The sequence below is a fragment of the Cryptomeria japonica genome, chromosome 3, assembly GCF_030272615.1.
Source record: "Cryptomeria japonica chromosome 3, Sugi_1.0, whole genome shotgun sequence".
Classification (NCBI taxonomy): Eukaryota; Viridiplantae; Streptophyta; class Pinopsida; order Cupressales; family Cupressaceae; genus Cryptomeria; species Cryptomeria japonica.
In genome coordinates this window covers 731,360,023-731,428,661 of record NC_081407.1, presented here as the reverse complement: position 1 = coordinate 731,428,661, position 68,639 = coordinate 731,360,023, and the positions used below count along the sequence as shown (strand labels likewise).

At 36.5% G+C, this 68,639-nt stretch overlaps 1 protein-coding gene and 1 long non-coding RNA gene across 2 annotated transcripts; one reads left to right on the top strand and one right to left on the bottom strand.

Annotated features, from left to right (window-relative positions):
* Nucleotides 1–15,774: 15,774 nt before the first annotated feature.
* Nucleotides 15,775–20,882, bottom strand: LOC131046553 (uncharacterized). Its single transcript, XR_009106019.2, has 2 exons — nt 20,558–20,882; nt 15,775–15,989 (listed from the first exon to the last, which is right to left on the bottom strand). It is a non-coding gene; the product is annotated as an uncharacterized LOC131046553 (long non-coding RNA).
* A 1,162-nt stretch (nt 20,883–22,044) lies between these two features.
* On the top strand, nt 22,045–53,103 carry LOC131046552 (probable arabinose 5-phosphate isomerase). The gene is made up of 3 exons (XM_057980313.2): nt 22,045–23,273; nt 52,314–52,537; nt 52,637–53,103. Exons 1-3 carry the CDS (start codon nt 22,545–22,547, stop codon nt 52,791–52,793), a joined length of 1,110 nt encoding a protein of 369 aa, XP_057836296.1. The 5' UTR covers nt 22,045–22,544; the 3' UTR covers nt 52,794–53,103.
* Nucleotides 53,104–68,639: the final 15,536 nt, after the last annotated feature.

Below are 68,639 nucleotides of genomic sequence, written 5' to 3'. Positions count from 1 at the left end.
CACTCTTCCTATGTTATATGTTTACCCTTGTGAGTTCAATGTTAGATGTTTGATCTAGTTGAAGTTATTGTATGGGTTAATCTATTGATAGATCTAATGTGCGCATCTAGTGGTGTAGGTTTGTGTGCAGGAACATGCGGCGGGTCAAGTCATGTACTATACCAGAAAGAGAAATCTCGGGTATGAGGTGACAGGTTTATTAGTTGTGTGTTGTTTAAATTAGAACTCATTATGTTACAATGTGTATGATCATATTCCTTTTTAGTAATGTTGTAATATGTTGTTGTTTAAAAAAAAATTGTAGCTACTTTTTAGTGATGTTCACTTGGGTAAGAAGTGGGCATTACACCAGCAAAATATCAAATCTATGCTGGTATCTTGCTATAGTTAAGTATCTTATATGAACAATTTAATCTAAGCATGCTAGGTAGTTTCTATTTCTTAAAGATATTATTTCATCAAGATTTTACTTGAGGCAACTCATTAAGGTTTATATATGCTCAAGTTTGTGCATGAACATGGAATTGCCAACTTGATAGGAAAATATATACTTGTAACATCGTAAATTGTATACCCTTTATTAGTGTGTCCGATTTCACACTCTCCTAGCACCTATTTTGGTATTTCCCTTTCCCATGTGAATTATAGGACTTTTATTGCAATAAATCAATATTTAATTCAATATTATGGGTCTTATTCCACTTTATTATATCATCACACTCTTATTTGAGCCCTTAATTCTAGGCGTGCCCTTTATTTTTCCTTAATCATGTCCTAATTTCAAATCTCAAAGAATATTTCTCATATCTACACATCTTGGATTGAGCCACTGAGTCGTATTTACCATTAGAATTACAATATCTCGCATCCCTATAAATTTGGAAAAAAGTGGTCGAGACCGGGGCACCCGACACACCTGTTCGATGCTTTTTTTCCCAAATTTTAGGAGGATATCCTATTCAAATTCAGCTTTGTGTGAAAATATATTAATTTTAAGTCGGCCTAAAGGTGATTTCAAATATGAAATCCCTACATAAGACATTCTTCTGAACTAATTTTCATCTAAGCATCTATCCATTCAGGTATTCGACCAAAAAGCATTGAGGCATTCATCATCAAGAATTTTCAAAGGCCTTCAAGGCTGCATACTCTTTATTCATTCATTGTGGATCAAGATTACATCATTCATATGCAAAGATGTGTGTGTTATTAGGGTTTTGTCATGTTTATGCCATTTCATACAACATATGTGATTACATTCAAGAAGCAAGGCATCATTATCAACAATTGTAGATCTAAGGTATATCTTTCCATTGTTTAGTTCAGTATTTGCAATATTTCATTCAAGGTTAATTCCTATATCAAGGTTTGACTTAGGCAAACCCCTATTCCCAACCTATTTCCCCTTCTTTTTGTGTGTAGGAAGCAGGTACGAAGCCGCGATCTGCAGGATTAGCTTTATTTACAGAGACGAATAGGTTCCCCTTTGGACAATGTAAAGTGTGGAGCACCGGTGCAATGGGCATACTGGTCCCGATATTTCAGGAGCTCCTTATGGGATCATGTATAAATACTCTTACACTCCTAGTTTGTGGCTTGATCCGATAACTATAGCTCACCATTCATGTGTTTTTACTTCAATCCCAACACATTTACCCTAATTCCAGCATTTTCACAATTCAAATCAAAAGAGGGCAATCAATTCAAAAGTAGTAAATCCAATAGAATTCTCAGTCCTATCCTTGCTGATTTGTGGCTAGATCTATTGGGTTTACCCCTATTTTAATGTAATGGTTCCTAAGCCCAAAATTAGTGGTTTTCATACATCTAATTTTGGAAACCTTAATTTTACACCATTACAATACTAACCACAAACATTTTATCAAGAAACTATATGTTGATACTAGAGAACCAACGAAAAAATATTCCCCATCAAAAAAGGAGCCTATGCACATTGGGAACATTTTAAAAAATGCTGAAAAATAAATAAAATGATTTTTAGCTAGGATTTTAAACAAAATTTTCCCAAGTTTGCATGGATGAGAATTTAATCCTAAATTCATTTGCTAGAAGCAACCATGGAGTCTAGTTATTGAGATGCATTTGAATTATGTTGTGTGTTCTATAGGCTTTGGAATTATAAAGTCTTGGTATTGATTTTCTGAGCTTAAACTACTGACAAATGTCCCTTTAATTTTTTAAGGAAATGGAGGTTAAGAATTGAAATGAATACCAATATTTCTCTCCTGTTCTTCTACTTTTCTCATTAATAGACTATGCCAAAGATGTATGTGATCTATAAGTTGATCATTACTTCAAGATGCAATTGCTTATTTGCTTATTTTCTAATTTCAACAAATTAACAAATATTAGACTTATCTCTTCTACCCTCACTATAACAAATATGCTAAAATTAGATAGCCTACTATATAGTATGTTTGAAGTGGACTTTCTAGTTTTGTGGCAAATGGAATAGTTGCATTTTCCAACTCAAGCATGTAATGGCTCTTATATTTATAGAGTTAAATGTGGGGAGCAAGAAATTGGTGGTTTACTATTAGACTTCTATCTTCTAGCTTTACCATGTTACCAGGCATGCTCAATTTAGGTAGCCTCCTTACAACCAATTTAAAATAATACTTGTAATGTTCTCTTCTCTAGTTTGTAATTGATTGTGTAGTTTTTCGACAAGGAGTAGCAATTCTAATTTAGTATGTAGTTACTTCCAGGTTCCAATTACAAACTCGATTACATTCCAAGAAAGGTGATGTTACTTCAATTATTTTGATTGCTTTAAGATAAAAATATACACACATTTAGATTGAATCCTTGAGGACATAAAACCTTAGGATATAGTTGGTGCAAACCAACATCAGGATCATGCAGAATGTCTACTAGGACCATCAAGACATTTTGTTTGCATACTGTAGAGTATTCAAGAACATCAAAGGAGTTCAAACATGTAAGTTGGTGCACCCAATAAGTTGTATCAAATTGGAAAACTTCCATTGAAAGTATGGTTTATCATGAATATAAAATAAAGAACCTATTGTTAGAGTCTTTATGCATTGTTTGCTATGTGCATCTTGATTAGGTCTTTACAATACTTTCCAGTTTTGTACTTTCTAGGTTTTAGTGTTGATGGAATGTCAACATCTCCCAAATCAAGCATATAATTTGGTTCTTATATTTTCCAAAGTTTGGACAAAATGTAAGAAGGAAATTGATGTTTTACTATCAAATTTATGTCTTGTAGCTTCCCTCTTGTAGCCATGATCAATTTAGGTATCCTCCTCTCTTTTTTTTGTTATTTTTTGTTGTAACCCTACAATAAACAAAAAATAAAATAAAAAATTCAAAAGTTACAAGATATGATAAGATCAAACACAAACTTGAAAACAATTAAACCATTACCACAATTTCATTTGTTGTGTATCTCAATAAGATTCCATCCAATTCAATTCAAGATAATGATTTTTTTTCTAAACTAATTCTTAAATAAAATGATTGAATCTACAATCCTCCTCAAAAATTAAGAAATCACAAATGATTCCATCCAACTCAATTCAGGTTAATGAGTTTTTCTACAAACAAATTCGTAAATAAAATGATTAAATTTATAATCCCCCTAAAAAATTAGGAAACTGCATTTTATACACAAATTAATACCAAAAAAAATAACCTATCTTCACAGAAAATTAAAGATTAAATGTTCTAGAACTTGAAAACGAAAAATAAAAATGTCATTATATGGATTGGCCACAACATCGACCACGGAGAAAATGTTGCAACAATTCTTAAAAAAAATGAAAGCAAGATAAAATTGACCCAATATAATCCTAACTCATTAAAGGGTGATAATGTTAAAAAGTAGCACAATAAACGCAAAATATAGAAAGAAGGGAAAGAAAGGCATGAATAGAACATTGTACTTGCTGCCATGAGCCTATGTGAGGACCAAAATAGACATAAAGAAACATGAGATAGGATGATATTGAGAAAAAAATAAATAAGATATTGAGAATGGCTCATCCTCACACCACAATCATCCAATAAAAAAAATGATAATTCAAGGGGTCCATAACTCATTAATACTGGACCCATATAACTTAATATGCAATATCCATCCATCTTTGTTCAAACTAAACATGCTTCCCTAAACCCCAAATTCTTTCCAAAATGATGCTCCAGTTTCTATATTAAATTTTAAGGGAAAGTGAAGGAGAAATAGTGAAACTCCTCATCTACACCCTAGAAAAAAAATGAAAACCCATATATAGGCATGCGTGAAGAAAATAAAAATAACATGAATTAAAAGATAGAAACAAGTAAAATAATCTAGACATCAAATGAGATAGGAGTAAAAAGATAGAAACAAGTAAAATAATCTAGACATCAAATGAGATAGGAATAAATCTGGCAAAAAAAAGTAGGTGACAAAAAGCATGAGGTAGATGGAGGCATAATGTGCACCATATTTCAAATAGTTTAAGGCATTCAAATATTGAGACTTTAGCTCCATAGGATAAAGCTAAACATTCAAAGGGAAAGATGCAAGTTTCCTTCACCCATAATGCTTCTCAAACCCCAATTTTTGCTAGAGCTATAAAATATCTCGTAATGGAGGATTCAAAGGACTTCTAAGTCTTTAAGAAGTGGAAGAACGTTCTTAACCCCTTCCTTGGGTGGAGAGAGTATTGCAAACAATAGATTATTCTCAAGAATTCTATTTTATCCCTAACATTGATTCATTGACAAATGGTCTTTCAACAACTTTCTACCTCAGATCTTAGTGGGGAAAGAATGCATTTTATAGTTGTTGGAGTCTCTAATAAGGAGACCTCTCAAGATTTTCATCATTGGATTGAGCCTACCAAAGAGCAAAACAAGTCTACCAGGCAGGAAATGCGATGCAATATGGCCTTGTTATTTAATAGAATTTAATTTATTTATTTGTAGTTTTGTACTAGAATAATATTTTATTTAAATTAATGTAGTGCTTCAATAAACAATACATATAAAAATTGTACATGCACATTTGTAAATACACAATTTTATGCTACTTTATAAATCACATAGACTATCTTGAACTTCAATCAATGTTGCCAAATACTTTTTATTATTATTTGCATAATAATGTATACAAACATTAAAAATCATTTTAGAGATTTTTTATATCAAATCACAGTCTATAAATCATATTATTTTGAAATACCATTGCTAATTGTATGCTTTGTCAATCTATAAAACATAGTGATCTGAGCACCATCTTTTCCCAATCCAAATGCAACATTAAATATTCTTTAATGCCTTTTCATATTTAAGTAGAGACCATGAATATGCAACTCAAGCATAAGTGGAGAAAATAGACAATACAATTGGTATTATAATTATGCCATTAATCTTCTACCAAGAAATCTTTATATAAATTATATGCGACACTTCAATAAAAAGATATAAAAAAACAATAATTATAATATTTTGTTCAAAATTCTCACATGGACAATTTTTAATTTTAAATAATATTAATATTTTTATTATTCATAATAATAATAATAATATACACAAACATCAACAAAGATAAGATTTGATATTCTTTATATCAAATCACAATAAATCATTATTTTTATATTAAAATAAAGAAAATGAAATTGGCATTTATTTATGTTTTTTTTTTATCATAAGAGCAACAAAACAAGGGTGTTGACCCTATACAAACTCAGGTCAAACATGCCATTGACGGTAGGTCACAAAAAGACCACTGTTAGTAAACAAAGGCCACAACAGACCTTTTACAACACACTAGCAATACAACTAGGCACCCACCTCAAGGGTGGGAAGAAAAATCACCCATAACTCGAGGAAGAGTTTGGGAGGAGGAAGCGCTACCTTTTTAATTATGTCATTAAGTTCATAAATTCACAATTTTTTTATTAACTAAATATTATCTAGTAAAACTATATTTAAAATAATTTCTACATTTCTAACATAAAGTTGATAGAAATAGTATATTACCAAATTTAGTCAATTTATTCTAATTCAATTATATAATTATGTAACGACTCCAACAAACATACACACACACACACCATCTATTTTAATTTCACTCTTTAATTAGCTCATTTGTTTTTGATAATAAAAGCAGCCAAAAACGAGGGGGCTGACCCATGGGTACAATTAAGAGAACAATGGAAGGACCATTGTCTGCAAACAATCAGCACAAAAGCAGCCTTTTACCTCTATCAAAAACAAAAACCATCTTACGAGAGTTTATCAGCAATAAAATACTACCAGTCAGAGTATACTTCCAGTGCCACGCAGGGCTATAAGCATTAAAATATAAACATAAGCCGAAACTAGACCTATCCAACCTACTACACCGCATAGACAAAAAACTTCTCCACATGCAGAAAATTAATTCTTTTTCCCACGGCTCTTCTTAGGGAGCAGCTTCTTAGCCCATTCCTTAGTGAGGAACTTGAATAGGCCTTTAAAGTCCTCGTCCTCCTTGCCTTTACCTTTGTCCGCGCTATCCTGCAAAAGGCACAGAGTAGTGGCCGAGCATCTCATGACATTCAGAGCGAATTTAGACACATCATGCATCTTGGACTCCGTCGCCTCCAGTTTGCTGGTAATCACCTGCAGGTTGTCAGAGAGGGCTTCTATCTTTTTCCCGAGCTCTGCCAGGTTGGGATCTTCTCCCTTCACACTACTGGCCTCTTCAACAACTAGCATTTTCTCAATCTTGAAGGTCGGGGAAGGGAAATTGGTTGGTTCCGGACTCATAGAGGCGATCGGGCTTTCGGAAACATGGGTTGAGCTCACAGAAAGGGGGGAATGTTTGTGCTGGGCCTGGGGGGTTTTATCAGTCGGAATGGAGTTGCTCGTGTCGTGCGAGGAGGAGGGGTCTCTTAGGGATTTATCAGAGGGTTTAGAGGCCAATCTACTAGAGCGGCGGGGCGTGTTGGCGTCTTCGGTAAAGTCCAGGTCCGAATCAATTTCTTGGATTTTAACTTTTTTAGGGGTTTTGACCTCCTTCGGGGAGTGATTCTTGGTTTTCTTGCTGGAGGAGCCAAGTTCCATGCAACGGGGGCTTGAATCATTAATGGCCAGAGGTTGGGTCAAGGGGCTGACATTCTGCACAGAAATGGAACGGGGCGAGCAGAGGGCGAGGTGGAAGTTGAAAAGGCAGAGCATAAGGCCCTGGTGCAGGATAGGAAAGTCTTTTCCTTTTTTTTTGGCATCAGCTATATCTTTAACGTTAGCATCCATCGAGTGCAATAAAAAGAACGAAATGGAAATGAGGTCTTTGTTCCTCAAATGGTTCAGGAAGGGGAGGTGGTAGTAGTAGAAAATGCCATACCTGCCTTCGAGCGTAAAATACTTCATCACTATGTAGCAAACTTCGTCCCAAGGGTGCGGGAGTTCCTCTCTGTTAAAGCCTCCGACCCTCTTGACAGGGTTCTCGTCGTGGCGGAAAAACTGGTTAAGGCTGGTAGAGTCCGCAATGCGGCTCTGTTTTTTCCATTTTCTACCCTCCATTGAGAGGCCAGTAGCCTGGGCTATGACCTCTTCGTTTATTTCGAAGGAGATTCCCCCCACAGTCACCCTTCTGTCCTCCCAGGAGGACACAAATTGTTTAGAGAGTCTCTCGTCGTTGCCCTTCATGTTCTCCATGAATTTGTCAATGCCTCCTTCGGTGCACACGAACCAGGCTGCTGGTTTGGTTTTGAACTCCTCAACTTTGTTGGGTTCCAGTCTGAGCCTGTCCCCCCCATTTTAGAATCCTCTAGCTTCTCTGTTTGAAAATGACAGAAAGCCAGAACGCATAGCCGAAGCAAAGCTCATTTGTTACCAACTAACAAATATTTATTTTAAGTAACAAACTCAACTTAAGAATCAAAAGTAAAATAAACAAATACAATTTCATCAAATTAATAAAATTGAGAATAATTTGGATTGAGTCTCAACCATATTATGTTTTTGACTTGAAAGTGATATAAACCAACTTCATCATCTTTTTTAAAATCACATGTTTCAATATAGAATTGAATTACTCAATTTATTACACACAACAAAATTCAATACATTCATTACAATATCAATAACAAATATAACAAGGCCGCATTGTTGCAAAGTTCCTCCAAATGTTAACATGATGATTTTGCTAGTGATGATGTTGCGATTTTTGCCATTTTCTAAATTGTTAGTATTACTATTGGATAAAATTTGATCTTATTCTTGCTTCTAATTTATGTTCTATGTATCAAATGTCTCTTGTAATGCATCATCTAAGATAAAATGTGAAATTTGCAAACTGATAAAGTAGAGCACAACAAAATATAGGAATGAGTTAAAAAAATAATTCGATAAAACATTTTTTGTAATTAGTAGTATTAAAACCAAGCTCATAAACTTGTGCTAGAGGAGAAAGTTTATACTAATCTATCAAAGGAAAATATTTCATATTTATTTCATTACATAAAGTATGTTGAAAGAAATAAAAATTAACCAAAATATGTTGCATTTCATAGTTTTATATATTCATAGTTCTCTCTAACATTGTAAGGTATAAGGAATGAAAAAGCAACTTGCTTAAGCATTATTTGTTGAAGCTAAAAAAATATTTACAATCTACATTTCAATAGTTAATATATATCACTATGATACAATTAACATCAACTAGAAAGGGAAAACCATTCACTGCTATAGTGGTGAAAATATTAGGGTTTCCACCATTAGATGTACAAAAACCGCTAATATTTTACTTGGGTATCACTACATTAAAAGAGGGAGGTAAACCTAATAGATCTAGCCACAAACCAACAAGGATAAGGGCTAAGAATGCTATTGGATTTACTAGATTTGAATTTGACTTCCCTCTTTTGAGTTGAATTGTGAAAATGCTAAAATTAGGGTAAATGTGCCGAAATTGATGTAAAAATGCATGAATAGTGTCATCGAATCGAGCCACAAACTTGGATATGAGAAATGTAAATGTATTCGGATTTGTTCCCAGAAGGAGCTCCTGATTTGTCAGGATCGATATGGTGTTTGCTTTGGTCCTCTGCACTTTTCACACTCCAATGGGGGATTGATTCGTCACTGTAAATAAATGTTATTCAAAGATTGCAACTTTGTACTTGCTCATGCACACACTAGAGAAGGGAAATAGGTTAGGAATAGGGGTTTGCCTTAGGTCAAACCCCATTTTTTGAATTAACCACTAAATAAAAATGAAATATGATTGAATTGTAGTAATGGAAATGTTCTCCTTTTGAGGGTGATGTTGAATAATGATTGAAACACAAATGTTATACCTCCTTGTAAAGTTTTGTGTGTCTCCACATATAATTAGGGTTTCATAAAGTCTTCAATAACATAGAACATGAATGTCAACTCCAATGCTTGAATCTTGACTTTATCTCTGCTCCAATGCTTGAAAGAAGACTGGTTGCTTGTTTGCTTGATTGCTTGAATTGATTGATCAATATGATTGCCATATTCCAATTGCATATGAAAATGAGAGGGGTAGACCTCCTTTTATACTTGCTAGTCAAAAAACACCTTAATTTTTTAATATGAGCCAACACGTGGCCAAAATTCCCACCCAAATTTCATGATTGTCAAGGGGCCCAAAATTGGGTCCTAATTGGGAGGACCGGGGTGTTGGGCGCTCTGGTCCTGCCTAATCAGAGACCAAAATCAAGGGGTAGGATGATGTGTGAAGTAAAAATGGTGGCAAATTTGCATAATATGAGCAGAATCAGGTCCCAATCAGACCTTGGGGCACGAATGCCAAGGTGAGGGCCCAAATGCGGATAAAATTGTAAGGGAGTCCAATTTAGGACGCTACAACTACATAAGATGTCAAGAGATTGACTTGGACAATCAGATCTTAGTGTTGGAATAAGAATAACAAAGCAGTTCACACAAAGCCTTAACAAATTGCTATGTTGTAGAATTTTGATGAAATTGTATTTTTCTTATTTCCGCGAGGATGGCCATTTGTTGTACAAGCTAACACAATTCCATTACTAATGTATTTCTATAAGAAACCTTGGAAAACTCTTAGGCAAATGCAATTGGTAGTTGTACAGACAAACTTTACAATATTTGCACATATAATTGTATTATATGGAAAAACTAAAGCAACATTTGTGTTTTGTGTTTTGTGTCTTTGTATAGATATAGATTGTTCTCACTTTAATTTGATGTACAAATATTTTTCCAAAAATATTTTTAAATTGGTTATGACTATTCTATAGTTTTGACTTTGGTGTGATACAAGTCCACACTCTATTCCAAAGCTCCATTCTTATCCTACATAAAAATATGCTACATAAATTCATGGAGATTGACTTGACTCTTACCGATTGCAATTGGATGAATGTGATCAAATTTGTATAGGACGACGATTAGTAGAAAGGCCAACACATTGCTATTACCATGCTATTACTTAGTGTGCTTGTCTAAAAAAGCCTTTTGGAACACTTAAGCAAATGTAATTGACATATGTAAAACTAGCTATCACAATATTTGCCCATACAATTGTAGTTTATGCAAATTTGAAGCATTGCAAAGGTACATTCATCAAATCATAATCAATACTCGATCTTTGTAGTTTTGTATTGATGTATGAAACTACCACTGTAGAACACAGTGGCAACGAGACCCTAAAAGATTCTAACAACATTGTATTCAATTTTTTTGTTTTTTGTTTGGTTATTAGTAAAAGATGATTGATTTTAACCATATAAAAATTGTAAATTGTAAATATTAATCAAGCATAATCTAATGTAGGAACGTAAAGTAGATGAAATTTACCCCTCAACCTAACAAATACTATAATCATTATAACAATACAATTTTGTATGTCTGGTTTCTGAAAGTGTTTTTTTTTCATGATAAACTATCGTGATACTGTTGTAATAATTAACACACAATTCTAGTCTATGATTTCTTTCAACTATGAATGTATAGTAGGATTCCCCTACAATTTATGACAGTGAAAACATGAGGTTTGATATGGATATAACAACATCTCAATATATTGGTTCATCTAAACAACTAGTTACTTCAAGGTAGAATCTTTATCTAATAGATAAAGACTTGGTTAGTGCTATGGTAAAATTGAAGGGAAGAATGTCTTCTAATAGTTCCAAAATCATAAAGTTTGTGAGAGAGAAGAAAACAATGCAAAATATAAACGATTATATTTGTTGAAAATATATTAGTACTTGTCAACTGGAAATCTGATGCAGCCATGAACTAGAGGGTCCTCAAGGAAAAAAATCTAGATCATATAGCAAGAGTAACACCATGGAAGCACCAACACAGAATAGATAATGCAAGATCAGACATCTGCAATATCATGGATTCATCTCAAACTAGCCGACAACATGCAAGCTTACAGGCCTAGTTACAGTATACATTCCAGATCACAATCCATCTGGACCTCCAAGAGGTGTCCGAATCATAGACCCTGAATCGATATCCTCATATCTCCCCCCCCAGATTCAAACTCAACAATATAAAGCATCTGGGTCGGTCACAAAAGATCACATTCTCCAAGACAGGAAAATGAAACGTGTAAAATAGGTCGGACCCAAAGTGTGAAGATCTCCTCCGCCAAGGACAAGAATGAAGTTCAAACCACAAAGGAAGGTTGCCAAGGACCTGGGAACATCGTGTGTGGTGCCAATTAGATCCGTAAGTCAAGAAAATGCTCTGCAAGAGAAGAAATCTCCAACTAGGCGATAAGCTCAAACTGCTTTGGGAACCAAGAAACAAACAATCTAGAAGCGATAACTTGCCAGAAAAAGGGTCCAAATAAATTAAGAATCTAGAACAAGGAACGAGAACAAGTCTGGAAGCCAAAAATCTTATCCGCAACGAAAAATGAACAACTACCGGAGATTGCTGAAATAAACATAGAAATTGCAACACAGACTGAACAAGAACAAAACTGAAAAACAAATATTTGTTTTGGTTGATGCAAGATTTCTCATCGACCGGGGATGCTCCTGCATCAGACACCCCAGGTAGAAAAAAGATGTTCCATGGGAGGAAACTCATGAACATCAAAAAGGATTCGGGATATAGATTCCATGCTCATTTATGATCTAAATGTCTTCTTTGTCTGTAAATTTCTTCCCCCTCACCTATTCCTATATCTCAGCTAGATTCTCCAACTTCTTCTCCTCTTCTCCTCTCTCTCTTTGCTTAATACCTGCACATTGTCTCTTACTACCACTCTCCTTATGCAAATCTGATTTATTTCTTCCATAGGAATTCATTTTATCTACCATCATAACTCTAACTTTATTGCCATCTGGTACCCACCTTGCTATCAGACCCATCCACAAGATCCTTCTTCAAATCCATGCCATCATTCAGTATAACCTTTGCATCCTGCTTCTCAGCATTGCAACTCTTCACAAGACTCAAGTTCTTCACTTCCTTCTCCTTCTCCTTCTCCTTCAAAGAAGCCAAGATAAATTTCTACCCATCCTTCTTAATAGTGATTAGGTTTCTTCTACAATCACAGATAGCTCCTCTATCAAACTACCAAGGTCTACCCAACAAAACATGACAAGCACTCATAGGCAAGACATCACACAAGACTTCATCTTTGTAAGGACCAATATTGAAATTCACCCAACACTGCTCTCTCACCTCTACCACATGACCATCTTTCAACCAACTCACCTTGTAAGGACACGAATACTCAAGCCTCTTCAAACCAAGCTTCTCTGCCATCTCCCATGATACCAAATTATCAATACTTCCACTATCCATAATAACCTTACAACACTTACCTCCTGATTTGCATACAATCTGGGAAAGATTCTTCCTTTATGCAGGTTCGGTCTCTTTTCTGCTCTGCTCCACGAAGAATCTTCTAAACATAAGGGATTATCCTTGCTCCATCTCTACCATAGTCTCATCTATAGCTCTAGTTCTTGGATCCTCATGTGCCATGAAATTCCTTGCCATTCCTTTCTTACTAGTTCCTTGAGAACACTCATAAGATCTATGTCCAGTTTTTCCACACTTGAAACATTTACCCAAGAATTCCTTGCTGCTACTGCCATTTCCTTTTCTTTGTGTCTTTTAATCTGGTTCTTTACTCCATTCAGATCTCGATTCTTCTTTAGTAGTCTGCTTCTCCATACTGCCACTCATCCACCCTCTATTCGCTGCATATCTCTCTCTTCCCCTAGGGTTATTATGTTGTCTTCTTTTGACTTAGCTTCTGCCTTCAGAGCATATTGGTAAGCCTCCTCCACTGTAGAAATATTCAGCATACTCATCTCATCCCAAATGTTAAATCCAAGTTCATTTATGTATCTAGCCACCTTCTCCCTATCCATCTCTCGATGTCCAGATCTGATCATCATCTTGTAGAATTCCTTAGTATACTCTTTCACACTCATGTCCCTCTGCTTCAAGTTCAACAACTTCTTGAACAATCCCAACTCATAGTCTCTCGAAATAAATTTTGCATTCAATCTTGCAACCATCTACCTCAACCGGGTGATTTTCATCTCACCATTCTTCATTCTATCCCTCTACAACTCTTTCCACCATAAAGCAACATGCACTTTCAACTTAGTTTGTGCTAACCTAACCCTCTGTGGATCCTTAATATCTTCAAACTCAAAGAAGTCCTCCAATTCTCCAATTTCCAATCTATCAAGTCTTCCATATTCAATGTACCCGAAAAGTTAGAAACCTCAACTTTATGAATTTTAGTCACTTGTGCATCGCTCTAAGAAATCTATCTTCCCTCTCATCTGTCGGTCTTTCAACTTCTTCAACCTTCAGTTCTTCCCCTACCTCTTCATACTCTTCGTCTGATTCCGGATTCCTTCACAAACCAGCCAATGCGTTTCAAATCTCATTCCTCATCTCATTTATGAAATCCTCCATCATTTGCTCTACCCTTCTAGGGTTCATCCTTCTCGGCATCATCTCTTCCTTTGATTCGGTGCAACTGCCTCAGCTCGGCAGTGTGACCACAAAGTTCCAATTGCCTCACAGTCGACGATCTATTGAATACACTTGTAGCATGCCTCAAATCGGCAATCTGTTCACCCAAAGGAATGCCTTAAGGTTCACAACCTACTCTGATACCATCTAACACAACCATGAACTGGAGGGTCCTTAAGGAGAACAATCCAGATCATCCAGCAAGAGTAACACCACATAAGCACCAACACAATAGAGAATGCAAGATCAGACATCCGCAATATCATGGATTCTTCACAAACTAGCCGACAACATGCAGGCAACATGCAAGCTTACATGCCTAGTTACAATATAACATTCCAAATTACAATCCATCTGTACCTCCAAGAGGTGTCCTATCACAGATCTCGAATTGATATCCTCATATCTCTTTCCCCCCCCACTCAAAGAATAAAATTCGACAACCGGGTCGGCCACAAAAGGTCACATTCTCCAAGACAAGAAAATGAAACATGTAAAATAGTTTGGACCCAAAGTGTGAAGATCTCCTCCGCCAAGGACCTAGGAACATCATGTGTGGTGCTAATTAGATCCGCAAGAGAATAAATCTCCAACTAGCCGATAAGCTCAAACTATCTAGGAACCTAATGAATTGAAAATCTATAGCAAGGAACGAGAAGAAGTTTGGAAAGCCAAAAATTTGATCTGCAACGAAAAATGAACAACTACCGGAGATTGCTGAAAGAAACATAGAAACCGTGACACGGACTGAACATGAACAAAACTAAAAATAAATGATGCAAGATTGCTCATCGACTGGGGATGCTCCTGCATCATAAAGACTCAGTCGATGCTATGGTAAAATTGAAGGGAATAATGTCTTCTAATAGTTCCAAAATCATAAAGTTTGTGAGAGAAAAGAAAAAATGTAAAATGTAAATGATTGTTTGTTGAAAATATATTAGTACTCATCAACTGGAAATATTCCAACATCTGATTCAAATAATTTTATTTCTTAACTTAAATAAGATAACATAAAATTATAAAAAAATTAAATTTTCAAATTAATTGAAACAAAAATTAAAAAATGTTCAAATGCCCACCTTCCACAATATAATTTAAATTTAAAAATCATAAATTTTGACATCAATAGTGTTTTCCAAATATTCTTTTTTTCATTCTTATAATAATTGATACATGAAAACTTTTTTTCACATTTACACTTGCATCGAGTTCAAGTATCTAACTTTCTCAACCTAATAAAAAATAAATAAACAACCATGCTTCTTTTCAAAATCAAAACTTAAAGGTAGAAACAAAACTAGTAAAATCTTGATTTAAAACAAATGATTATAATCTATTTTACAGATAGAATTGCTAGAGATTCAACCTGGTTATATCATGAAACATTTCCTTACAGAAAACAAAAAAATAACTCGTTGAAAAATAAACCACACCTTTCACACTACAAAAAAGAAAAGGCTCCTTGAAAAATAAAAAACACAATCACACCTTTCACACTGCCAAATAAAAAAAAAAGGAACTCCTTGAAAACTAAACTGCACCTTTCACATTGCGAAAAAAAACAAAAAAAACAAACCTCCTTGAAAAATAAACCACACCTTAATTGTGGCAATTAAAATGCCAACTAAAGAAAGAGAAATGTCATAGATTCAAATTCATAAAAACTATTTTTCTTTAAATTAAATCAAACACCTAGAATTCTAGATCATTAAGGGCCACAAAACACCCACATTTTTGGCAAAAATCACCTACCAAATTAAGAATAAATGAAACAAGTTAAGAATAAACTGGCACCTTGTTCATTTCTCTGATTACAAAATTCACCATGTTCTTTCTCTGATTCCTTAACATAACGACCCTAGTAACATTGTTAATTTTTCTTATTCTTCAATAGAATGAGCTCAGTAGAATCATGCTTTCCCTTGCCTATTGCGCCATATTTTTTTACATTGAAGGCATTCACAACAAGAGCTGTGATACAGCTGGAGTCCCTGCCAAATGCAAAAAAATGTCAAAAATATATATATATAGCGAAGATTAATAGAAAATATTGATCTCTAGTGTGGAAATTGCAGTTGAGATGAATAGTCAGAGGACTTTTGTTTGTTTTCTTGCTAATACAATAGATCTTTAAGGTTATAAGAAAGTTGTAATCATTTTGCAGTATCCTGCTAAAACATTGTGAAATAATCACCATCTTGAAAGAACCAAATAAAACACTATATCCTTCAAATCTTCGTTAGGAAAGATTTGTGATGCAAGAGAAAGAAACCCCTCTTGCCAATAGAAATTCACAATTCAAAAACAAAAACAAACACAGACTCTTGTGTTTAGATTGCAACAAAGAATTTAATCTTATTCTCCTCAAAGCTGTAAAAACACTTTTACAATAATGGCCTTCTAATGGCCCCTCTCAAACTTGCAGACAAACGAACTTCTCTCAAGCTCTGCCCCTCTTTCCTTCATGGGTCACTGCTACTTTCTACGATTCCCTTCCCTATTTACACAACCACACACCCGTTTCTTATGTCCTGCACACCTTCTTACTTCACATGGGTTACTTCTACCATCGACTCTCTATCCTATGCAACCTTCTCTTATTATTCTCAGCCGACTCTAACTTCTTGATGAGTCGTTTCTACTTCCTCTATCCCAACAATGCCTCTTGTTCTCTATTAATCGCATTGTTCTATTATCAAGTCATTTTCTTGTAACACATGCTATGTCTCTTCATATTTTACCTTTGAACTTGGTAGAATGTGATTGCAATTTGAGTTTTACTTCTGCATCTATTGACCTTGCGCATTCCTTCACCATTGGTTGTTTTATGTACCAAAAGGCTGAATAGCCTTCGACAAAATTTAATATTTTAAAATAAACTTGCTTCAGGTTTAAAAACTTCTGAAGTTTAATAAAAAATTCCATTTTGTGCAGCACCAACACTCATTGCATTCCACGTGAGGATATTTTATGAGGCATTCTGTCATATCGACCAAAGCATCAAATATCTAACAAAAATCCCCTCCTTATGCTTTGATAGATGTCCAAATACTGTTTCAAAGCCCCCACTTTGGCACAAGTTGGGAGGATGTTCGCTAAGATCTTTGAAATTCAGCTTAATGCCTCCCAATTTGCACTTGCTAAAAATGTATTGAGACAACATTTATTTAAGGCATTCAGTCAAACAGTTCATACACTTTATCTGAGCTTCAACATTTTCCATACACAGCTACCAGGGCAGTCACAACTACAACATCTGACAATTTTTTTTTGATTTGATGAACATTCATGCCCTGATCACAAGCCGAGCAGAGAACATACTTCACTCTTTGTATGGTCACAAAATACAGCTGAATTTTGCAAAAGCATGTTAATGTGATAGCTATGGTCGGTTCCTTCAGGCCGACATAGCAAATGGAAACGTGTGAATGGCCGATATCGGCCTCACACATTTATAAGTTCGATTTAATACTTATCCTTACCAATTTGTAATTCATATTTAATTAAAAGTGATTTAATTATAGACGGCTAATAATGATTATTATTAATCGGTTAGTTCAAACCGATTATTGTTTAATTCACCACCCTTGAAGAAAGACGCATTAATTGAAGTAGAGCCGACTTTTGATAAGGAGACGTGTTGCTTGGAAGGGGCAGATTGGTTGGAGACACCCACATGTGGGTACATATAACTCAGTTCCCTGTCTCTCCAGGGGCATCGAATGTTTAACATAACAAGCAGATCGAATTATACCTTCAACAGATCGTGTAAGCAGATCGACATCATCTTCAGCAATATATTCTTAGATCGTGTCAAACCAATTTGCAGTTCGAGTATATTGCTTATCATCAATTGTTTGTGGACTATCATTTAACATTTTGGATCTGATTCATCTAGCAGAATAGATCGATCATATCTCATATGTCGTTGTGCAGAGATTGATTATATATTACAAAAGAATCATATTACAGTGTTGTGATGATTGGCTTCATTTTTGAGTCTGATTGTAATTGAGATCATTCAATTGATGAGGAACTATATTGTTGGGTTTTTCACCTTCAAGTTGGAAGGTTTTTTCAGGGTATCTTGGTATATGTTGTGCAATTTATGTTTGAATCATTGTCTATCTATTCTGATCACTAAAATTTAACAAAGCATAATGCCTATTGACTATTTGGATGATCATCTAACCAGCTTGGTAATTAGTAAAAATCTTGGTCAAAGATTGCACTGATCTCTTTTTAAAATTAGTGTCATTTTATATAAGTATATGATAATGGTGTGACTATATTAACTTTTGAATATACTTGCTGGAAATGTGAGTACAGATGTGTCTCTGATGCCGAGTTTCCTGGTGACTATGGTCAGAAATTTATGTTATATGCATGGATAGGTGCTGGTTAAAACATCTGGCAGCAAATAAAAAGTGCCCTAAAGCAGTTTCTATGTATTTGGTATCTATGTCTCAGGGTTTGCCAAATTTCTAATATAAAGTTTGAAATCTGACGGACTTAAAGAAAACAGAAAAAAAAAACATTTTAGTTTGCCCCAAAATTTGTATGGAAAAAGGCTTAGCGTTTGGAAAAAGGCTTGGAGTTTGTTATTAAAATATTGTTTAAAAACATGTTTTTAATTAGGTTTTTTCAGATTTATTCTTGTGGGCGTCACTCTTATTTTGCGTTGTTGTGTGAGTCATTGTCTTGTGAATGTTGACTCGTGGAAACTGGGTGTTTAGTGTTGATAGCCTTCTGCTTGTTGTTTGCAAATGTGGTGGCTGCTTGTTTTATTTATGTTGACAGTCTCAGGCTCACCATTGTAGAGATGGTAGCTGCTCATACAGATTTTATTGACAGAATTAATGGAATGTGAAGCAATTCGATTTTGTTTCAATAGTTTAGCAGCCAAGCCCATGTCAGAGACATATGTTATTAGACAGGAGGGTTGTTTGTTGACTGTTGAGTGTCACCGCAAAGTTATGTGGTGCTGCAATGCCCTGTGGGGAAGCTGTAGCTACAGGAGACAAAAGCCCTACCACACTCAATAGCATCTGTTTTGAAAAGAATAGACCTGTTTCATAGAGACTGAATAAATATTGACAGGCATATGATTCCCAAAAATTTGCTATTAAATACTGATGCATTGCAAAGAATACCAAATAGTTACGATAAATAATCCACACTTCTATAATACTATAAACCAATGAGTTCGAAAAATATCATGCATTGTTAAATCTTAGTGATACTAATCAACATAAAAATCCAACTGGCATCTTCCAGTAATGTAGCTAGAGAAGACAAACACATCAATGATATGAGTACATTCTTTGCCAGACTAAAGCTGTGATTTTCCAAAAAGTTGTGTAATTAACCATAAAAACAACATAAAAATTCAAATGGCATCTTACAATAATATACCTGGAGAAGACAAACACATCAATGCCATGAGTACATTCTTTATCAGTCTAAAGCTGTGATTTTCAAAAAAGTTGTGGTTGCTCATAAAATTTTATTGATAGAATCAATGGAATGTGAAGCAATTTGATTCTGTTTCAAGAGTTTAGCAGCCAAGCCTATGTCAGAGGCATTGGTTATTAGACGAGAGGGTTTGTTTGTTGAGTGTTGAGAGTCATTGTAAAGTTAACTTCAGGTCATTAAATCCAGGTGTATTGTGGTATATGATAAGGTTATTAATCAATTTGCAATTCTAATTGCAAAGAGTGGCCTGAATTTTCCCTGTAATTTCTGTACGGAAACACTTTTTTATGGTAATTAGTAGGTTTGTGGTAGCTCTAAGCACCCTCAGGTTCTCAAATTCAGTTATACTCTGTTCTATTGTAAGAAAACTATTTGCAATCACCATTGCAAACAGAGCCCCAAATTTCCCATGTAATTTCCTTACTGAAAGCCTTGCCACTAGACAGTGGATGCTGCAGTGAAATCCGCTAACTATGGCAGCCTTCGACTCATTCTTACTGTGTGACACAGCTGACACAGCTTGCATTGGGTAGCTATTTGTTTCCAGAAATTATCAATTTGGTTGTAATTTAAGGATTTGATCTACAAATTTATTTGGTTGGAGGAGCATGGCAAAATGAGCTACTGAACTGTTGATTTCATTGAAGTTCATGTAAATCTAACCTTGGAGTTAAAGACTAGATGTAGCTATTTGCAAAGGATTCAAAGTGTATCTTCTCTCTAGCTTTACATAGGCAACACCTGTGTCGCTATGGTCATGTTTTCAATTGAACATATGGTGAGTGAAATGTAGACATCTTTGTTTCAATTTGACAAAGTCATCATAGTGAATTAAGGCATCCCTTGTGTAAGAAGCTACAGGGGTTCTTTATCTATGCCCGTATTTCACTTCCTGATGAAATCACTTACCTGGGTCAAACTAATTCATGGTTTAAGACCCCCTAAATTGGATACACATTACCGGGCTTTGCTCAATGGACATGCAAAACAAAAACCTAGTCCTACACACACATGCTAATATATGAGCTTATCATCAAGACATCAAATTCTTATTTGTCTGACCATTAAGGCAAAATTAACTTACCGAAGCGGCAACGATGAAGGCTGGCTGAATGAATGACGACAATAAAGCTGGTTGAATGAGCGACCGCTTGCAGGGGACAAGGAGGTCTCTGAAGCAGAAGAGTGGAAGAAGGTCGTTATTGGCTGTAAAGAAGGGGACATGGCCCGCAAAGAGTTTTAGTTTCCTGCACCTTCTTCTTTAATGGTGAAAGCAATCTGGAGGATGCTGACGGTTAATGCCCTAAATTCCCAGCGTCACACATAGACATGAAAACAACTCGTAGAATGCCACATAACCACCAAAACCTTTAGAAACTAAACATTAGGAAATTTCTTCAATTTTTTTCTGTTCGTTTTTCATTGGTCACAAGATTTTTTCCTTTAATTTTTAATCGACAAAATATAAAAATCCCCAAGAAAAATATGGTAGGCCAATCATAAAAAGAAGAAAATTGTCTAAAATTTTATTTTTTAAATCAAAAGTTGCAAACCATAGGAAAAGTTGTTTATTTATTTGTTGGCGTGCTTCCCGAGGAGAGACTAATAAAGCGAGACGAAAACATAAGTCTCTGCCTATACAGGCAGGGACTAACAATACTATTTATCTCTTTGTTGGAAATTGTCACTTCTTTGTTTCACTTGATCAACATGAACTTGGCTTTACTATAGCTTGTGTCTGTGTATGGGACTTAAAAGATCACTCTTCCATCTCATATCTGTTACTTGTTTGCTCTTGGTCATGAGCATTTTGACTCGGCAACATAAAGATCTTTGTATAGGCACTAGAGATGGGTTTAGGGTATGTTATTGTTGGTTCAATGGAATTTTCGGAGTCTCACAATTCTAGTGATTGTAGTTGTCCTTCGAAATTCAACTTTATGGAAATGATAACTCATCACAGGGGTGCCTCATAACATATTTTAGAAAGAGATTTGTAGTACACAGTAGCTTAAAAATGCAAACTATTGAAAAGATTGATTTGCTGGAAATGGTTACTTGCACATGGAATCCATGAATCAAACTGCTGGATTGTATTGAAGATTGCTATTGCACAATAGTTGCATAGAAATTTAGATGAAGAAAATGACGCCTTTGAAGATTAAAGCAAAAATCAATTAAGTTTACAATTATACTTGCATTGTACAATTGCCTTTTAAAATAAACTATTAAAATATCCAATCTCTATATTAATCTCTTAAAAGTATTAAAATCAATTAAATTGAAGATAGTTAATTTTTTTTATTATATTCAAATATTAAAATTGTATCTATACTTTAATAAAGAAATATTTGTTTAATAAAAAATCTTAATTTTGATTTGTTAAAAAATATTAATAACTAGCTAAAAAGAGTGCCTTCCAATAGGTAGTTCTTCGCAGGAACTGATCACAACAATAAAGAAATCATAATGTCTCATCACTACATAACACGAAATTTACATCAAATTACTCATATTTAAAAGTTTTTTTTTTTTAACTTTAAAGAATAAAACCCTTGTTATATAAACGTGTCTCGTGCTTTCCTGTGAAAAGTTTAGGGAACCCGTACATTAATTTATACTGATTAAATGCCACCCAAATAAGAACTCGTGTCTAAAATTAATCTAATTCGTTGGATCAATCGAATCATTTTTTAACTCTTTGGCTTAGATCCTTGCTGCCCGGATTGTTTTCAATTCATATTCAATCAAAATTTAAATTTAATTTGAATAGCAACCCATTTCTCGAAAATTGAGTTCTATTTCTTTTAAGTTCATCCTCTCTCTGCAGCAGCACAGATCTGAAACTGTGCTTGACTGGAGCATGCATTCATTGTAGGTTACAGAAACCTAGTGCATTGATTTTTCAAATTTCCATTGAGAGATCATTTCACAGTAAGCGATAAAAATTCTGTCTAGCAGCCGCCGCCGATTCACGCACTAATTCACAGCAATTTCCACATCACATATCTGCAACTGAGCCTAATACTAGAACATCCATATTTAGTCACTTAAATCTCAGATCTGCAGCAATGGGGGCATTGCCTGAGTCATTTGACACCTCAACCTCAGACTGCATAAATGCCAATGAAAACATCAGCATTGCCAAGATAAACAACATTTATGCCAGTGGAAACAGCAAGGGTGCCAATGGCAATGGAAACGACATTGCTTTTGGCATACCCCACATGCAGCAGCTATTTGAGGAGCAAAGAAAATACATAAACTATTTCTTCTCTCATGTTGAGTATTCCGAAGTACAGGACTTTGCACGAGTTCTTATGGATGCCAAGGGAGTCATATTTTTCACAGGGGTGGGCAAAAGCGGGTTTGTGGCACAGAAGATAAGTCAAACATTTGTTTCGACAGGTACAAAAGCTGTGTTCCTGTCACCCACAGATGCACTTCATGGTGATATTGGAATAGTGGGTTCCAATGATGTACTTGTTCTGTTTAGCAAGAGTGGTACTACAGAGGAGCTTCTAAGGCTTGTTCCATGTGCCAGAGCTAAAGGTGCATACTTAGTGGGAATTACAAACCTAAAAAATTCTCAGCTGGGTAATGCGTGTGATATGCATGTGCATCTGCCATTGGAGAGAGAGCTCTGTCCATTTGATCTGGCCCCTGTTACTTCAACGGCCATACATATGCTTTTTGGAGACACTGTGGCCATTGCCTTGATGCAAGCTAAGAATATGACAAGAGAACAGTATGCTCTCAATCATCCTGCCGGTCGGATCGGGAAAAGGCTTATCTTTAGGGTAAGACCTTTTGATTCATTTTTCTTTTTTTGTATTTCTCCGTGTCTCTGTCTGTCTGTCTGTCTGTCTTCTATCTATATAAAGCTTGCTGGTCTAGTGGAGAGGAGGATGGAAACAAAAGATACGTAGAATCCTTGAAACTAATTTGAGTGATCAGAGAACTCACACCCCGATCTCTCTCAGTTTGATATACATTCGAGTTGCAGATTATAAATATGAACAATATTGATCTAAACAGTACTGAAAATAACAGTAAGATCTACGAACATTGATATGAGTGTCTGTAACTCCATGCCCAGTTTTGGTGATTCTGCAAATTTTCCATGATAATTTCCATAAAAATGGTTTCTTCCTTTTCTGTCTTCACTGTTATGTCTGTGATACTTCTTGTCAGGAATTTTTTGCCAGTTTATTTTGAAAATACAGTGTCGAGAGTCTACTTCAGCACTTTTTTTTGTTTGCCCTCTGGGCTCATTGCTCTGTTTTGATTTTCTTTTTTCCCTCTTGAATAAGTTGACTTCCTTGCCAAATAATCTCTGCCTGCTGCTGCCCTTTATCCATACTCAATTTTGTTTGTAATAATTCGTTTTTGCCTGCCTGTTCTCACATCTGATGTTGGATCCATTTTCTTTAATGGGCGATCCACATTCTCTAGAGATCTTGATAAATGTCCAAAAAAACAGAATATTGCTCCTAATTCCATCAGTCCTGATCCCTAACTAACAACAGCAGTTTACAGTTTACTGACAAGTAGATGCCTGATTTAATACAACAAAGGAATGAAAACATTGTAGGATTGATAGGACAGCTTGGATGCTCCTGCATTAGACACTCCAGGTGTCAAAGAGTGAGCATCCTGCTCATGGAGATGTTCTGAGTTCTGGCAATGGTCTCCCTTATTGACCAATCTTGTCTGGACTCATCCATGTAGAGTCTTTTGGCCTCTATTCTTCCACTTCACTAGTTGTTCCTGGTATACTCCTCCACAAGTCTTCTGTACAGTCTTTGGAACCCAAGGTAGCATTGATTTTGTCGTGCTTTTTCTCTGGAATCCAAGCTTTCCAATTTATAGCTGATTTTTCCTTTTCTAGATCATTCTCAACTTCTTGCCCTCGATGGAATCACAGAGACCAAGGACATTGAAGATTGGGCCAATTCCTAATTTCCCTGGCAGTTCTAATTCTTAGGCATTGCTGAAAAACTTCCTTAGGAACGCTACATGGCCCTTTGCTTTTCCTTTTTGGCTTGTTATAAGTTCCTTGTGGTAATTTCTCACACTTCTTTTAAGTTATAAGTCTTATCTTTGCATTTGAGATTATTTTGTTGCAGCTGTTTGTTTACTTGTTTGCTCAAACCAAGCATGTAATCGGTGAGGTCTACTGTTTTAGCTCTTTCTTATTCAATTCAGGCTGTTCTTTCAACTTGGTTATACCCCATGGGATGTATGCATAGGCAATATGAAATGGTGCCTTTGCTATGGATCTACATATTGAATTATTGTATGCAAGCTCAGTGTGTGCTAGAACCAAGTTCCATTGACCTTGTTTGTTTCCAACCAAACATCTTAGTAAATTCCCAATGCTTTTGTTGACAGCATTTGTTTAATCATCAGTTTGTGGATGATATACTATGCTGAACTGCAACTTTGTTCCCAAGTTTTCCCTCAATGTCTGCCAAAAATGGCCTACAATCTTGGAATCCCTACCTGCTAAAGTGCTTCTTGGTAGTCCAGGTAATTTATCTATCTCTTCGAAGAACAAATAGCTATGTTGGTGCATCATTAGCCTTCTTGCATGCCATATTCTGTACCATTTTTTAAATGGGTGGTCCATGTAGTCTATCTGTCTCTTTGAAGGAAAACTAGATATATTGGTGCATCATTAGCCTTCTTGCATGTCATGAACTGTACCATTTTACAAAATATATCAACAACAAAAAGATGGATTCGCCTCTTTTGGTTCCTGGCAAACCCAATACAAAATACATACTCATGTTTCCCATGTCATCTTTGGGATATGCAGTGGCTGATATAACCTAGTATTGTAACTGCTTCCTTGGCTTGCTGGTGAATTTAACATTTTTTCACTTACTTCTTCACTCCGTTCACCTTTGGCCAACAGTATTTCTCTCCAATCTGAGCTAATGGTTTATCCAGAGTTTGGAAACTTGATCTTGGAAAAAAAATTCGGTAGCTCAAAATTTTGAAGTGGACTTGGGACTTGGTTGATAAGCTTAAATCATGCATGATACACAGAAAAAAATGAATTTAGAGAACACACAAGTCATTTTTGATTTCTATTCGTCATAATTCAATGATTACATATGATCCTCGAAGGCTGAAAAATTCAAAATTTAATTACTGTATAATTGTACGACAGTACGAGAGTTGACTGCAGTCTACAACTTTTTCATTCTCATCCAAGTACTAGAAGTACTAGTAATATCCGCTTTGAATTAGAATTTAAATCTGAATCATTTTTAGGAGGGAATGATTTCTCATGTATGTCATCTTCCAATGCTTTTGTTTTTGCTTCTTCTCTCCCCAATTTAGTGTGCTATGTCAGTGAACATTACATCTACATCTTTGGTAATCTACTCTTTATATGGAGTGATGTCATTCAAGTTGATGGCATCATGAGATTCCTTTCTCTCCACTTTTTGGTTTGATTGCAAATGTTGTATTGGACAAAGACAAGGTAATTGAGGTACTCTTGAGTCAATTTGTTTCTCTTCTTGGTTTGGGTGGTCTCAAATAGGGTTCAATTGCACTCACCCAAAAATGCTACAGGGCTGGCATAAAACATGTATAGCTAGCCTTTAAAGATTTTCTGTTCAAGCTTCATAATTTTCCTACCACAAATCTACAATTAAAACATTTATGTAATTACAACTGTTACATAAAATTTTGAAGTATTAAGCTAAAATTTCATTAATCAAAGAAATGTGATTAAATAACTCATTTTTTAATCTGGTTGTTGTGTTGCCCTACTTTGAATCCAAAATAACCTCCCCTTCACATCTTTATATAACTCCAAGACCTTGACCTTTGGTAGGTATCATTGTCTCTATGCATGTGGTAAGGACTGCCAGGATGTTTTTATCAGCTTTATAGAAATTAGGAAAAAAAAAATTTGGGGTTTGTATCGGTTAGTGGAGGTTGTTTGTCCATCTACAATCAATAATGCACTAAACAATTTCGTATGTTCCCACTATAATAGTGCTGTATAGCCTCATAGAGAAAACCCTTTGGCATTTTATTCCAATCAACAAAACACAAAAACTTGACCCAAGTTTCTTTAACCAAAATGTTTGAAAATTACAAAACAATAACAAAAAACAAAAATAGTAAGTAAAATCTTCCCTCTAAAACTTAAGTTTGTTACTTTGAGTATCTTTTCAACACTCAAATTGTTGAACACCTCATCATCAAACATTGTCCTCATGACCTTCCCCCTGTCAGCTCTCTTGGAATGAGTCCAACCACGCATCGCTCACAAACATTTGCTTGAGACAAGGTAGTGCCCCCACAAGCTTTGCAAAGTGATAAAGTTTGTGGTAAATCGTGTTTACCTCGATCACACAAGCTCCATGCATTTGGTGAACTCTTTCATCCAAATAAGCACCAAATGTGGTTGTAGATAAATTTTACAGTGTTTCTAGAGCCGCCAACTACACTTGTCATCCATCCAATTTTCCATATATCCTTAAGCATTTAATCAAGGTAATGGTTAGCATAAAGGCTTCAACAAATGGTGGGATATCTCTCCTAAATAAGTTTCCTTGTGGCTATAGCCTATATATGTAGCTGCATTGTCTATGGCAATTTAAACAATGTTCTTCACCCCAACCTCTTCGATCACCTCCTACAACAGTCTGCACATGTTCTCAGCATTCTCGACTTCCTGTAGGGATCTACAAACTTCGAGAACACCCATGCCACTTGAAGCCACTAGAAAATTAATTAGGGTCCCATACTTATGCTCCAATTCTGTTTCTTCCATACTCTTTTTTGATCCGCTAAATTTTTTATGTTTTCCTCTAACAATGTGCCACTGAAATTATTTGGAGTTCCTGTCATAAATTCCGCACCAGCAACTGTTAATGCCTTTGCCATTTACCAATGCATCCCAATATGGGCTGCTTGCCACATTAAAGTTATATTATTAAAATACCAAAAATTTGCAACCACTATCCATGTCTCACGGTCTCTTTCTCAGTTCCAAGCAATTTTGACTTGGAACATTGCTAGGAATGAAGAATTTGGGTGGGGAATTTGAACAGCTTGAACTCTCCTTAGTGTGAGTGGAGAGATGTCAAACCCATGGGCCATGAAGAGAACTAGATGAATAAGGGGCTGCTGTGGAATTCATCACCAATTCAATTGCTTCCCTCTTCGTCTCCCTTTCATGTTTTTTCCCTCACAACTGAAAAGCAGGGCATCAATTCTTGTTGCACTTGTTTCTGCGCTTGGATACACAACTGGACATCTCAGCCAGCAATTTAAGTAAGGTGGTATTTCAGTTGATTGATACATCATTTCATATTAAACCTACAATGGTTTCAGGTTAACATGCCTTCGATCACACTTGATGTGCCATGTTCCATGCAGGGTCCTTCTTGCTGGTGCCTTGCATTGCATGTTGTAGATTTTAGACGTTGGAACAAAATTCAGCACAATGCTAGCAGGCTTTTGATTCTTTTGAATTTGAATTTTGAAATATGAAAAATAAAAAATAAAATACAAAGCAAGTACTTGTCCAAATGCACTCCAATCATCAGAATCACATTTTTTGTCTTTAATAATCAATTCGTGTTGTTGAGATTCTAATTACTAAAGATGAGAATCACGAAAACAAAAAAGTTGGGGGTTTTGACAAGGGTTTCTGTCTATTTTTTGATAACTGCATTTCTTCTATGGAGTCACTCAGTCTGAGAGAGTCTTGGCTAAAATTCACTGAGTTACTCACCAGATGCTTTTGTTTTTCTTTATATATTTGGCTTCTGAGTTGTAGGGAAGTAACTTGTTTGTAGAAAAAACTGGCGAGTCCGGTGAGTTCTTGCCAAGTTTTATAACTATGGTTTTATCCATGCCAAAATGTCCAGCTAGTCTTCCACTATGCATTTCCTTGATTAGATTCTTCCTCATGAACCCTTGAGGTACAAAGAATTGTTGATTTCTGATGAGTAATCCATCTTGGATGAAATAATTCAACCATAGTGTCCTATCAATATGTTCCAAGGCTCCTTGCATTTTTTCCATGCTTCGCTAAATTGGCATAATCTTGATACATCCCTTTCATTGAGGCAAAACCAATAACTTGCACTTTCATTTTAATCAACCATCATTCCATTTTCTCAATATGATGAACAGCTTTGGAAGAATTCAACTCATTTAATGTGTTTTTGAGTCAGCTTCCCTTGGCTGTTAATGAATTGTAGAGCATGATGATCAAATGTATAGTACAAAGTCTGGCAACAAGAAATCCTTCTACTTTAGAGCTTGTACAATGCAATAAAATTCTTGGCCATACACCCAAATCTCCTTTGATCATCGTTTAGTTTTTGCTGAATTAGGCAATTGGTTTGTCCTCTTGGCTCAAGGTAGCTCTAATGCCAGTCCCATTGGCATTGAGATCAACTAGGATGGCTTTTTGGAAGTTAGGAAAGGCTAATACTGGCTTCTGGTCATTACTTCTTCAATAGGTCAAAGCTTATTTGGGCCGCTGCAGTCCACTTGAACTCCTTTTTGTCTCTTTTCCTGCATTTTTGTCTTCTGGATAATTTTTTTCTAGAAGCTAGCAAGTCCTCCATAGAAATTCCTTGCTTTGGAAGTGCTCTTTAGGTTTGCAATTCCAACATGATCCTCGCCTTTTTAAATCCATCTTTGAACTATTTTGAGATACCACAAATCCCAAGAAATTCAATAAAGCTTGAATAAAGTTGCACTTCAGTTTGATTGGTAGTTTTGTTTCTCCTTTAACCTTTCCAATACCTATCTTTGATACATCATATGCTGCTCCGTTGTTTGGCTGAACACAAGAATGTTGTCTAGTTAAACAATTGTGACATGCCCACTATGGTTTCAGGACCTAATTTTATGAATCTATTTGAAGCATTGCATATTCCTAATGATATTGCTAACTATTGTATATTTCTCTTTGGTTTTAAAAGAGGTTTTCTACTCATCTCCTTCCGTTATCCTTATTTGATGGTATTCACTCTTCAAATCCATCTTCGTGAAGTATTCAGTTATACACAAGCAATCTATGAGATCACCTATGCTAGGCAATGTAAACCTATACTTGATTGTGATTTTTATTGCTTTTCAATTAATACACATTCCCTGTTACTCTTTGTTTGGTGCAAGAAAAATGGGGAAATCACAATGGCTTAAGCTCTCCTTAATTAGCTTTGTTGAAACAGCTCCTTTAGTTGTCTATTCAACTTCCCATTTTCCATTGGGGTCAACATGTAAGCTGCCTTGTTTGGTAGACCTGTTCCTAGTATCTAATTCATATGATGACTAATAGTTCTCATGGGTGGTAATCTTTGGGGTATATTATGCTAAATAATATCCTTGTATTCATTCAACAACTCCATCACTTCTATGTGTATCTCAGTTTGCTGTACCACCTTATCCGGTTTGCTTTGTTCAGGAATGAAATCCGTAACATACTTGTACTATTTGTACAGTCTCCAAGAATGCTTTTCTGAAACAAACATCACAGCATTGCTGCTGTTTTCATCTTCATTCTTCCCCTTAATGGGTTTAGTGTACACTTCTTTCCATCGTTTTCAAAGGTGACTAGTTTAGTGTCATGCCTCACCCTGCCAAACTAAGAGCAGATCACAAGCGGCACTTATAAATAATAATTCCTAGGCAATTAAAATAAATAGGGCCGACCAGAATAAGATAAACTAAAACAATAAAATAGCATTGGTTATTTAAGGGGCTGACCACATTGGGATGTTTGTGGCAACGTAAGAAACATTTGCATAGCAACCATTTGCTTTGAATGAGCCGACTAAGGTTTATTTAAAAGGGGAGGTCGACTCAGTTTAATTAAGATTATTTAAGGGATGTTTGTTAGGCAGGGATTCCATTAAATAAGCAAAAGACAATTTGAATTAAATAACACAGCAGGGTAGCGTTTATTTATGAAGGGTTGTATCCCTTGCAAGGGCAATAGACTTAGTGAAAATGTGTGACTTCTCTCCACTTAAAGATATAAGAGGAAGGACAAATCAATTGGACAATCGTCCATGAATGATCAAGATCGAATGATCAAGGTGATAATTAAGAAAAGAATTAAGAACCAGAACTGAGTAAGAGCAGAAAATAATTATATTATAGCAGCAATTAGATCAAAGATAATTCTATGAATATATTAGAATTATATGCATATTTATATGTCCATGCTATAGTAATATTGGCAGCCATTAATGATCTTGTAAGTAATCTAAATGTTTCCATTTATTATATATGATAAGGGATTCATTTAATAATCTATTTGGAATTTAGAGAAATAGTTGCAAAACAGGAAATCTGATCAACCTTTCAAGTTCACGAGAGGTGAAGACCTGACATGCCTGCCATTGAGTACACCACCCATAAGGGGTTAAGCCTCGTGGGCCTGAAGGCATATGTGTGCTCTAGGGCTTGGTGGAGGGAGGCAGTCGTCGTACTCTTATCAAGCATGCTACCCACCGGGGGTTAAGCCTCATGGGCTGGGAGGCTGACTACTGCTCCTAGGCTTGATCAAGGAGGACGACCAGCCTCCAAGGTGGATTGAGGGATGGAAGGGCAGCCCACCTTCCATGCTTTCACAATACAAGGGCAACCAGCCTTGAGATTGTGGTTTGCAAACGTTTCAACAAATTCATAATGAGGTTACTATGGGAATCCACAGTGGAATGGCTAATGTCTTGATTAGATCTTAATATGAGAGAGTGATATGATTTTACGATGTATACCAACGATTAGACAAATTAGATGCTATTTTGATTTATTATTTATTGTCAATATTTAAGGGGCAAACATTGTGTGCAAGACTTAAACTAGGATTAATCTTTTTTTTTTTGATCAGTTAATAGTTCTTTATATTATGAAATAAAAAGCATACATTGTCTATAACATATATTCATAGTAAATGCAAATGTCGTCAAATATCCTACCCTTAAAGCCCCTATTCTTCCTAACCTTGACCTCCCAGAACTTGTATACCAGTAATTACAAAATGGGCATTAGTCCCCTTTACAAAAAGCATAGACAAAACTATTCACACAACTTATTAGACTTGAATGTTTGGCTCCGACTCCAGGATCGCTTTGCCCTGAACCTCTGTCACCCTTGCTCCCTCCTGCGCCTCCATTTCATTGCTGGAATTCACCCTACTCGATGAGGATGCACCACCCTTCAATAGCCGCCTCTTCCTTGCACTATACGAATCCATAGGTCGTCCTCGTTTCCTTTTTGGAGGTGATGCCTCCTCCTCCTACTCCTTAGTCTCCGGTCGTGGCATCCACTTTGCCACCTCCTCTCTTACCATACGTGCTTCCTTGGCTTTTAAAAAAGTCCTTGATTCCTTGAAGACCAATTTGGGTTGAAGCTTGATGAACCTCCTTGTTGCTATTCATACTCCAAAGGAGGAAAGGCCTCAACGATGGTGTAAATTCACCCACATGCGGCCAATCACCGTCGGGACAGACAAACCCTTCTCCTTGTCTCGCCATGCCAATCATATTTGCCAATCCCTAGCACCAATCGTCTTTAACACAATTGTGCATAATCCAAAACACCGTTTCACTCGCCTCCAACTCCAGACACCAAGCAATGAACAAAGAAGCAATATCAATGTTGGTCTGATACCTATATTGTGCATTCAGATACTCGTCCCCCAACACTATCTTCACCTTGTTTAGGAACAATTGTTCTAAAATCTTGAAGACATGACTCAATCGCTCTTCCGAGATCCCTCCCCAAAACGCCACCATTGGTATAGTGGTTTGTAGGGAGAAGTTTGCTAGCATGTTGCCTCCTGCCTCTGCTCTCGGTTTGAATAATTGTCTCTCCTTTTAGAGTCTGAAACTTGTTAAGTTCTTTCAAAATTTTGTGATCAAAATAGAAGAAATGGAGATATAATCTGAAAGTTGTATTTTATCTGCTATAGCGTGTTTTAAAGATGCACCACACCTATCAATTTCGGTGTGTGCATCCTCCTCAATGTAAGCATGCTATATAAGTGGATGAGGGGTTAAATAGTGAAGAGATATGTCTTCCCACGTTGGAAGACACATCTCTTCCCTACGTACCTCTCACCACAGTATATAAACTAGTCACCGTTTACTTACCCGATGGGAAGGAGTGCAACTTGTTTGAGAATCGCTTTACCACCCGATACCATGAACGGTGTAACCGTTGGTCAAACACGATAAGTTAACTTTGGTTTTATTTATCATTAGTTAACGTTAACATATTAGTATATGTAGTCAAATTAATATATATATATCAGAAGCATGAAATAGTACGACCGACGTTACAAAATTAACACTCCCTCTTAACCAGGGAGGACACATTTCATGTTAGAGAAAACATCACAATTCATCCATTGATTGTAAAGAGAGGAGATATCACACCATAGTGATATTTAGAGATATGGTTCAACAATGAATATCAAGTCTCATGATACTCACCATAACTCATAGTTATCAAGTAAGGTATGTGCACTGGCATCAAGTCACATGATGCCTACCATACTGATAATGATTTCATGGCATGTCCACAAATATTATGTTCATAATATTCACCATGAAGATCTCTATCATAATTATGGTTTATTTAATGATATCAACCAACATATATCTACCATAATGTCTCAGAGATATATATATATATATATATATATATATATATATATATATATATATATATATATATATATATATATATACTATCATGACATGTCCACGGATATCAAGTCACATGATATCCATCGAGATAGTTAAATTGATAATTGTAAAATCGTCACCTTACAATATCAATTTGTAAAATTGTCACCTTACAATATCAATTTGAAACAAGTGTTCATTATCGAAAAGTCGTCACCCTTCAATAATGTTCACAGAAGGCCCATGCAGTCATGGAGTCACACACATGACAAATAAAAGAGTTTACACACTAAACATCTTTAAATATATTAGTACATCAAAATAAATGAGACTCTATCTCAAAATTAAATAACATTTTCAACCATAACAAGTTTATCTCTAAAGTGTTCAATCTTGATCCTGGAGAGAGGCTTGGTAAGAATGTCTGCAATCTGATCACCTGTACTAATATAATTCAGTCGGATCACATTCCTTTCCACCATATCTCGAAATAGTGATAAGGAGTCTCAATGTGTTTAGACCTGTCATGAAATACTGGATTCATTGAAAGCTTGATGCAACTTTGATCACAGTAGATGACAGTAGGATTTAAGGCCTGACCAAACAGTCCTACAAGCAATTTTCGGAGCCATACAGCTTCTCTTGCTCCCATGGAGGCTGCAATGTATTCAGCTTCTGTAGAACTCTGAGCAACGAAAGACTGTTTTCTACATATCCATGAGATCATTCCTGATCCTAAACTGAAGCAACATCCTGATGTGCTTTTCCTGTCAACTATGCTTCCAGCCCAATCAGAATCAGTGAATCCATGTAGGTCAAGTTCTACATGTTTATATTTCAAACCAAAACCAATAGTTCCTCGAAGATATCTCAGAATATGCTTTGCAGCAACAAGATGTATTTCCTTGGGTTCACACATGAACTGACTTAGTGCATTTACAGCATAACATATATCAAGTCTTGTGTTTACCAAATACATCAAAGATCCAATAATCTGTCTGTAGAGTGTAGGATCTGCAAACTCTGATTCTGCAGCTGTTTCCTTTAGCTTGTGCAGATTTGTCTCCATAGGTGTGGTCATGGATCTACAATCCAACATTCTAAATCTCTTGAGTATATCAATGGTGTATTTTTCTTGATTAAGGATTATACCATCTGCCTGCTGCCAAACTTCCAATCCAAGGAAGTAGTGAAGAATTCCTAAATCTTTCATATCAAACTCAGAGGCTAATTCTTTCTTACATCGAGAAATACAATTATCCTCTCCTGTGATTAGTAGATCATCAACATAAAGAATAAGAATTAATAATTCACCATTGATTACCTTGTAGTAGAGATTTGGATCTGCTTCATTCTTGAAAAACCCTAATTCCAAGAGATAGTGATCAATTCTTTCATACCATGCTCTGGGGGCCTGTTTCAATCCATAAAGAGCTTTCTTTAATCTGCTGACATGTGATTCAGCCTTATGAATCACAAAACCTTCAGGTTGCTCCAAATAAACTTCTTCAATCTTACCATTCAGAAAAACAGTCTTGACATCCATTTGATGGACTTTCCATCCTTTAGATGCTGCAATAGCCAAAACTGCTCGGACAGAAGTGTATCTGGCAACAGGAGCAAACATCTCTACATAGTCAATACCTTCTTTCTGTGAGAAACCTCTGGCAACAAACCTTGCTTTGTGCTTCTCAATGCTACCATCTGCTGCATGTTTGATTTTGAAGAGCCATTTAGAAGATACCATAGATTTGCCTTTAGGCCTAGGCACAATATCTCAGACATCATTTTTCAGAATTGACTAATACTCTTCTGACATAGTATCTTTCCAAACTTGATGCTTGAGCGCATCTCCAACACAGGAAGGTTCTGTATCAATGATCTCACTCATCAAGGCAATATAACTGGAAAATAGGTTAGGTCTCTTACTTTCTCTGAAGGTCCCCTTTGGCGCAGCATAATTTACAGCTTCTTGAAGCATCTTTTTAGCCCAAAGTGGTCTCTTCCTAGCTTCGGGATAATTTTCTTCTAAAGGTAAGCCTTGAACTTCATGCTCAGCGTCTTCAGGGGTCTCCCTCTGAATATCAGGGGTGGAATCCTCATCCAAGCTTGTAGAAGGATCTTGGTGTTCTAATTCATTAGAGCTTTTGGACCTCCTGAATGCTATGTCTTCCTCAAAGATGACATCTTTGCTTAGTTCAATTTGTCTTTGACCAGGTATGTATATTTTGTAGGCTTTAGAGGTTTCACTGTACCCAACAAATACTCCTTTCTTTCCAGAAGGTTCTAACTTTGACCTCTTTTCTTTGGGGACATAAATATAGACTGGACACCCAAAGATCTGAAAATGACTTATGTCAGGTTTGTTGCCAGTAAAGGCTTCTTCAGGGGTTTTATTGTCAAGAAGAGAATGAGGACATCTATTTTGAATGTACACAGTTGTCCTAGATGCTTCAGCCCAAAATGAGGTTTCTATATTTTGGTCAAACAACATAGCCCTAGCAGCTTCTACTATAGTCCTATTCTTTCTTTCAGCTACCCCATTTTGTTGTGGGTTATATTGTACAATTAACTCCCTCTTAATCCCAGCATTTATACAATAATCTTTAAACATATCAGAAGTGTATTCCCCCCCATCGTCTGTTCTTAAGGTTATGATTTTCTTACCTGTGATATTTTCTGCAAGAGCTTTGAATTCATTAAATTTGGAAAGGATTTCTTCATACTCTTTGTACCTCAGAAAATATATCCAGGTCTTCCTAGAATAATCATCTACAAATATTACATAATATAAAAATCCCCCTAATGAGGGTACATACATGGGTCCACATAAATCAGAATGAACTAATTCTAATACATTTTTGGATTTACTGTAGAATTAAAAGACCCTTTAGTATTCTTTCCCAAGGCACACCCTTTGTAGGCTCCTTCAGATTTTTGACTTAGCTTGGGTAAGCCGATCACCATCTTCTCTATCTTAGGTAGGGTATGGAAATGAAGGTGCCCTAATCTTTTGTGCCAAAGTTCATTCGAATCTGGAGTCTCATGAATCAAGGCTAGAGGTGGAGTGGTGCAAATTTTTTAGAGGCTCCCTTTTCTTACTCCAATGGTGTGAGCTTTCTTGATGGTGGAGTTCTTTGGCCAAGCAAGTACCTTTCCTTCCATAAAGGTTAATTTGTAACCCTTATTTTCAAGTGCAGAAATTGAGACAAGTTTTCTCTTTATACCAGGTACAAATAGAACTCCAGTCAACTGTAGGGATATGCCTGACTTTAGGTTGATATTGCAGGTTCCTATTCCCGTAACTGGATAATTTGAGTCATCACCAATTGTCACTTCTTCATTTGAACTTTCCACAAGTGTATCTAGGTGCTCACGAAATCCAGTGATGTGTCGAGATGCTCCGCCGTCAATCACCCATGTGTTGAAACTGGAGGTGACTTGACTAGAGAGGGCTGAGTAGAAGACTAGTTTCTCGGAATTACTCCCTTTCTTAATTTATGCCATTGAAGCTTGGTGTTTGATCCTGTCTGGACACTTCATTGCATAGTGCTCATATTGGTCACATCTGAAACATTGTACTTCAAAAATGTCTCTCTTCCTCTCTGAAGACCTCTTTCCATTTGAGTTGTTGTCCCTCTTTCTCTTAAAGTTCTTCTTCTTTCCTTTCTTGTGGGAATTAGAGTTTAGAACTTGAATGCCTTCATTACCATTGTTTTGTTTTATTCCTCTTGTGACAAGCAGAGATTCCTCTTGAATGCAATCGGTTTTCAATCTATCAAACTTAGAAAATTTAGAACGAGCACTGATTCCTTGAATGAACGATTCCCATGAGGTAGGAAGTGCATTTAGGGCTATCATAGCAAGTTCTTTGTTGTCTACTAGATGTCCAATAGTGGATAGTTGATCCCTAAGCTCAGTGATCCTCAAGAAATAGGATGTAACTGTTTCTCCTTTATTCATCTTTATATGGTGTAGTTGATTCTTTAGGGTGAGAGCCCTGCTAGTGTTGTTGATTTCATAAATGCCAGCTAGTGCTTTGAACATCTGAAAGGCCGTCTCATATTTAGAAATAACTGGTACAATGTGGTCTGTTACTGAATCCACAATTATCTTAAGGGCCTTCTCACTGTCCTTGCTCCACTGAATTTTCTCTGTATCATCAGAGGGTTCAGGAATTTCACTTTTGACATGGGAGTCAATTTTATTTTCTTTCAAAACAAGCATGATCCTGAATTTCCAAGATACAAAATTTGATGCTCCATCTAATCTATCTTCAAACCTAACTCTGGTTGCCATTAGGATTATGGGAATGTGATCTTAGTAAGAGCCTGGTGAAAGTTTATGAGATCGTTACAGAATTTTAATATGATCTTCCTTAATTTCGCTTTGATACCATGTTAAGTTCTTTCAAAATTCTTTGATCAAAATAGAAGAGATGGAGATATGATCTGAAAGTTGTATTTTATCTGCTATAGCGTGTTTTAAAGATGCACCACACTTATCAATTTCGGTGTGTTCATCCTCAATGTAAGCATGCTATATAAGTGGATGAGGGGTTACGTAGTGAAGAGATATGTCTTCCCACGTGGGAAGACACATCTCTTCCCTATGTACCTCTCACTACAGTATATAAACTAATCACCATTTACTTACCCGATCGGAAGGAGTGCGACTTGTTTGAGAATCGCTTTACCACACGATACCATGAATGGTGTAACCGTTGGTCAAATGCGATAAGTTAACTTTGGTTTTATTTATCATTAGTTAACGTTAACATATTAGTATATGTATTCAAATTAATATATATATATATATATATATATATATATATATATATTGGAAGTATGAAATAGTATGACCGATGTTACAAAATTAACAGTATAGGCATATTTATATTTCCATGCTATTGTAATATTGAGAGCAATTAATGATCTTGTAAGTACTCTAAATGTTTGCATTTATTATATATGATAAGGGATTCATTTGATAATCGATTTTGAATTTAGAGAAATGGTTGCAAAATAGGAAGGCCGATCAACCTTTTGAGTTCACGAGAGATGAAGACCCTGTTGAGACATGGACCAACTAGGACTCGAACCTAGGACCTTCCATATGCTGCTGGAGTGCTCTACCACTAAGCTACTGGCCCCTCTTGGACTAGTCCATCGTCGGTCCGGGTGTGGCTTAACACCAACACCCCCCCTTAAGCCACACCTCTTGTGTGCTTGGGGCTCCTAGCCTGTGTTGGTATTTTGGTATGGTTTTGTCATTGATGTCAACACCTACTAAAACACTAGCACTTTGGAGATCCAGTAGCATTCACCGGCAAGCAAGTAACTACTACACAGTTACTGGTATATAGTTCACCGGTAGGATTTAATGATCACTGGCACTCGGAATGATGTGGAAGACACTTGGTGATGTCGAAGACATCGTTTGGACATCTTGTCCTGGAGTTTTGATCATTGGTATAATCATATTTGCATATTTGCTTTTACCGACAAATAGGTCCAGGGTTACCTAGGGTTACACCGACAGGTTTATCTTTTCCAGATCAGCATGGCACGCTAAGGAAATGATTAATTATTGTTGTAAATGCATTAAGCCGACATGTTCAATCGGTTATTGCATCGGAAATTATATTGTTTGTAAAATGTTTTATTGTACTATCTTGTAGAGCCGACCTACTAAAATTGGTCTTAGGTTATGATATAAATGTAAGATCTTATTTGTAAGATCGAATGTGGAATGCGAAAAAGAATTGTGTGAAGGTATATGCGAGATTAAGCAGAGCTATACACAAAGACATCATTTGAAGGTGAAGCTAGGTTTTTGTGAAAGCATATTAGCATTACACCGGTACTGAATCCAGCATATGAAGATGCTATTTTGTGCAGTACATTCTGATTGGATTTAACCATCCAACTGTAGTCAGTGTGACTCCCATTTTGTGATTGAGCAGTGAGCTCTAGGTTGTTGGCCTTTCTGCATGTGCAGACCCCATTTATGTACACTTACTATCTGCAGTAGTATCATCTAATTGTGGGTAAGGTTTCCCACCGTGGTTTTTCCCCTTACAGGGTTTCCACGTACAAATATTGGTGTCATGTGTTGTGGATGACTTTGTGTTTATGTTTCATGCATTAATCTTTACCGGCATAGCTATTAATTGTTAACACTGTCTAACGGCATACTTAACGGGTTTACCGGTATTAAGCATTAAGTTGGTTAAGTTGTTTTTGGTTTGAAATTAGTTGACAACTGATTCACCCCCCCTCTTAGTTGTCTCTGGGACCTAACAGCCTGGACCTGGCTCTGATACCATGTTGAGACATGGACCAGCTAGGACTCGAACCTAGGACCTTCCATATGCTACTGGAGTGCTCTACCATTGAGCTACTGGCCCCTCTTGGACCAGTCCATCGTCGGTCCGGGTGTGGCTTAACACCAACAGACCCAACATACCTGTCATCAAGTATGCCACCCATAGGGGGTTAAGCCTCGTGGGCGAGGAGGCGTATGTGTGCTCTCGGGCTTGGTGGAGGGAGGTAGTCTTCATACTCTTATCAAGCATGCCACATATTGGGGGTTAAGTCTCATGGGCTGGGAAGCTGATTAGTGCTCCTAGGCTTGATCAAGGACGATGGCCAACCTCCAAGGTGGACTGAGGGATGGAAGGGCAGCCCACCTTCCATGCTCTCGCAGTACAAGGGTATCCAACCTTGAGATTGTGGTGTGCAATTGTTTCAACAAATTCCTAATGAGGTTATTATGGGAATCCACTTTGGAATGGCTAATGTCTTAATTAGATCTTAATTTGAGAATGCTATATGATTTATGATATATACTAATGATTAGAAAAATTAGATGTTATTTTGATTTGTGATTTAATGTCAATGTCCAAGTCTCAGCATCTGTTAAGTGGCTTGGCCAACTGCAAAGCTTTGGAATTCGAAAAATGAGAAGTAATTGAAAGTTTTGGTGGCTGTCAGCTAGATGACTTTATAAAAGGTATATTGCAATTTATAAACAGCAGATCATTGATAATTTGATAGTAAGTGGAAGTCTACGTAAGAAAAGATTTTATCTTTATTGGGTATTCAATCAGATATCTATGATTTTGTGACACTAATTTCAGTTGTTCTTTGACTTCTGGATTGGAAATCTGAAATTTCTGGATTTTTAAGTCACACTCATGTGTGAAGGCTGAGCAGATAAAAGGAAAAGAAAACCTTTGTAGATGTGTGCCCTAATTTGCTTTTAGTCAAGTGCCCTAAGACAGCACAGTTTTTGTAATATCCCTTGCTGATTATGGCCTTAAATGCCGAAGATAGGCTCAAGGAATATCGTCAAACAGTTGTCCTTCAAGCCTTTAACCAGCTGTTACTAAAATCTGATTGCTTTTTATGGCTCAAGGTATTATGTCAAACAACTCACATACAAACATTAGGCTTGCTGTTCTGAGTATCAGACTGATAACCTTGCGTGTTATTGATACAGTAAGGCTTTGCATAACTTTGCATGTTATTGACACCAATACACATGGAATGTATTTGCAAAAGATTTCAGTGATATCTAACATTACAAACTCAATGCATAATGACTCTTTTGATATTTCAAATGCATGTATATGAATCACTAAACTGAAAGCAACTTGAATATGCATCAAATTGGGAAATTGTCATTTTGTCAAATAGTTGTCATACATGCTTCAGAATAACAAACTGAATATCCAATACTGCTGTCATTAAGATCTGATTATGATTTCAGACTGTTACAAATGACACAATAGCACTGATTTCTCAGACCTAATTGTCTTATGAGGTATTCAATGGCTGCCCCTACTTTTCTGAACATAAGGTACTCAGAAATTAGACATTACATAGGTAAATAATGATCAAGAACCTGGTTATTTGATGGCACAAGGAAGAGTAGATCCCAGCGACCATGTAGGAGCTGTCACTTGAATTTTTGAAGGCTTCAATAGTGAAATCAGCCGACTTGGAGTATGGCGCCCAAACCCTGAGTTGCAGATGAATTAACACATAAATGCAGTGCTTTCTCCTCACCAAGTAATGAGTGGAATGATTGTCAATGCCAGACAAATTGAATGAACAATGACCCACAAAATTCTGAGCAACCAGCAATGGACAATGAGTGAAAATGTGTGGCTCAGTAGGTCTGATCGACCTCCATGGCAGACCATGGTTAGGACTGAAAATGAACTGCAAACTCCTTCGAACCACTACCAAAAACACCTCCAAGAAATTTCTTAACTCCTGATTAGAATGTGCATATCAAAAGATCATGAACTTGAAGCATTCTCCTAATTCGATCTCCATGAATGCTGATGGAAAACACAGTGAGCTCAGACATGAGGGACTGAAATATCCCTCACTCACAATTGCAACCCTTTGGAGGATCTTTCACCACCTCAGTTATGCCAATCAAAGAGAGTTGTTGTTCTCAATGACTGAAATGATCTGCAGAAACCCTTGGCTCCACAATGCTCATAAACACAAGAAGATGTCCAATATTCGATGCCAAAATAATGAGCCTCACCCTCTATTTATTCTTTTCCTCACATGGGTCGGCCTCCTTCTAGAAGATTCTCTTTTATAAAATAATATTTAATTGCACTTTATATAATATTAAAATATCATAAAAAATATAAAGTGTAATTAACAACACACATGACATCATACGTGAGAATACATTATCTCACAAAAAATAATATAAAAATAGAATGTGAAGCCACAAGCAGCTACCCAAGCGACCCTCTAAACAAACCGTATTAGCCTATGAGAGCCAGGAATAGGCTAAACCCTCTACGAACTGATCCTAATGAAAATGGGGACATTACAGTTTTCCCCAATCACATCTCGAAATTGCTAGAATCACAAAATTTTAACTTATGGCAGAAAAAAGAAAATTACACTGATTTGGTGAGTTTGAATTAAAAAATCGTAGAGTTATTAATGAGCTTTTGTGAAAAAAATCACCTTGACTTGTGAGTTTCACATCTATGATATGAATATAATCACTATCAATATTAGTTATAATATTAAATATGATATTAATAGTCAAATGGTTCTACTTCTGATTGCAACTGAACACATCACTGAAAAAATAGAGGCAGAATTTGCAGGGTCTGGTGGACTGGGGATGTGGCTAAAGGTTCGTTTTTAGTTACAAGGGTACTTGGGCTTCCTCAGACTCTTCTTGTTAGTCCTTGTTAAAACCTTAAAGAAAGGTCACTGTAAGGGTTAATTATTTAGCGAATTGAAAGTAAGCTGGTTGTAAAGGCTTATGTTACTTCAGCCAGTGACACTTAGTGGACTTATAGCAGGATTTTGGGATGTGAGAGCATTTGAAAACTTCTATTGTGTTTGAACATTGCTATAAGTTCAAGAGAAGTCAGCAAAGGCATAGTCAAAGGCATTAAACCATTGTAACTGTTAATTTTAGTACTTTCAGATTGAATAAAAATCAGAAAATTAGATTTAGATTAATTTATTTATTTATTGTTTTCAGACTTTAAGCATAATAAAGGAAATGAAATGCTAAGGACAATGCACAGTTACCCTAGGAAAACCTCCTAGGAGGAAAAACCCAGCCAAAGGATCCTCAGATCTGATTTATGATTTAGAATTCAACAGGAAATTACACACTTATCTGGTTTTACAGCCACCATGAGGGAGGAATAATTAGGTTACAGTCCTCCTTATCTGATTACAGCCCTTTAATGGAGTCTTCAATATTGGATGATGATCTGCTGTCTCTAAGGGAGTTCGCTGCCTTCAATGTAAGGTCTGCTGCTGTTTGATCAAGTTCGCACCCTCCTATTTTGGGTCTGCTACAACATGTGAGGTTCGCTGTTTGCAGGTTGAAGTCTAATGCAACCCTTATGAAGTTCGCTGCCACTATATGGAGGTTCGCTGCCACTATATGGAAGACTTTGATCTTGCTGAATGCATAAGTATAAATTTTGCTCTTCACCGAAGATTATTTTTGTTAATGAGAGGAAAGTGTTGCATTTATAGGTGACATATAGTTTCCTAATCATGTCGGCCTCCTTTATACTTTAAACCATTTTATTGCTTTCCTTTTAATTTACCTTGATGGGGTCGGCCCTATCAAGGAAGCGTGTTTATCTGAGTGTGTGGCGAGCAAACCTTAGTGCCGTGTGGTGATGGGCCTAGCCCTATATGAAGGGGGCAGATTCCAATGTTGCCTAAGGCAATAGGAATCCGCTGGCCCTAATTACAACCAACAGTAACAGCTTATGAGATAGTGGCTAGAGGAACATATCGCACACATTTTTGTAGTTTCCACCCATTTTTTAGTTTATCTAGGTTATTGTAAGATCCAATGAGAATTCAACACTTGAACTTAGGTGAATGAACACAAGTTCCACAAGCTATAAGCAAACATAAATAATGTAGAATGCAAATATTAGCTATTTCAATTTTGAAGATATGGAAATATCATAATCAGCCATATCAACTATCAAATGAATGAATAAAGTACACATAAATTGGGAGCTTGGATGCATGATTCAAGGAGATAACTTGTCTAAAGGTCGTGAGTTTAATTACCAACTTTGGACTAGTTAACTCAGTCTAAGTAAGGGTTCAATAGTTGAATTTCCGATCGGTGGATCAGTTAACTTAGTTTGACTAAGACATAGGTGGCACCTAACTATTGTCAATCAAGGATTGATGAGGCACTGGAGGCACTTATGTGCCTCAAGTGAAGGTGAACACGTCATTATGAACTACATAGGTGAGAATACTTAAATATTCTTCATATTATAACTTATAAGTATGCTTATTATTAGGTGCAATGTTACACCAACACATATTGCTGTTATCTTTTTTGTTAGTTGTTGCCTTATGCTTTTTTATTGGGGATGCATTTTTGTTTCATTGGCTTTTACTCTTATCAACTGTTTACTGCATACATAGAGATCATTTTTCCATATTTCTGCACATGGAATAGCAACTTATGCAATCGATTTACATTAAGAATGAATAGGATTTGGTTTGGTGAATTATGCAGCGAAATACACACACTAATTACAGATCACGTGTTTAGACTCAAGTGTCACAATACAAGATACATATTTTATTCAACAAACAGTTGTAACTAACTGTGAACAAGATTCACTTAAATGGTACCAAAAATAATAGTTACAGCCATGAACATAGATACGAGTGCATGTAACTCCTTACTGGTGTTTCTGTGAGCTTTCCACAATGATTTCCACGAACAAGGGTTTTTTAATATTCTGTCTTCATAAGAGCTTTGCCAATTTTTTTTGAGATACAGTGGCCAGACTCTCTTTTGGCACCTTTTTTTTGCCTTCTGGATTTGTTGTGCTATTTTAGTCATTATTTTTCCCTCTTGAATATGTTGAATTTCCTGCCAAATAACTTCTACCTGCTGCTGTTCCTCACCCACACTCCCAATCTTATTCGTTATAATTAATTCTTCTTCTTGCCATGCCTGTTCCCTTGAGATACTTGTTCAAATTGTTCTCATTTCCCATATTGGCTGTATTTTCTTTCACATGTGACCCATACTTTCTCCAGAACTCGACAAATGCTATAAAAAGATAAATAATATTGCTCCTATCTAAACAGAATGGGCCCAATTCCTAACTAACAACAGTAATTTGCTGACAACCAGATACCTGATTGAATACAACAACAGAACAAACGTATTGCAGAATTGCAAGGACAGCTGGGACGTTCCTTATGTTCTGTACACAGTTTATGCCATAGTCACTAGGAAACTCCAGATTAGTGATCCTATTCCTATGTCGCCTAAGGACTATATTTATATGTAATATTGAAATACCCTTATTAATTTTCTTTCAAACCCAGATTGCAATGGTGTAGTCCTCTTATCTCTCTTTTGCCAACACCTTCCCTTGGAGATGGTTTGTGGTTTTTACTATAAACAGCTAAGGTCAGTTATATAGTGTTTATGTGTGGGTTATGCTCTCTGATCTGGATAGGTCTCTTACTTTCTAATTGTATTCAAGATCCACTGGGTCCCCTCTTTTGAATCCACATTTGTTACAGACTTTCTGCTGGGCTTTAGGCAGAGTTTTGATGTGACCTACAGTATTTTACATTGTGTTTAAGATGCTGGTGAGGTCTATGTTATGAAAATAATCCTTACTTGTTATACTGTAATTGGTATCTATTAAGTAGTTTCCTCTGAAATCATGATCCACAGTTTCGTATTACTAGCACAGGACCATAAATTAAACAGAATTTTGATGTTTTTTCTCATTTTGAGGTGGTGAGGCTTAGGGCTCAAATGTGAACTGTCACTTTGATTGTTCAGGTTACTACCCCAGCCACTGGAGATGCTCACTGAGTTACTACCACAGTTTACAAACCCTAGTGGTGATTAGGTGGTGGTCGCATGTATGCCATCCCATGGACCTGGTGAACATTGCACATTGCAGGATGAATCATCCACACTTCCGAAAGGTAAAGGTCCGGTGTAATCATTTCTGCATACTAGGCAGTTCCTCTTTTGTCTCCCATGGTGATTGCATTCATAGTTCATTGATCATCTCACTCCTTTTCTTGGATGCGAATTCATCCATCAGAATTTGTAGTTGATTGATCATCTTGCTGCCCACCTTTCTCCCATAATCTTAATTAATCCTTTGGTATTCCCCAGTTGTTTGATTATCTCTTGCCTCACATGAATGTAAATTCAAACAACGGTGGGCAAAGTTGATAGTGTTTATAATGTAGGTTATGTTGTCTGATCTGGAAAGAACTCTTACCTTTCTAACTGTATTTGAGATCCATTGGTGCTCTCTTTTGAACCCCTATTTATCACAGAATTTCTGTTGGGCTTTAGGCAGAGTTTGTGACATTAACACTGGTTACAGTATGTTACATGGTGTTTAAGATGCCAGTGAGGCCTGCGATATGAAAAGAATCCTTACTCTTTTTTACTACAATTGGTATCCATTAGGTACTCTTCTCTGATCTCCTATTCCAAAATTTCTTCTTGTTAGCACAGAACCATATATTAAACAGGGTTCTGATGTTTTTGTTCATTGCAAAGTGGTGAGGCTAAGGGCTCAATGTAAACACTCACTTTAATTGTTAGTTATTACCCAATCCAATAGAGATTCTCACCGAGCTACCACTGCAGTTTTTATACCCTAGTGGGTGCTTAGGTAGCAGTCACATGCATGCCATCCTGCTGACCTAGCAATCACTTCACTTTATTGGAGGACCCACGCTTGCGAATGATAAAGGCTTAGTAGAATCATCTCTGCATGCTAGGTTGTTCCAATGTTTTGTCTCCCATGGTGAAGGTATTCTTATTTGATTGATCACCTCCCACCTTTTCTTGAAGGTGCGATCACCCACTAGCATTTGTAGTTGATTGATCATCTCGATCTCGCCTTTATTCTTAAATATCAATTAACTCATTTGTACTCCCTAGTTGTTTGATTAGCTCTTCCATAGTTACAAGACTTGGACTTGGCATAGACTTAGAATTCTGACTTGGATTTGGATTCGGACTCAAACTTGGTGAATTGAAAAAACCATGAAATATAGAGTTTTTTTAAGGATTTAAAGCTTTTACTATTCACCCTTCACGAAACCAAACTTAAAGACATAATAATATAATCAAATAGAAACTATTTTGATCACATGGACAAGTATACACCAATAAAAAAGTACAAATGCAAATTTGAGTTGAAGCAAACAACATTTTTGAATATATAAATATTCTCAATTGTTTTAGATATCAAAACTCATGGATTATGAAACCCATGGCATCAAAAACAAAAATCAGAAGCTCAACTTTAGTTGAGAGGAGTTTGCACCCCTTGACTCAGCATTCATATCTCTATGGTGGATTCTATGCTCACGTTGGTTGGCTTGAGACACATATAGTGGTCCTTTAAATATTTGGCACTTTAGCAACAAATCGTTGCCACAATACATTTAGAATGAGAAAGAAAAGGAACTCGAATCCATTGTTCAACATTAAGGTAGAAAATATAAAAATGTTATATGTAAGGTAATGAACTTTTACTTGGCTGCAATGTTGTCCAAGTTGCCTTTCCTACATTTTCTATGAACAGTTCTTCTTGTGTGTTTGAAGATCTCAATCCTCGAGACAATCGTTGTTCTAAGATGAGAGTTAGTTATCATCTTCTCTATTATTGTGTAGAGCTGACTCAAAAGCTCATCATTGCGCTTAATATCCAAGTAGAATTGGAATGTTGGATTCAAGAAATAAGCATTTGCATGTAAGGGTTTGTGTGACTAATGTTGGCATCTCCAATTAGTGGGATGACGTTTCTCCTCTATCTCACGATATATGGATCTAATGGGCACTTTGACCGTATCCATGTTATCATACACAAAACCCATTGAGGGCTTCTCCCTATCAACAACATGAAGGAAATTATTTAAGGCATTGCAAACTATGGTTAAACAATAATATCAATAAGTAGACCGATAATGAATTAAATAAAAGAACATAAAATTATAAACAAATAATAGGTACCGAAATGATAAACTCATAAAATGAGCAAAATAAGAAATGAAATAAGAACTTATATCTATGATCTCCTTTTGTTCATTTAAAGGCCACTCGACCATGTCAACTTTTGTAGTGTTCTTAGCATATGAAGATTGAGATCACTCATTGACAAAAATGTGCTTTAGGGTAGCTTTAGTTGAAGCAAAGATTGCAATGTGATAAAATTTGTTGTAAAGTGGGTTATCTCAGGAGAGACAATTCCTTGTTTGTATATTGTCTCATTAAGTTGAGAACTTAGGTATGATTGTATGTGTATTTGCAAATGTTTCTATTATGCTTCACAATTGCTTTGATCTAGAAGATTTTACCAATATCCTCCAATATAAGGTCAAGGCAATGAGTGAAAGTCCATCTTTAGCAATAGAATTTGTTACCTTGTCCAAAATTATTTGCACAACATTTTCTTCACACTCCTTAACCACGGCTAGTTCTAAAACCTAACAAAAGAAATGAACAATTTTATTGTAGATCCATAGAGTTTCATGATAGGGGGATGGGTGTCGGGGACTGTGGGGATGGCGAGGGGATGGTGGTAGAGCAGCAGTGGGTGGGCAGCATTGATATACATATGGTACTTGAAAAACTAATTATAAATAGATGTATACGAATTACAATTTTGAATTTACAAATGAAACTTTGGCAAGTTAGTAAAATAGTTAAATACGACTAAACTTTGAAGTGAACATTAGCAATTTAACATTGCAAATTCAAAATTTCTATTATATTCAATGTTTCATATTGATGATTACAATGAGTACAATGATCATGTGATGTCAAGATAACAAAATGGAGTGAAGTAATCATCCCCAAACTCCTCATCACTAGAACTGTTGGACTTCTCATGGTCAAGTTCTGCCAAACTAATACCAACCAGCCCTGCCTTTGCAATTGTAGCATCCTCATCAATCAGTTCTGGCTCCTTTGGTGCTACATACCACTGTGCTACTGGACTCTCTTTGTACAAAAGTATCTTGCAGTCAATAAGACACAAAGCACTATGTACAACGACAAGCTTCTCTGCTCTCCTAGAGGTAAGTTTGTACTTCTTAAGAGAGTGGATGAAGTTATAAGTAGACCAATTCCTCTCAGCAGTTGAAGAACTAGAAATTTGAGATAGCAATCAGATAGCTAGAGTGGTAGTCAAAGAAACTGGTCCATGACAATTCCACCACAAAATGGGTCCTCTTGTGCCCTAGTTGCCATATCCATCTTGACCACCTTAGAATAACCCCTAAGAGTAGCAAATTTGTCCACTCAATACAAATGATGCTGGCCTCTACAGGATTATACATCTTTTCGATGGCCCTAAAGAACCCTTCCTTTACCTCAGCATCTTGTATGGGTGTAACTCTACGAGGCCTTTGCTTCTACAACTTGAGACTCAATGCATAGGCAACCGTGTGCAAGGGAGTGTTGAGCTTCTTCCATTTCCGATGAATGATTGGCTGAATGTGCTTATAGTAGAATGCTAATGTTGGTCAAGCATAGTACCAATACACTCATACACCTCTCCAAGGTTAAGTGCATTGGCATCCCCATATCTAATGCCCCGGGAAATTGGAGTATTGATGGAGACTATATAATGTGGGGACAATCGAGGGACACCTAGTTGTCCCTCGGACATCCTGATGTCCCTGCTGCAGCGATCATCTCAATGGTGGTGGCAATGCAATGGAGGGATGTCTACTTTGCGCCGCCACATCTTGGGGACATCCTTGTCCCAAACATGCCTAGGTTTTTTTTTTGTGGGGGGAGGGGGGGTGTGTGCCCCCGTGGTTCACTGATTTTTACTTTTCTTGAAGCATCAATGAATTTTGAAAATTTGTACCACTCGAAGAAAAAACAAGGAAACTCAACTATGTTCAATTTTCTCTATTTATCCTATCATTAGACATGATGGTTTAACGCCTCTCAATGTCACATTGCTCATTATTAGTGGTCTTCACATTTGCAACCTTTTCACACATAATTGGGTCTTTAATCTCCTCATCATTAGGGGCTTTGAACTCTGTTCCACCAACAACAATGACATCTATTAGATTTTGCCAATAAAGAGACCTAAAACATAGAAAAAGAAAATTCAAAAACTTAGAATTTGAATTAAAAAAACCCTTGAATTTTAAAATTGGAGAGAAAGAAATCAGAAGACATTTTAAAACAAAAATAAAAAGAATTTACTTGGTTACATGAAATGGAATGGAACAAGAGAATTAAAAGTCTTTGTTGCACTTCTTGCCATTTGATGCTTGCTTTTATTTTGATTGTTCTTTCAAGTGATGGTTGGGAAATTGGAGTAGTGTGAGGTACAATATATGAATGTAATTTGGAATTGCAAATTCTAGAACACACACTACCACAAGTGCTTGAAGTAAGAGAATGGAAGAATCCAAGAAGTAGAAAAGTTGAACTTGGCCTATGGCTGCCATCTTGTCTCTTTGCCTCTAAGGTCTTTTTTCTCCTCAAAAGGACTCCATTTCAGTTTTTGATGTCATGCAAAATACCAAGAGCACCTTTCCAACTTGGATTCTTTCTAATTGGGGCTCATATTATAATAATTTATAAATTTCAAGTACATTGCAGTAACAGACAAAGGTAAAATTAACTAAAATTTATTGTTTGTATTAAAAAGATAAAAAAAATCAGACAAACATTTAGGGTTTGTAGATAAGAAGAGAGAAAAACAGAAAAATCCATTATGGAACAAGAAAAAAAGAGGATAAAAAGTTGTTTCTCATTCCCTTAAATCTAAAATGGAAAAAAAATAACAAATGTAGAAGGCATAGTGTGAAGAAAGAAAGCAAAAGGAAAAGATTCAAAATACTTCTTCAAGTAAACTCCAACATTCCAAATTGATAGTAAAAACAGGAAATTTTGGATCATATATATTTAGGGAAATGTAACTTACTGACAAATTTAACTTATGAATAACAAACTATAATCAACCAGTTGGAAATAATAGTGCATTGAAATTCTGGTATTTAACATGTCACTAGGATCTTTATCCTTTAAGGATGATGCCAATAGATGAGAGCCCAGTGTATGTTCTTGGAGGTATGGGGGAAAACAGTTTAATCAAGAAAGAAAGGTTGTTGGACCATGAGTCCTTCCAGCTCACCATCAAAATCAATCCCAGTAATTTAATTGGCATTTTTCATTTGATTAGTTACATTGTTAGGAACTGAGGAAAATGAAAAGATTATGTAATGCATTGACAGAATCACCATAATGTATCTAATTTTTATGTCAAATTCCTTCCTCTTGATCCATGGTATTGCAAAAGATAGATTCAGTGTGTATATGGAAAATTTTGTCAATATATCAGATGAAATGAGTGCCCAAGGAAAACAGATATTTTCCTGTGAGTTTATTCTGATTTGGCAAATATTAAGAGATTTTCAATTATTTTTCCAAAAACTGGTGGTTATTCAGTTTATACAAATTCATTTTTGAAAGTTATTATTAATAATGATTGCCAGTTGTCAAACTAATTCGAGTATTACTAATGTCATTTTCTTTGTGAAACCATCTTATCCAGAATGTTTTGCAGTCCATATTAATATATATATATATATAATTCAATAGCTGGTTTGCTTAGCGTGGAGATTTGAAATCTTTTTCTTACTCTGATCGATGCTTTTCTGCTATATATATGGCATAATCAACATATTGACGTAGTTAATTTAGAATCAAAGCATTAGGTACGTAAATGGCATGATGTGGATTATTTTTTTCCTGGTTGCTGTGAATGATGATTTCAATCAACAGCCATAGCTTAGTCCCCGGTGAAATTGTTTCATTTGTAAATACAATACAACGCTCCAGTGCCAAAGCAGAATATTCCTAGCAAAGGCCTCTAAATCTTGGGGACACAGTGTTTGCCATTCATTTAAACTTACAAAGTGTGAAATATTAGCAAATTTTGAAAAACATATGCATCAATGAAGGGTTATAATCTAGATATTCAAGAGCCCATGAAATTTGAACCTGGATTTCTATTTGGTCATTTTATGCTTTTGCTCCGTTAGATATAAGTCCTTCAAGAGTTGAAAGTTGGAGAAAGCATGAGGGGCTTTGTGGCCATGAACATGGAGGGGGGGTAGTTGATATACTAGGGATTGTATGACCAACAATTGGTTAGAAGACAGAAGCCCATCAAGTTCATTATCCAGAACTTTGTTGGTCAGCCAAGTGGAATAAGGAGAGAAGGCTAAGATCTTTTGTACTTTTTGTAAGCTATTATTGACGTGAAACCTTATGAAGGGACTGCAAATTCATTCAGTATTTCTTCTTAAATTTGGACTAAATGTTGCATTTAGATATTTTGCATTGGACTGAACAAATAAAACATAAATATTGAACAATCAGACATCATCTAATATTGGGAATGCAGTTAGCTCAAACAATCTTGCAATTATGTGCTCATGTGAAGGGAGCCATTAGTGTGTTTATTTTGTTCCTAATGTTCTCTTTCCTGAATGCATGAGGCCAGACTCTCACTTATTTAAGGTCAAACTATCAGGGCCTAATTCTGTCAATTGTATCATGTTGCAGGTACAGGATGTAATGAAGAGGCAAGATGAGTTACCTTTATGTAAGGAGAATGATCTAATAATGGATCAACTTGTAGAATTGACTAGTAAAGGTTGTGGTTGCCTTCTTGTTGTTGATGATGAGGATCACCTTCTTGGAACTTTCACTGATGGTGATTTGCGTCGGACCCTAAAATCTGTGAGGGAAGGAGTCTTCAAGATCACTGTGGGACAGATGTGTAACAGGTATGTACAGTATTTTGTTTTCAATTTCTTGAGATACATTGGTTTGTGATTATCTGACACTTAAACTGAAATTTTTTTTTGTGGTCTGTTGCTTTTCAGAAACCCTAGATCTATTGAACCCAATGCTATGGCAGTGGAGGCCATGCAAAAGATGGAATCTCCACCTTCACCTGTACAATTTTTGCCTGTTGTGGATCATAACAACGTTGTCATAGGAATTGTCACCTTGCATGGCTTGGTCTCAGCAGGTTTATAAGTTTTCCCGGTAGAAACAGTGCAGTAGCATAATTTGATGATGGCCATTGTTTTATTCTTTACCACCTACAAGTTCTCCATTATATGGCTCTATAAAATTTTGTTCTATACCACTTATAATTTTCTCCATTGTATGATTTTTCATGGGATTTTATAACTGCAAATATCCAAATTGTTCCCATTAAAACATGTAGAGAAAATTTGGATTGCCTTCTCCATTGGATAACAAGGCATTTAATTCATTAGCCTCAATTTATATTTGATTTGTATGTCAACGATATTGTAAGAATGATATCTCTATCTTCCTTTCCTATCAGTGTTTTTGGTCACGATCTTAATGCAATGCATGAAATTTTAAAAATTAAGCTTATTAATATTTTATGAATCCGATTTGAATCCTTGAGCAAGTGGTATACTTACATTTGGGAATACATTGAAATCCAGGAAGAACTATTATCAACAAATAGATTACTGCAATCCCAAACCTCGAAAATTGTGTTTATGTATGTGTGTGAAAGTGAACATTGTAAATCAAGATGAAAAATATTCTAGGAAATTATGAATGTATTCTCTTTTTGGGCTTTTACGTAGTTGCTTAATCCACACTCTTCACAGCAGAGGTGCACTTCAGCAGCAACGTACTTAAGCAGATCCAGAGTGGCAACACAACAATTTGAGTTTGACTCAATAATTATGTAGTTGAATATTGATAAAACATCATAATTTGATACATTGCAAAAAATGCCTCGTCATTGGATGAGATACAGAGGCTTTACAATAAAGGTTCATAAGGCACAACACTTGCTAAATGTTTTGCAAATGTGGTATCAAGTTAAGTGGGCTTGATCTTGGGGGAAACTCCATGGTTAATCGTGCTTGAGTTGGAGTAGTTCTAGGATGGGTGACCTCCTGGAAAGTCTTGATGCCTTATCTTTGTGAGCATCACCTAGACGCAATAAGTGCTAAGTGGACCATTCATGCACACAAGAGATGGGTTGGTACGAACCACTACTCATGAAATGGGTTTGACTCAAATGATGCAGTTGTATTGTGATAAAACATCATAACCTCTCTTCTGTGTGTAGGTAAGAGATCAACATGGCAAGAATACATTCATGAAGAGGATAGTGCCCACTTACGTAGGAGAGGCTTAGTGCATGTACCTCGGCACATGCTTTATCTTCTTCTAGAATTAGAACACTTTTGCATGGGCAGGGCACACTTCCCAAGATGGGGTGTTGGAAGGATAAGTTTCCATCATGTTGATCCCTTGATTGTAGGCAGTTGGTTAAGGAGAGTAACTACTTGTTTGCTTTGCATGCATGCTTTTGCTTCAGAAGTAGAGATTTTAGATTAGTACCCAATTTAGAATTAGAATGTTCTAGCCTGCTTCATGTAGAAAAAAAAGATAGTTGAGTATTCCGTTAATTTCAGTTTTGAACTAGTGCCAGTGTATTAGTTTTCAGATTTGATGTGAAAACAGCTGTTGGTTTGAGAGTTAAATGCCATGTATTCATTGTTCATATTTTCAGCAGCACATGTTCGTAGATTACCATGATCAGAGAGTATTATTTTGATTGAAGTTTTTGTGATTTAAGCTACCTAGTTTTAGGATTAAATTTTTTGAGTGCAAAATCTGCTTTGTAGGGTCTGAAAATTTAATATTGTATCAGACCAGAGAATATTAAATCTTTCAAGGTTTCTGTGGTTGGAAGGGATGTTGCTTGTGAGATGGAGGGTTTTGGTGGGGAAATGCTGGGGCTTCAATGATGAAGTTGACATGTTCTTTTGAGAGGTACAAGGTCCTATGGTAGGGTGTTGGTTGTGATGCCCAAGATCTTTCAGTGATTGGACAGTTGATATATATGGCTGATTTATTTTAGTGTGTGATTGCAGAGGCTTTAGTTATTGAAGAAATTCCCTTTGGGATTTCCACCCAGGTTTTTCAAAGGAATCTTATAGGGAAGTTTCTCTTGGGAAATAAAATGCTATGGTTCTAATGCTAAAGATGTCAGCATTGGTGGTACATTTTGGTAAATGAGAATATTTTATGGAAGGAGAGATAAGTGAAAGAAGAACAAATGGGATAAGATAATGGAATACAACATTTGACATTAAGCCCACAAAGCTGATAAGAGGAAGGACATTGTGTCAGCATATAGACAATGATAAAAGGCCAGATCAGACTAAGCTTGTGGAGAATAAAAAAATGTCATGATGATTGAAGAAGAATATCCAGAGACATGGATTGAGGAAAGAATATGGTTTGTGAGAGTAGGGGAATATCCAAAAAATGTCCTATTCCAAGAGAAGGGCATACATGTTGCAAGGAGTTTATTTTGATTTAATAAGTAGCTTTTTGTTAAAAAAAGCTTTAATGGAGTTTTATTGAGATGTGTATTAGGGAGTGCCACTAAGAAATTGTTGCATGAATTCCGTTAGGGACACCAAGAGGACATTTCTCAACCTTAACAACTGTTTCAAAGATAGCCCGTGCTAGTTATTATTGGTCGGCAATGTTTTTTGATTGCCATCAATGGTTTAGAAAGTGTCTAGAATGTCAATCGTATGTTAGAAAGAGAAGGAATGCCACAATGCCTTTAAGGCCAATTGTGGTGAAAAAAACATTTGCTCAATGGCCTTTAGACTTCATTGGAATGATTAAATTAGTTTGTAGTAAGGACACAATTAGACCTTAACCATGGCAGATTACTTCAAAGGATAGATTAAGGTAATTGCACTCAATGAGGCTATTGCAGAAGAGTTGAGAGAAGAAGAGTTGTAGGTTCAACACAAGCTATTTTCTTCCTCACATGTTTTCCAGCTAGAAAATTTGGACAAAGATGTGAACCTATCAAATTTCATTAATTATCATTCACCAAGTAGGTGTGGATATTATAAAGGTATATGTTGCACCACTTCATAATTTCTAAAAGTTTACAAGAGGCATTGTTTGCTTTGAAGATTAGGAAAGCTTCCGAAAGGTGTTTGCATATTTGACGAATGAAAACATTGTAGTTATATCTTCAAAGGGAATGTAAGACAACCAATTTGGAAGAGACCCATTGGCCTTCACGGGACAAAGCAAGTTAATCATTGCCCAATACAAAAGGGATATTTTTTAAATTGGAAAACTCATGAAAATTTGTGGTGAAAAATCCTTAGATGGAATTTGAGGATATGCCCCATTCTTATTTGCAGTGATATATTATGACAAGTTAACGTTGGTAACACATTATTTGTTGTATCCACTAATTTGCTGAAAAACTTGTGCCACTAAGATATGGAGTTCTAACATTAACATATGCAGTACTATGCAAAGACACACTAGCGTGATTGTTGTGCCAAGGTATTAAATGAATTGATGACAATGCATTCTCATACTGCAATGGTCATAACAATGTACCCCCCAAGAACCGAGACAATTGCAATGTAAAACAAGGCCTCTGTTAGTGGTCACCCACCCACACTAACATGTTCATGCAGTTAGTTTAGCCCCACAATATGAAGAATGAAAACAATGCCTTCCAACAACCTATTTACTTATTAGATTTGACTCTCTTTCAACTTTAGAGACATTCTTGCAATTTTGGAATGGGTTAGAGATGTTTAAAAATTGAGGTTATTATACTGCAACCTTGCATGCATCTATAGGTTTAGACGAAATGTTCATATGTGCCACCGATTCCAAGATACGACCCATCCAAGTTAGACAATTTTTTTCACTTGGGGCTTTTAAGAGAAAGGGTTGACACAATGTAGCCCGAAACGTTCAGGGGAGTTGGGGTGCAAAACAGTTCCATGCTTAGCGTAGACATGCCCACCTAGACATGTTGTTGCTAACTATTTGAGCCCACAACACAGAACAAAAATTAGGCTACCTTGCAAATTTTCATTGCATGCATATAACAATTTTTGGGCAACAAAAGAACTTTCACCATAATCAAATGGTTTCGATTATTTAAAATCTGAGAGATTGTAGAGGGACCCTATGAGATCCTATATGTTTAGACGAAATGTTCGTATTGCCACCAACTTCTAGATACAACTCATCAAAGTTCGATTATTTTCGCACTTAGGGCTCTTAAGAGAAAGTGTCGACACATTGTAGCCTAGAACTTCCAAGAGAGCTAGGGTGTAAAATAGGACCATGCCTAGTGTAGACATGACCACCTAGATGTGTTGGCACTAATGATTCGGCCTACGATGCACAAAATGAAAATTACACTACCTTGCAACTTTTCAATTTATGCATCTAACAATTTTTGGAGCAACATAAAAACTTTTGCCACAACCAAACGGTTTCAAATCTTCAAAATCTGAGAGAGATTATTGTAGAGGGGTCCTACAAGACCCTATAGGTTTAGACTAAATATTCGTATGTGCCACCGACTCAAAGATACAATTTGTCAAAGTTTGACAATTTTTTGCACTTAGGGCTCTTTGTTCAAATAAAATGTTTCTATGTGCCACTAACTTCGAGATACAACCTGTTGTAGTTCAACAATTTTTTGCACTTAGGGCAGTTATTGGAATGAAATGGTACGGTGTGGCTTGAAATGTTTGGGTGACTTGGGAAGCAAAACAAGAACAGTCCTAGTATAACCCTGCCCACCCAAACATTTTGGTTTGACAGTTTGACCCACTGACAAACAAAACAAAAATTAGGCTACCTTGCAACTTTTCATTGAATGTACTTGACAATTTTTGCATCACCAAAAAAATTGTTTCTACGAGCTAATGGGTTCAAGTCTTCAAAATCCAAGAGAGTTTATTGTAGAGGGTCTTCATGTGACCCTATAGGTTTACAAAATGTTTGTATGTGCCATAGATTTCAAGAAACACCCCATCAAATTTTGGTCATATTTTGTACTTAGGGCACCTAAGGGAATGGGCTGGTATGGTGTGGCCTGGAATATTTGAGCGAGTTGGAGAGTAAAGCAGGTGCATGCCTAGCATAAACCCACCCACTCGGATGTGTTGGCCCATTGATGGTTTGGCCCCACAATGAAACTTATGCAAGATTGCAACTTTTCATTGAATGTGCTTAATGATTTTTGCATCACTAGAAAAATTTTTGCAATGAACAAATGGATTCGAGTCTTGAAAATCGAAGAGAGGTTATTGTAGAGGGCTTTCACATGATTGTGTATGTTCGAACAAAATGTTTATATAAGCCACATATTATGAGAAATATATTGTAGAGGTTTGGTCATGTTTTGCACTTAGGGCACTTAAAGGAATGCTCTAGTATAGTGTGACCTAGAACATTTGGGCGAGTTAGGGAGTGAAATAGGAGCATGCCTAGCATAAAAATGTCTGCTCAAACGTGTTGGCACTGACGATTTAGCACCACATTGAATATAACAAAATTTATTCAACATTGCAACTTTTTATTGAATGCACTTGACATTTTTTGCACTACTAGAAAAATTGCTACCACGAGAAATGGATTCGAGACTTGAAAATGTGATAGAGGTTATTGTAGAGGGATCTCGTGTGACCTTAAAGGTTTAGATGGAATGTTCGTATGTGCCACTCACTTTGAGATACAACTCGTCAAAGTTCAACAGTTTTTTGTACTTATGGTACGTAAAGAAAAGCGTTGACACTGTGTGGCTTGGAATGTTCTGGTGAGTTGGGGCGTGAAACAAGAAGATGCCTAAGATAAACCCACCCACCCAAATGTGTTAGAATTGACGGTTTGGATCCACTACGAGCAAAACAAAAATTAAGGCTACCTTTCAACTTTTCATTTAATGCACTTCAATTTTTGCATCATTAAAAAAATTGCTATCGCAAGTAAATGGATTCGAGTCTTCAAAATCTAAGAGAGGTTATTGTAGAGGGGTCTCACATGACCCTGTAGGTTCAGACAAAATTTTCATATGTGCCATAGATTCCAAGAAAGACCTCGTGAAAGTTTGGTAGTATTTTGCACTTAGATCACTTAAAGAAATGCGTCAGTAAGGTGTGGCCTTAAAATGTTTAGGTGAGTTAGGGAGTGAAACAAGAGCATTTCTGCCATAAATCTATCCACCCAAATGTGTTGGCACTGATGGTTTGACCCCACAACACACATAACAAAAATTAGGTTACCTCACAACTTTTCATTACATGCATCTACCACTATTTGGGGTATTAATTTTTTTTTGCCATGGCCAAATGCTTTTGAGTCTTTGAAATCTGAGAGAGGTTACTGTAGAGGAACCCTACAAGACCTAATAGGTTCAAACATAATGTTTATATGTGCCACTAACTCTGAGATACATCGTGTTAAAGTTTGGTAGTTTTTTGTAGTTAGGGCACTTAGGGAATGTGTTGGTACAATGTAGCTTGGAATGCCTAGATGAGTTGAAGAGAAAAATAGGAGCATGCCTAGCATAAACCCACCCACTTGGATGTGTTGGCATTGACAGTTTAGCCCTATGGCTACATTTTATCTAATGAACCATCTAAATTCGCTCTACTCTTTATTGTGTCAAGTATCGCCTCGTGATTAGACTCACAAACCTTCCATAGGTTGCTGTTTAATGATCTACCCCAATGTTTGATTAAATGAATGTTTGATGCCACAACAAGGTTAGAATAATGAAGAATCTTCTTGTGTCTCTCAAAGTCCTCAAACAACCACAAATCAAACTTCTTCATTGGGTACTTCTAAGCCATGTTCCAGTAACAACATTGATCATATAGGGTACTCAATGTTTTCTCCATCTATAATAGGGGCATCCTATTTTTTTTTCAACACAATGACACAAATAATAATCCATTCCTTCTTCATTTTCTTCAATTGCAATAACTGCACAAACATTCCTTACAACAAAATGTGCATTTAATGAAATGAATTTACTGAACAATTAAAATAAAATATTAATTTTATTAAATTTGCATGTGGATAATTTGCCTAGTCGGACTAGATCTAATATGTGGCCAAAGTCAATTGATGCTTCCATCTTTGTGAGTTGTAGTGTTGTCAGGAGATGATACATCTCAAGTAGACTCAAACGTCTTGTACACCATTTGTCCACCCAATCTTTTGACTCACACTCATTCCAGGCTTGATCTATACATGAAGAAAAAAAGCATAACATCTATCACTTATAGATACCCCATGAACCTACATTAGAGCTTCTAAAAGAGTGTAACTCACTCCATCTTATCAATATACAACAATCCTCATATTTTACAATGTTTGTATCATCTACCAACTAAAAAATATATGAATTGAAGACTTAGCTTCATTATTTGGACCTATTGTAGCATCACAGCAGTCGCCAATAGATTTCACATCTGCCAACTTTTCATTGTCTTTGTACTTTAACTCTTATGGTGCTAAGGCTCTTTTAATACATGCTTTTGCACCATCATGCTCCCCCTTTCCATGCCCGACCTCAGAGATTCCACATATGTCTAACACTAGTGATATTATGCATCTTGCTCAAATAATAAAACATCTAGGACTTCTTGAATTTTGATGCACAATTATCTGATGATATGATATGCTCACAAAATGATATGCTCTTACTAGCCAAATCACGGTAGAACATTTGAAAGCAACCTTGCACAAACACTATAGAATGTGTGTGATCATCATTGATGTAAAAATGATACTCCCTTAATATCTTCTTGTTGTCCTCTAGACTATCACCTCTATGAATGAATGCTATATGCATAAATATAGCAACTTGTGTAGAGTTGTAATACTTTAATTGCACCTCGTTATATGGTTGTAGTGTGTAGTTCTCTACAAAGTCAACAACTGAAACAATGGTATCAAGTGGAAATATGTCCTTCATAACTTGAATTGCAAGTCCAACCATCGAGCTCTATGAGTATGCCTTGCATACCATACACTATATTCTCATGAAAAAATGCCCATAAATTAATACACGAGAATCCTTTCAGTGACTAATTTACACCTTTTTGTGTTTGTGCCATCTTTTAGATTGTAGGCCATTGTCTTATATTTGACAAATTCCACTAGTTCATCCAATTGCATGTGTATTTCCATATATTTTCAAATTGATAAATATTGCATGCCACCACAATTAACACACGTGCCATCCAAGCATAAGTTCTTGTAAAATAGTTGACCTTGCACTTTTTCACATAAAATCCTAGATATGAAACCCCTTGAAGATCTAGGTGGAGCCTTTATGTTACATTCCCACAAAATGTTGTTAGTATGCAAATCTACACATTTATATGTTTATAAACATCACAATGATCAAAAAATTCAATATGTACTCTATAGCAACAACTTGTGTGTGTTTGACTTATTTTGCCTCAAAAAAGCCTTACCATTTGAAAATATCTTTGACTAATTTTAATTTCAGGATATATCTATTGAAATTTGGCAAAAAATGTGTTCAAGTCATATTCAAAAAATGCTTCGAATGTAGATCAATGATTTGACTATTAATCCCCCTCAAAACATATATTTAATTAGGAGAGACCCTTGTGTTATTCTTCCAAAATTATTCAATTAGGGATCTCAAGGCTTCAACAATTTCTTTATCTTTCCCTGATAGACTACTGTAGAATGCTCATAATTCTTTGTCATTTGGATCCTCCACTCTTTGATGCCTTCCCATGGCTCCCATTGGTTTGATTGCTTACTATTGTTGATGTAATGACACATGTGACATTACTATCTTTCATGTGTGAGGTAGAACTCACACTCTCATATGCACTCATTAGATTCTTTACAACATATTTGTCACTTGAATCATCTGATGCTCTTAGCCCAATAATATTCATAATGGGCCTAATTTTAGATTTCTTATTATTTCTTCAAATAGTTGACATCTTCCTATCTCATTTAACATCTCAAAAAATAATCTCCATATCCTCTTAGCACATCTTTGACAAGTACGCTTTGAAATTTTATCAACCATTGGTTTCAAAATATTAGCATCAATATCAATCAAATAATTAGGCTTTCTATGCAAAAATATAGGATGTGTTCTCAAAGGCAGAGTTGCCTCAACATTATAAATGCCAACAACATTAGGGATAGATGGTGGATGAAAAAGATGACACAACTTGAAATTGAGATGCAAAAGATGGCGCACATTCAACTTGAGATGTAGAAGATGGAGTGTCTCCAAATTGAGATGTGAATATTGATGTACTTTCAACATGAGATGTCGTAGATGGTGTGCCTTCAACTTGACTTGTTGTAGATGACATGCCCTTAACTTCAGGAGTCAATTGTCTCTTTATATGATGGTTTTGCATCTATTGCCTTTGTGATGTCAATTCCACATCTCTCTTACATTACATGGATGTTTCATGTTCCTCTTGAATAGGCGTGTCTTCTTCTATAATGTTCAATATCCTTCCTTCACAAAGTTGCCTTATTCTCTCTTTTCTTTGTATTCTTGGCTTCATGCTCATCCAATGGTATATTTTTTGGTTGTTTCCTCGACATGATGATGTATTCTACATGCATGCATAAGACTTAGATTTGTTCATAACTTCAATAGGGTAGTCATAGGCTCTTTAGGACAATAATATCCTTGTTGGGACTATCATAACTTCATTAGGAAAGTCCCAATGAGTGTAGGATAATAATAACTTCATCGGGAATGTCGTAATCAAACTATGATTTTGATCGGTACGTTAGGGCTACCCTAATAAAGCTATGATTCTCGTAGGTTCATTAGGGTTTCCCTAATGAAGTGATGACTACCCTACATTCATTAGGACCACTCTAATGAATTTATGACAATAACAGCTTCATTAGGCCAGTCCCAATGAATGTAGGACAACCATATATTCATTTTGACTATCCTAATGAACCTATGATAGTCATAGCTTCATTAGGGAAGTCCCAATGAAACTATGATTGTCCTTCATTCATTGGGACTGCCTTATTGAAGTTATGATAGTCATAGGTTCATTAGGGTAGTCCTAATTTATATAGAACAATTATAGATTCATTGGGAGTGCCCTAATGAACCTACATGATAGTCATAGCTTAAAATTGAACCCAATTTTGAGTAATTATTACCATGCATTTATCACATCGAAATTTTAAGCAAGGTTGACCAAATTTAAGTAGTATTCACATTCCATTTCATTGTCATTCAAAATTGGCAATATTTGATTTGTATGACCATAAGAATCAAGGACGGTCATATAGGTTCCCTAGGAATGTCTAAAGATCTTTAGGGGACTCATATGTTCTTAGGTGTGCCAACATGAACTAATGTAGGAATGTGAGATAACAATGCAACATATGTTCACTTATGTCAACATGGACCACTCAAGGTGTGCACATATCAGTGACATATTAATGAGGAACATGCTAACATAAACATAACACCAAGCAAACAAATACAAAAAGAATAAATCAAATGAAAAGGATTGCAACTGAATTGTGACAAGGTGACAAGCACAAAATGCATAAAGACAAATAGAATGAACCTTAAAATTTGAAATTCAATATTACAAATCACAAATTATGTCATGTTCTTTGATTTTTTGCTTCAAAGTCCTAATTTTTTTGAGTATTTATGCAACTTTCTTTGAATTCAATGTTGATTTATATGTAAATCTAATATGATTAGTAAAAATTATGAGAAAAATGAATCCATATTCTCAAATTTAAACAAAAAAAATCATAATAAACATTTGAATTCTAGAAACATGAATATATTATCTCATATAATCAAATTTGATCTAAACACTTCAAATTTTTGTCTTCTATATTGTCAAATGAACAAAAAGGTGGTGGAAAGGTGATAGAATATGAAAAATATGTTTGTGCAAGATGCCAACACCATGAAAAAACATTTTTTTGTCTAATAATGTGTAGAAAACATACAAAATCAGAGAATGTGGGCTCAAATGATGGGTCACATGCCTCTTTTTATTGTACCCTAAACCCTATACCCAATATACCCTAAACTTTTTACCATCAATTTTGTGCCCTAAACCCTATACCGATACAATAAACCCTATACCCTATACCCTAAGCACTACATCCCATACCTAGATAGGGGAGAGAGGGGTAAGATAGATAGAGGGGGATAAAGAGAGGTGGGTAATTAGACATGGATGGAGAGGTAGAGAGATAGAGAGGAGAGATAAACGTAAAGAGGGGAGAGAGATACATGGTGGGATGGAGAGGTGATGATCTAGAGATTGGAGAGAGAATGAGAGAGAGTGGGGGAGGGAGGGACAGATGGGGGCAAGAAGGGATGGGGAGATAGAGAGGAAGAGAGGAAGAAATGAAGGAAGAGACCTAGAGAGTAGAGGGAGGGAGAAGATGGGAGACAAAAAGAAGAAAGAGATAGAGAGAAGAAGAGATGGAGGGAGACGTAGACATGGGGGGAGTGAGAGACCTAGGGAAAGAGGAGATAGTAGGGGGAGAGGTGAGAGACCTAGAGGGGGAAATAGAGAGATAAGATGGGGGTTTAAGGAGGGAGGGGGAGATAGAGAGGAAAACATGAAGAAAGGAAGGGGGTACCCTAGAGAGGGGAGGAAGGGAGAAGAGGAGATACAAAAGAACAAAAGAGAGAGGAGTAATGAGGGACGTAAGGAGAGGTAGACATAAAGGGAGTGAGAGCATAGAGAAGGATGAGATAGAGAGGTGATGACCTAGGGACGAGAGGGAGAGAGAAGAACCAAGAGAAAGAGAGGGCTAAGGAGGGAGGGAGGGAGAGGTAGACAAGGAGTGATTGAGAGACCTAGAGAGGGGAGAGGTAGAGCGGTGAGGGAGAGATAAGAAAATGATAGAGAAAAGTTCACAAAGAGAGAAAGAAGGGTAAGGAGGAAGGGGGAGAGGTGGAGAGGGAAGGAAAGAACTAGAGGGGAGAGATATAGAGGTGAGAGAACTAGATCTTGGGGAAAATAGGTGAGAGACCTAAGGGGAGAGATAGAGGTGAGAGAGATAGAGGGAGGAAGGGAGGGGGGCAATGAGACAAAGAGGGAGAGATAATGATGGAGAGCATGTAGAGAGAGGGAAGCTAAAAAGTAAGAGAGGGAGAGAAGAGAGAGGGAGTGAGTTAGGGATAGAGATGGGGGTAAGGAGGGAGGCAGAAATAGAGAGGGAGAGAGGAAGAAAGGGAGAAATATATCAAGAGAGGGAGGAAGGGATAATGAGAGACAAAATAGAAAGAGAGACAATTACGAAGAGATGAAGGGAGAGAGAGACCTAAGGAAAGAGGAGATAGAGAGGAAGAGAGGTGAGAGACCTAGAAGGGGAGAGAGGGGTGAGATGGGGGTTTAAGGAGGGAGGGGGATATAGAGAGGGAGAGAGGAAGAAAGGGAGAGGATTTTCCAGAGAGGGGAGGGACAAGAGGAGAGACAAAAGAACACACACACACATAGAGAAGGGACACATATGTTGTGCATGTGGAGGTAGGCATCCCACTTTGAAGATCTTGACAAGTGTCATGTAATGACAACCTATGACAAATTTTATGACATATTGGACAAGTAGTTGAAGATACCTTTTGCATGGAGAAGGTGGGTGCCCAAGTTGGGTTATGACAAGTTGTAAGAGAATCAACTAATAATAGATAGTTACAATAGATTCTCTTATTGTTGTAAGTGTTGTAAGTTATGATAGCTGTAAGATGCATAAGAGCATCTGGCATACCTCAAAATAGTAAATTTTGGGTGCCCAACTTAGGAGGTTTCAATGGGGAGTCATTTGGAGATGTACATGTGCAATTTTCATGCTTTTTGATGGTTGAAAAATAGGGCCAAATATTTTGTACGACTCCATCTTGCTTCATTTAGAAGCTTCCTCTTGAGTGGTATTTCTCTATATAAGGTAGCCTTGGAGATTAATAGTTATGTAATGTTTGTAGGTGTTAGTCCACCCATAATTTTTCCCTTTTAAATATTCAAATTCGCGGGTTGCCTTTTGTGCCTTTACTTCCGTCGAGTCGTTTGTTCTCCTCGTACTTGAACCGTTGAACTCTTTTAAAAAAAAAGTTCGAATGATTCAAGGTTCAAAGCGCGTTTTAAAAGAGAGTCGTTTTTGGTCTTTGTCATCGTGCGAACAAGTGCGCTTTTGTTTGTGGTCATTGAAGTTTTGAACTCGTTGAACCAAATTTCAAGCGGTTCAAGGTTCAAAGTTCAAAATGCCTTTTGATGAGTCGTGGCAATGTATCGTTATATGACGAGCGTGAGTCCTTATGTTTTGAGTTGATATGCGATCTTGAACCTTGAACCAAATTTCAAGCAGTTGAAAAGGTTCAAGGTTCACGTTTAATAGTCCTTTTCTTTTGTCGCTCGCTCCCGGTGTTGTTTTGTGTGCCGCCCACTCACTATTATATTTCGTAAGTGAACTTGAATCGATGAACCTTTTTGTCAAACGGTTCAAGGTTCATGGGTTCCTTTCAAAACTAACTCTAAAGCTTTTTGGTGGAAATAAAAGCGGCGGAACAAGAAGGAATATTCCCTTATTCAGCAATTTAAAATTCTAAATGTGGAAAGTAATCATGAGAACATCAAATTACTTGTGTGGAAGTGATGGATAATTAAGGTGGTGTCAATTTGTGTCATTTCATCGTTACTTCGCACGCTTGGGTAAATCATGCTGAAGCGTGTGTAGCTCTAAAGATATTTATCCGTCCGATTGAAGGAAATGTGTATGAATTTATTTCCATATTTAAGAAGGTCACAACTGCCATACTTCAGTAAATTGGAGGCGCCGAAGGTAAAACCATCTCTATTCTCTGGAAGAATTTCCAGTTTTCATGGTGTTAACAGGTAAGTTCAATTGATTTCTCCTAAGTTGTGTTTCTTTGAGTTATGAGGTTTTTATCAGTATAGAAAAGGAAAATCTCTAAATTGTTGGGGTAGGATACTGTCTTGTTGTTAAAATTTCTTGGTTAAGGGGGTAGATAGTTAACATGAGGCCAATGCTGTCGAAGCTTGGTTGAGCCTCATGTCTAGTGAGTATTTTGCCGGAATTGGAAGACACTTCCTTAGTTCATGTAGATTGAGGGGATTTCCTGGAAAGAACTAAGAACCCTCAGACCGGTTCATTAATGGAAAAGATAGTTAAGAGTGCTCTTGTGGAAGCAGTTGCATTCTCGCTTGTTGTGTCGTGCCCAGATTTAGTGTTGGCATGCATGAATAGATATGACTCTGAGAACAGATGTATCAGAACCAGTGATGGTGAGGAGCTGGTCAGTATTAATAGAGAAACTGTGATGGTAGCAATGGGTATTCCGCATAAGCATGAGTATGAGGACTGGACTATTGGGAGTTCGTATGCCAATTTCTCCGAAAAGAAGAGCAAGTACAAGAGTGTAATTGCTAGAAATTGGCTCTTGAAGATTCAGAAAGGAGGATCACGGTTACCCAAGCCCCTGACTAGAGAGCACTTCATCACAGAGGTGCGGGACATTGTTATACTTTTGAATAGAGTAAAGGGGAATTCACATTCCTTCTACTGGGAGGATTGGATGTACTTTTTCATCCAAGTGGTTCTATCCGATGACATATTTCTGGATTGGTCTCAAGTAATTGTAGAGAGACTTCACGAAGGATTGAGCAATTTTGTGGGGATGACAGGGTTTTACATGTCTTTCTACCCTTTCTACATTTTAGCTTGCACAAGGACTACCTAATGAACCCTGGATTGATGGAATGAGGATTTACAATTTTTACCCTCTGTTGACACAACAGAGACATGTTGAGCAGATTGACAAGTGGAATGGAGTCTTCGCGGGGAGACTTGCCTTTGAGCTTCAGGGTGATGCAAACAAGAGAATGTGGGTTGAAGCTATGGAATTTGTGAGTATATATGGAAGTTTCTTTATCCAATTTCCTTGGTTTACTTACATAAGGGTAGGTGGCTTTGAAGGCAAACCATTCAAACTACCCAAGTATGCTTTTGATAGCTACGGGCTTATAGAAGTGAGCAGGCAGTTGGCCTACATAGATAAAAGATTAGGAGCAAAGGGCGAGTCCGGGGTGGTATTACCCGTTGAACTCAGATAATACAATTGCAAGTCTGTATCAGATGCCTTGAACCTGGAATTGGAGTTCAAAAGGATGAACCTGCAACCATATGTGGCAAGGCGAAAATTTGATAGCAAGAGTTATGCAAGGGAGAACCTTAATGTAGAGAGTCATTTTTGCCATGAACCTCAGATAGAGGATTATTGGGAGAATTGCAAGGATGAGTATGAAGTGAGAAAGAGACTGTGGTCTAGATTCACTTTGCAACAGATAACTACCATGAGGCTCCCAATTAATATATCTGGTGTATCAGAAGATACAGAGAGGGATGTTTTGGATCCTGAGTTTGATACCGAGATTGAAGGAAAACTGATTCCAAAAATTGACTGGAACAAAAAGGAAGATGACAGTATCCAAACAAGAACCTTCAATGTTGTCAAGAGAACTGAGAGATGGTTGAGGAATCAGAAGTTCAAGGAGGGACCCCACATGTCCTCACACGAATCAAGAATTGATTCACACATTGTGGTTCAATCTCTTGTTTTTGCCACTAATGAAGTTGTTGATGTTGCATGTGTTTCAAAGCCCGTTGTAGAGAAAATTCAACCTAGAAGGACGAAAAGGTTGCCATCTTCCGGTCTCACAGTTGCTTGAGTAACTCGGTCCATAATCAAAAAGAAGAGTAGGGAGCCCATCCTAAGGCAGGTTATTGTAGACTTGGACCCCAGTGAAGAGCTTAAACAAACAATGGATTCACAGGATCAAAGCAAGCCCGAGATACAAGAAATGGACACAAATAAAGAAGTGGAAATTCAACAGGATCCCATGAATACCTTGGTAATTGTTACTTCACCAGATGCACGAACCACTCTGCCACCTAAGGAACCTGCAATAGCACCAAGATGGCTGGAAG

Coding starts and splice junctions, on each gene's coding strand:
- LOC131046552 (XM_057980313.2), top strand. CDS start 22,545: ATGGGGGCATTGCCTGAGTCATTTGACACCTCAACCTCAGACTGCATA. Junction 23,274..52,313: donor GGAAAAGGCTTATCTTTAGG/GTAAGACCTTTT, acceptor ATCATGTTGCAG/GTACAGGATGTAATGAAGAG. Junction 52,538..52,636: donor GTGGGACAGATGTGTAACAG/GTATGTACAGTA, acceptor GTTGCTTTTCAG/AAACCCTAGATCTATTGAAC.